Consider the following 72089-nt stretch of genomic DNA (forward strand, 5'->3'; position numbering starts at 1 on the left):
GGCAGGAAGTAGGTAAGGAAGAGAGCGTGTTGAAATATTTAAAGAAGTAAAAAAAACCTGACTAGAATAGGAAAGACTAGGTGAGTGCTCAATGTGGATTCAGTTTGCATTTTTAGGATAGGATAGTCGCTTCTCAGATTTTAATAGAGCCAACAAATCACTTAGGGATGTCGTTGAAATTCATATTCTTTTTTTTAAGAATTTATTTATTTATTTATTTGAGAGAGTGAGAGAGAGAGAGTGAGACAGAGAGTATGAGCTGGGGGAGAGGTGGGTGGAAAGGGAGAGGCTGACTCCCCCTGAGCAGGAAGTTGGATGCAGGGCTCCATCCCAGGACCTTAGGATCACAACTGAAGCTGAAGGCCAACGCCCAACTGGCTGACCCCCCAGGTGCCCCTGAAATTCATATTCTGATTCAACAAGTCTGGGGTGGAGCCCAAAGTCCATATTTCCAGTAAGCTCCAGGTGAGGCTATGCCTCTGGCCCATAGACAACACTTGAGTAGCAAGTGTGCAGGATATTATGAATTGCCACCTTCCACACTCAGTAATCACTTATCAACTTACTTATTTTGAAGCCTGTTTACATTAATAATTATCCTGCCTAATCTCGTATTTATGATGGGCCCCCAATTTCCTGAGTGCATGTCCATCTGGATAGCATATCATATCTCTCACCTGCCCCCACCTTTTAATGGCTCTAGATTAGTAGCAAGCTTTTGTCGCATTACAGGCCACTCCGAAACGCAGTGACTTAAAACAACCACCATTTATTTTGCTCACTGTCCTGTTGGTTATAATTTGGGTTGGGCCCAGCTGAGGATTCTTTTTTTTTTTTTTTTATGATAGTCACACAGAGAGGGGGGGGGGGCAGAGACACAGGCAGAGGGAGAAGCAGGCTCCATGCACCGGGAGCCCGACGTGGGATTCGATCCTGGGTCTCCAGGATCGCGCCCTGGGCCAAAGGCAGGCGCTAAACCGCTGCGCCACCCAGGGATCCCCCAGCTGAGGATTCTTTTGCTGGTCTTTGCTGGGCTTGTGCTTGTATAGGGCCAGCTGCAGGGCACTAGGTCCCTGGTCCCCTGGCAGTGCTGACCGTTGACGGGGGCAACGCAGAGGAACTGGACCACGAGTTTCTCATCATCCAATTGGAGCCGGCAGGCCTGTTCACATGGTGGCAGAAAGATTCCACTTGCAGCATCAGGGTGAGTCCCAAAGTGCAAGCCCTTTTCATACCTCTACCTGAATCACATTTGGTACCATCCATCTCATTGATCAAAGCCAGTTGCATGACCAAATTCAACATCAGAGTTACCTAAGGGGGTGGAGGTGGGAGGCAGAAGCATATGTGGTGGCTTTTGTAATCCAACTATTCAAGTTCAAACTTGCCTTTAGGGCCTTCTCCAGAAAGGTCTACCAGGCTTCTTTTTATCTCTACAGTATTGCTTTTCTCTTCCCTTCTGGAGCACTCTCTATTTTCAGACAGAGCCTTAATCCACTTTCAAATGCTACCTGCAGCTTAAGCTTGATGTCTAAATTAATTGGGGTCTTCAATTATATAGCACATCTCATTTAGTCTATGATAGTTACCTATATACAGATGGCATCCTCCTCTACTAAATCAGATATTTCTAAAAGGTTTTTTTCTTTTCTTTCAATATTGTGGCTTGGTCATGCTTGTATTCCTGCAATATCCAGCAAATAATAACAATTGCTACAGTTTATTGAATGCAACTGTTTACTGACTGTAGTTACTTTGTATATCTTTTATCTCACACACAAAAACGTATTCATATTGGCTCCTTTTTGCAGATTAGGAAAGTGAAACAAAGAAGTAAAATAATTTGTCCAAGAGTACAGAGTCAGGAAGCCCTAGGGTCAGGATGTGAACCCATCTCTCTTAAATCCAAGAGCTTGGTCTTTACAACTAGTCTCCTAATTGAGTGAAAATACATGGTTTTGAACAAGCCACATGTAGATAATTAAGAATTGACCAAAGAGTGTATGTTTGTCTTCTTGGGAATGCAAGTCAGCCTTTGAGGACAGAGGACGGTCTCAGAGGTAACAGGCTTTCAGAGTCAAGCTCAGATTCTGACTCAGGTCTGTAGGTTCACAAATGGTTTTCAGCTCTCTGTAGAAATGATTCTCGGCTCTATAGAACCGAACCGTTGGTAAGATGACTTCAGAGGCCTGAAAAAAGTCTAGAATGCTAACTTATTAGTGTTTTGGAAGATGGAGAAGTGACAACCACATCAGCGTAGGTGTCAGATGGTCAGCATGATCTTTTATCAATAGGGAAACTAAGATGCAGAATGTATTTCTTGACTTCTTCCAAAAACAGTTTGAGCCCATTGCAAAGGGAGTGGCAATTTTTAAGGAATACAGTCACCAGTGAGGCATGATGAGTCATTCTTGATGAAAACGCTGAATCTGCCAAGCTAATGGGAAGACTCATACTGAATCATCAATGCTCCATCTTTCCTGGGCAATACTGGACAAATTCTTTTCTCTCAACGTCTCCATTTTCAACATGAAAGTCAGTATTGATTGGAGCTTCACTTTCTTGGTTTGGGACTGTGAAAGTGGTGGTCTTCTAACTCCGACTCTAATAATATTCCCTTCCCAGAATTATAATTGCAGTTTGGGCAGCTGTCATAGGGGATGACAATGTCTTAGGCTTAGTTACTTAGGGATAGGGCATTTCATCAGTCTTTCTGTAGGTGTGAATAATGCAGGAAAAATAGTTGTTTATTTTGGGGGAAGTGAGTGATGCTTTAATTTTTTTTTTCACCTGTAAAAAATGTGGTACATAAGTGAGATTTCGAAGGAAAGAAATATAAATGCCTAGAGAAGCAGTTAGTATCGAACGTGGGAAACGGACATGATTCTAGATATTTTAACTATGAAGGAACTTAATGTAGGGAATAAGATGTTTACAAAATCATTAGGAGGTCTAGAGATGTGGGCTCTAGACTGGGCTTCTAGAACAGACTCTCAGAATACTGTTAAAATTGACCCACCAGGGAAGCTACCTCCTCCAAGACCACCATGAGGGCTATGACGTCGGGAACCCCTTACTGAGACTGTTCTTGTATCAAGAAGCCACACTGCCTCTGGACACCCAGAGAATGGACTTTAAAAGGCCAAAAAAACAAAACAAAACAAAACAAAACCTCACATTTTCACTGCCTTGCTGGCTGATGACAACACGTTTCAAAGAAGCAAGAAAGTGTCCTCCACCTTCCAAGTCTCACACAAGTACATCTAAAGGGTTACACTTAATTTGCTTCTAGAATGCCAGTTAGGAGGAAGTTTGGAGAATGTAGTTTGAGGTTATCCAGCCCCGGGTAAGGTGCACGAGAAGGAAGCTGAGCGAGCCAGCCCACACCGGGGGGCCAGCGGCGACTGGCTCTACCAGGCGGTGGACCCCCCTGTGCCATGTGCGGGCCGAGCCCCCCTGCACCCGTCATTGCCTTCCCTCACTGTCCTTATGCCCCTTCCCCAGGCACGCAAGCTGGGGCCTACAGAGGTTGGGTAATTTGCACAGACTTGCGGGGAGGAAGAAGAGCCAGTTGTGGACTCCATCTGCCTGATTCTGGAGCCAACTTCCCCAGCGGCTTGGCCACTCGCCTTGATCACCGCTCTGCCACCCGCCCTCCCTCTGTGTCAAAGGCCTGGGAAGCTCTTCCTCGCTCTCTTTCAAGTGTCAGCAAGCCCCAGGCTCTGGGCCGGTTCACACACTCCTGACAAGTCTCCTGCAGCTTTTCTCTTGCTCCTGCTTTTACAGGGGATTATCCCGTCTCGGCGGGCTTAGTGCTCAGAGGCAGCCTTCTCTACCTACCTCCTCACCCTCTGGAGAGAGAACCGCTTTACGCATCCCAGGGCAGGTCTTAAATTACCTCCTGCTACATCCACATCGACTTTTATTTCATCTCCCTCCATCTGAAATAGAGAAGATGAAGGCGAGACCAAGCTCTCGGAATTCTGAGGCTCAGCAAAATGTAATTACTACCTTTTTTTTTTTTTGCCCCTAATCACAGGAGACTTTTCTGAGCAACCTAGTTACTGATTCTGCTCTTTCCCCACTTGCTCCTTCCAACTGCTCTTTGAAGCTTGGCGTTGGCGTGGAAGTTATTTTGCTTCAAATTGCTTAAGAGGCCTTGTTAATGAGGTTGATGACAGCCAGATCCTGCCATGCTTCTTAAGACACTTGTCATTTCCCCTACCCCAAACATTTTGGAACACATGTGAATGGAATGACAAAAGAGCATGGTCAGTATTTGCTATTTGCATCTGCTAATGGAAAATAGCTCCTCCATGATTGGAAATGCCCTCTTAGTCTGAGAGGTCACCGATTTGTCCCTGATCCCTGCTCTCTGTCCTCTCTCCTCGCCTGGGTTCATTCAGCAACCATCAAATGATAAGCAATCTTTTGGACCCATTCTTATTTTCTCCACTCAGAAATGATTGTGAATGCTTACCATGTGCCAGGCACTGTGCTAAGTGCTAGGAAGAGTAGGTGAATCAGTAGTCAGAGTTCTTGTTTACCAGAAGCTTCCATTCCAGATGTTACATAAGCAATCAATCCATAAAAGAATTTTAACTGAACATGTAGAGCATTTACTTCAAATTAAGTTCCTGTTTAGATAAGACGTTTGGATGACTTGACATTTAAACTGAAAGCCAGCCATGCAAATGAAGAGGGCAAGATGGGTTAGGGCAGCAAGCAGAGCATGTGGATAAATCCTCAGGTGAGAAAAGAAAAAGATGTGTTTCAGGGTCTGTAAAGAGGTCAGCGAGATGGGAGCCCACCGGTGAGGGAGGATAGTGCTCGGTGTCAGTGAGGGGCCAGACCTTGTAGGACCTTACAGGTCAAGATAAGGAGTCTGGATTGTATGCTCAGTGTAACGGGAAAACGTTAAAAGGGAAGCATGTGATTTGATACAGAATTAAAAGATAATGCTCACTGCTGGATGCAGACTGGAGGGAGATAAGGTAAGCCAACGTGGAAGCAGAGAGGCCACTGCATCTGTTCAAGGGGAGACGACAAGAGGACAGGTCTAGGTGGTGGTGTGGGAAGTGGAGAGAAAGGGGTGGGGTGAGGCGTGATAAGGTTGCTGATGAATGAGGTGTGGGCGGTGCTGGAGCAGAGGCCTATGATGCCTTCCACACTTTCAGCATCAAGGAATCCCAGCACCACTATGGTGGGGGGCGGGGGGCCTCCTTCTCTGCATGGGGTTGTTAATGGGTTTTGTGACTTAGCATACTTCTTGGTAACTTGTCCTCTCTCTCCTTCTGGCTCTAATCTTGTTAATCCATCCACATCCCAGTGGACAGAACCCTGACACTACATACTGACAGTGTGGGGGAGTGGGAGAGAGAGAGCACAGTCTCTGGAGTCTGAAGCCTGGTCACAATCCTGGCTATTTCCCTTGACTGATGGTGCCATCCTACCCGGCTTTCCTGACACTTAGCTTCTTCAGTTGTGAAATGCACTGAGGTTACCCATGCCAGCACCGTGGTATTGCTGGGAGGATTGAATGAGTGACTGCAGGTAAAGTTTGAGCAGGGCCTGGCGCACAGGCTCCATGTGAGGGTGTATTAGTATAAAGCAGATGACCAGGTGCTGTTGAGCTGCCTTTATTTCACCCTGTGACCACCGTCACCTCAGGACTTAGTGCTTCAAGGCATCCCCTAAGTAGACCCACCCCCACGGTGGATTAACCAGAAAAGACTAAGTGTTTCATAGGGAGATGGAGGGTAGGGATTTCCTCTAGAACGTACAGCATTTCACTTCCAATCCTCTGTTGAAAACCTGGCCCTTTCTCTTTCTCCCTGGCCACTTGCTGCACATCAACCTCCCGCCACACTGCCTTCTTGCGGTGTCCCTGGCTCTTGGACCTGGACTCTCCTCACTTCACCCGCAGCTTTTTTTCACAGAAACCCCTGTTGGTTTTGCTAATCTCCTCTTTGTTTTCTATTTCCCTAATTTCTGGTCTTTCTTATTTCTTTCCTTCCATATTCTTTGGGTATATTTTCTGTTCTTTTACTAAATTTAGCTCAGAAAATCTTTTCTTTTTAAAATTCTATTTATTTATTCCTGAGAGACACAGAGAGAGAGGCAGAGACATAGCTAGAGGGAGAAGCAGGCTCCTTGCAGGGAGCCCGATGTGGGACTCGATCCCAGGACCTTGGGATCACAACCTGAGCCAAAGGCAGAGGCTCAACCACTGAGCCACCCACGTGCTCCTAGCTCAGAAAGTCTTAAGCCTTTTTTTTTTTTGACTATATGCTTTCCCTCCTACATCCTCCATTCCCCTACTCTATACTTTTAAAGTTTCCTCCTAAGTATGGTTTTAGCTATTTCCTTTAAGTCTTAATATGCAGTGGTTTTATTACCATTCAGTTCAAAATTCTTTTTAGTTTCTGATATAATATTTTCTATGATATATAGATTATGCTTAATTTCCAAATAAGCCTTGTTTCTATTATTGCTTCTTAGTCGCAATGTGGCAGAGAGTGGTCTGTATGATTTCACAGCTTTGAAATGTGTTGTGACTTGTATGACACAGGATATAGTCAATTCTGGTAAATGTTCCATGTGAGCTTGAAAAGAACTGTGCTTCCCAATTTGGAATAGTATTCTATGAACGTACATTAGGTGATGCTGTGTGGCCCGTTCTGATGAGAGATGAAACGATTACTCAGAGTCCAATATCTTGGATCAAAGAGAGGCCCAAAGAGGCTACACCATCAGGCACCACCAAGGAGGGCAGGTGCTAAGGTGAAGCTCCCAGTCTGGGGGCTTAAGAAAGCAATCACGTGAGACCCCTGGGTGGCTCAGCAGTTGAGCATCTGCTTTTGGCTCAGGTGGTAATCCCGGAGTCCTGGGATCGAGTCCCACATCGGGCTCCCAGTGAGGAACCTGCTTCTCCCTCTGCCTGTGTGTCTACCTCTCTGTGTCTCTCATGAATAAATAAAATCTTAAAAAAAAAAAAAGAAATCAATCACATGAGGGGCAGCCAGGAACTGCATCCATGACTATGTGCATGGTTCTCAGAGGAGCATTAACTAGGGGCTGCAGGAGATGGGACAACTGACCGCAACAGGCCCGACTATCTATCCACCATCATTGCTGTCTTCAGCATGTACTGAATTCAGTACGGACCAATGGCAGGAAGAACTGGCTTTTGCCATACACCTGTTGTCATTTATGCTTGTCCCTTTACTTGTTGTTTCTTTTATCCCCAGAGGTCTTGCTCCCCAACAAGATCAAGTTACTAAGCATGGTGTTTCTATATCTTTACCAATTTTGGGGTTAAGTATCACCAATTCAAAGTCCCAGTATGACTGTAAATTTGTCTATTTTTCCTTTTGTTAGTTTTGACTTTATGTATTTTTTTAAAGATTTTATTTATTCATGAGACAGAGAGAGAGAGAGAGAGAGAGAGAGAGAGAGGGATGCAGAGACACAGGCAGAGGGAGAAGCAGGCTTCATGCAGGTAGCCTGACGTGGGACTCGATCTCAGGTCTCCAGGATCACGCCCTGGGCCAAAGGCAGGCGCCAAACCGCTGAGCCATCCAGGGATCCCCGACTTTATGTATTTTGAAACTGTTATTATGTATACACAAATTTAAAAATATTCTATCTTCCCGGTGAATTGAATCTTTTATCATTATGAACTATTCCTCTTTATGTTTAATAATGCCATGCGTCGTTTTTTATATGTATATTTTTTATTGGAGTTCGACTTGCCAACATATAGTGTAACACCCAGTGTTCATCCCATCAAGTGCCCCCCTCAGTGCCCGTCACCCAGTTGCCATGTGTCTTAAAGTCTACTTTTAAAATCTATTATTAGTAATCTTTGCTGGCTTTCTGTTTTGTTAATATTTGCAAGTTGTATCTTTTCCCATAGCTTTTTTTTTTTTTAAGATTTTATTCAGTTATTTATTCGTGAGAGACACAGAGAGAGAGTCAGAGACACAGGCAGAGGGAGAAGCAGGCTCCGTGCATGGAGGCTTGGGACTCGATCCCATGTCTCCAGGATCAGGCCCTGGACCAAAGGCAGCATTAAACCGCTGAGCCACCAGGGCTGCCCTTTTTTCATAGCTTTTGGTTTTAGATGTGTTCTCAGTAGCATGTAATTGCTTCTGTTGTTAAAAATCTAGTCTGGGGACACCTGGGTGGCTCAGCGGTTGAACACCTGCCCCTGGCTCAGGGTGTGATCCGCAGTCTCAGGATCGAGTCCCACATCAGGATCCCGCCTAGAGTCTGCTTCTCCCTCTGCCTACATCTCTGCCTTTCTCTCTCCGTGTCTTTCATGAATAAATAAATAAAATCTTTAAAAAAAAATCTAGACTGATAATCATCATCTTCTAAAAGGAATATTTAGCTCACTTACATTTAATACTGGTTTCTACGTGTCCTATCCATTTCTTTTTCTCTCTTTCCTGCCTTATCTGAAGTGATTATTTTTTATTATTTTTTTCTGTATTATATTGGAAATTATATTTTACTATTTCTTTAAGGGTTACCCTAGAAATGACAAAAAAATTCTATATTTGCAAAAATCTTAAGTTGATTGGTACTTTTACTCTTCTGAGACAATACAAGTCTCTTTGGAACAGAATTTCCCAAATTCTAATGTGTATATAAATCACAGAGGACCCTGTTAAAATGGGAATTCTGATTTAGCAAGTCTGGAGAAAGGCTCAAGATTCTCCCTTCTAATAACCTCTATGTGCCAGTCTAGGAGTAAAAAGCCCTTCGAACACTTCACCTCTATTTAATTAAATGTTAGTCAAGTGCTTTGATTCTATACATATATAAACCCCTCAACACATTACTGAAACCATTTTCTTTTTGCCTTACTTAAAGACACTCTTTAGGGTTTCTTTTCATGGTGTTCTGTTGGTGAAAATTCTGTTTTTATCTGAAAATGTACCCTTAACTTTTTTTTTTTAAATAAACTTTTTATTTTGGAATACTTTTAAAATTACAGAGATAAAACAGAAGGTTCTCACATATTCTTCTCTCAGTTTCCCCCAATGTTAATTTTTTTTTATTTTTTTATTTTTTTCCCCAATGTTAATTTTATCTTACCATAATACATTTACTGAAACTAAGAAGCAACTTGACACATACTCTTGACCATACCTCAGACTTTATTTGGATTTCTCTAGTTTTTTCATTAGTGTCTTCCTTCTGCTTCAGGATCCACTCTAGCATACCATAAGTGATTAAGTCATTTGAATATCATGTACACCTGATATGAGAAGTGCATTGAACTTCTGTGGTATTCTCCAAACCAATAGCTCTGGTCTAATCATGAGAAAATATCCAACTTCAATTGTGGAACATTCTAGAAAACACCTGGTCAGTATTCCTCAAAGTTTTCACAGTCATGGAGAATAAGAAGAAACTGAGAAATTATAATAGCTTGAAGGAAACAAAGGAGACGTGATAACTGAATGCAATGTGCTTTCCTGGATTGGCACATTGAAAAAGGCAAAGCAAAAATTGACCTCAGAAAAGCAACTACTTAAGGTAGAATTATGCCAAGATGATATTTGGGTTAGATACTAATGGGAAAGAAGGGACAAAAATTTTATTGATCCTGAAGTCTTGAAAAAATTGATAATCCTTACCTGTTTGTTTTTTTTCACTGGCAAGAGTAGAGTGTTAAAAGGGCTAGTGTAGGGTGTGAGAAGACCTTTGGATATAAGACCTTCAAAGATTTTATTTAGAGGTGAGGCAGAGAGAGAGAGAGAGAGAGAGAGAATCTCAAGTAGACTCTGTACTCAGTGTGGAGCCAGACACAGGGCTCGATCTCACAATTCTGGGATCATGATCCTGAGATCATGACCTCAGCTGAAATCAAGAATCAGATGCTTAACCAGCTGAGCTACCCAGGAGACTTTGGATTTAAGACCTTCAACTATTGCTTTGAACTCTTCCTTTGCTTCTGGTTTCAAGGGATATTGGAGATGTTGAGTCGCAGTTTTGTAGGATCTATTTTTTGGGTTCTGCTCAAATTATTTTTTCTCTGTCAGGAGATGTTGAAGGTCATAGAATGTCAGAAATAAGGCAAGATCTTTATCTGGGAGGGCAAAGATATATCTTTATATATATATATATATAGTTATATAACAGACACAACCTGATTATTAATAGAAGAGTCCTCTGGAACTTTGATACTTCTTTCCATTGAGCATTTAATATTATGATTCCATTTGCAGAGTAAGTCTCTGCTTATTAAATTTGCAGGGGTGCTGTCACAGAGCAAAAAAGAATGCTTTTCACTCAAGAGTGCAAGTGCTACAGTTAAGGGCTGGCAGGTAGGAAAAAAATTTGTGGGTTGTTTGAAAGACATATCACTTGTGTATATGTTTAGTCTGAGGAAGAGGTTGAGCAAGATGAGGGATTTAATGTAGTAAGAGGAGCACCCCTTTCTACCGGGAATTGATTAGGTTGACAATCTATACTCAACTTGAGTGTTTAAGGTGTTGCGCGCGCTGCAGCAACACGATCAGGGTCCTGAGGATAAGGGGATGAGGAAAATAAAAGAAAAGTAAAGAGATGGGGACAGGAGGGACACAGTGGATGATGTCCAAGCAGTGCCAGCTTTATTCAAGGTTTTACAACATTTTATAGCATGAGCAAAACAAAGCCAAGAAGGTGTTTATTTTTAGCAGGTTTGTGAAACACTCCAAAGTTCCCCTTTCTCAGCATGCAAGACAGACTCATGGGTGCCAGAAGACCTTGGTAAATCGATAAGCTTGTTGCTCCAGATGTGCATACTTCGAAGGAATATTACGTATGGTAAACAGACCAGCAAGGACAGACAGACCCTTATTTACATTGAAGACCAGGCCAGAATAAGTTTTATCTATTGCGTTATGTGGGCAATCACGTACAAGCGAGCCCTGAGAACCATTGCTCAAGCCCTTTCTCAAGCGTCTACCAACTATTCACCCTTTAGGCTCTCGAGCCTTTTGAGTGAACGAGGGACGCAAGTCCGGGCCTGGTTTGGTTCAGTTACTCCAGCTAGTTCGTGGTCGCCCACATCAAGGGTTAAGTCAGGGTATTGGGAACTGTTTCTTTCTTCAGAGTGCCCTCTTTGATCACAAATGAGGGTTTTTCTCCGTGTCTGTTTTTCTTTTATAAGATGGGACATTCTTTTTGCCAGTGTCCCTTCTGTTTACAACATCTACAATGTCCTTGTCAAAAATGGTTGCTTGGGAGGTGTGCCACCTAGCTGTTTGATCTACAAGATCATAGTTTATTTTAGATTGTCACATTTTTATTCTAAACCCTTCTTTTTTTCCCCCTAAATCTTTATTTAAATCCTAGTTAGTTAACGTATAGTATAATATTGGTTTCTGGAGTAGAATTTTGTGATTCACCACTTACATAAAACACCCAGTGCTCCTCACAATGAGTGCCCTCCTTAATACCCATCACTCATTTATTTTAAATCCTTCTTAAAATGTTCCAACAAGTGTTCAGGCAAAGAGGCTATTTCCTATCCTAATTTCTATTTTTGAATCAGGCTTCAGCTTCAAGTTCAGCTCCATTGAGAGATTGAGATGAAAGGGGTGTTTTTACACTGACATCTTTGTAAACTCCCAAATGTTGTTAGAAGTATTTTCTCATCCAGCACAAAAATCTCTTATATTTTTACCTTTTTTCTGTTTTCGTGATTAAATTACAGTCCAATCAATTTTTACTGGAAATATTTAGGGGATACTACTGGTAAGAGATTTGCCCTACACTTGAGGCCTTTTTTTTTTTTTTTTGGACCCTAGTTTTATTTATTTTTTATTTTTTTATTTTATTTTTTTATTTATTATAGTCACACACACACACACAGAGAGAGGGAGAGAGAGAGAGAGAGAGAGAGGCAGAGACACAGGCAGAGGGAGAAGCAGGCTCCATGACCGGGAGCCCGACGTGGGACTCAATCCCGGGTCTCCAGGATCGCGCCCTGGGCCAAAGGCAGGCGCCAAACTGCTGCGCCACCCAGGGATCCCTGGACCCTAGTTTTATTATGGAAAAAGAGGTCCTGTAACCCTTTCTGGGTTAATCCAATCAGCCTTTGCTATTCAAGATTTAGCATCTGAGGTCCTGACTATGATGTGCACACAATGATGTAGGTTAGGCAACCCTGAATCATATGCACCCAAAAGAATTGTAAATTCTTCCAGGAATAGTTGCTGGTCTTCTTGGGGGCCTTGTAGGGAGGTCCTTACCTATAGCTCTTAATTCATCTTGGGTTGCCTGCATACCTGGTTCATAAGACAGATGGATGTTTAGAAGCAACTGACATTTTATGGTGGCAGGAGGTTGTTGGGAAAACATAGAAGGTCTGCTCAAGAGGAAGAGACAGACGTAGTTGACGGAAGTGAGGAAAGACAGAGATGAGAAGGATAAAGAGGAAGAGGGATATTGGATATAGGGTAGCAAGTGGAGGACCAGGAGAGGGAGGATTTACTCAGAAATGAGTCTAGTTTCTTGTTGCTTAGGTTTGTCAAATTGCTCACCAGCTTTGGCCAAAGAATCTTTTAATGAAATAATTTTTGAACTGGAATTTCTTTTGGAGGCTTCTGTATATCAATTAAAAACTGGAGCCCATTGACCTAAGAAATCTTAATTCCCCTCTTTTTCTAGGGTACCTATTAAATGCAAAGTTTATTCAAGTCAAATGTTCCACAGAGTGGCCACTGAAGGCGCAAATCCTCAGAGCTGATGTGATGCTATTTAGAGAGATGGCCACCAGAATTGGGATTGTAATGAGAACACACATAAGCAGCAGCAGCTTTTCCTGGAGGAGGAGCGGATTTAGGCTTAGACAACCCCAGGAGAGCTGGCAAAGGTTGGTTGAAAGTGATGTTTGCACTCTTTGTGTGTCAGATTCCCAACCTGCGGGTTGGCCCCCTCCAATCACTGACCTGACAGTCTGTGCCCGCTGGCAGGTAGAGTGAGCCCTCTCTCTAAATTAAAGGTAAATTCTCAGGACAAAAAGTCAAGGTGGAAGGAGTGCCTTATCCAATTTTATTGGTGACCCGCAGTAAAGTTTGTCCAAACGGATGCCCATCTGGTGAGAACTGCAAACTCATTGGTCTATGAGGCTGGCCTGAACAACAGGCTTATAGGGCCTGCGGCTGTGTCTTACCCTATGACTCTCCTTCTTATGACAAATAGTACTTTCAGATAACACAATACAAAATAAAAGTACAAAAGAGAGCCAAAAAAAAAAAAAAAAAAAGAGGAAAAGGAATAGCCTGATTCCATCAAAGATAGCATAAGTAGAATAAATAGCTGAGGAACTCAATGCAAAGATAGCAGGGTTCAGACCCAGCGCTGACAATGCTGGCACAGACTTGACAAGTCACACGCAGCAAGGCGCAAGAGTCCTTTGTGGGGACCACATCTGGTCAAAGGTTAGGGTCCATGGTGATGGACACTGCAGATCGTGCCTCAGTGGGGTCTCTAGGAAAGCTGTGGCAAGAAACAAAGACCACTCGAATAATGGGCAGAGACTAGTCACTCAGAGCTGGCTAGAGGAAGGGAATTAGTCTCCATCACTTGCATTTGGCAGACTCAAGGTGCAGCCAGGGAAGCGGAAAAGCTTTATAGTGAAAAAAATAGGAAGGGTTCATGTGTACTCTGATTGTTGGTAAGAGGAAGATGGAGGAAGGCTAGCTAGATAAGAACATCTTATGTCATTGGTTTAGGGAGCATATTTGTCTTTCTCTGGTTAGTCCTGAGTTGGAAGCAAGTGAAAAAATTGGGAAGCTGGCAGTCATTGGCTGAGTCCTAAGGGTTCTGGCAAGATTGCTGCCGGGGTTTTGGTTTGAGTCCCTGGGCTACTTGCTGCAGAGATAATGGATTGAGGTTCTTATCCTATCAGACATGGTCTAGTCCTTGTCCAGTTTATCAGAGTGAAGACAGCGTTAAGCAATTACATCTCATCTAATCATCGTAACCGGCTCCTCCATGTCTCTATTTTACAAGTGAGGGAAGCAAAGCTCAGAGAATATGAGTAATGTATCCAAAGTCATACAACCAGTGACACAAGCAAACTTCAGACCTATGAACTTGGATATATACTTTTTAACTATGTTGTATCTTGTAAGGACAATGAAATTATTCTGATGTTGCCCTATTAAAAATATTAGATGCTCAATAAGTATTCCTTGGGTGAGAGAACACTTCTTTTGCAACTGCCTCCAGAACCTGTATTTGTTTTGAGTAACTTCTAAGAAGGCATAGCTTGATGATGGACTTAGTTTCTAGAAACAAAAATTTTTCCAAATTAAGACCAGGAAATAAGGTGAGAGAAACTGCTAGTTCAGAAACCTAGTGTGTCTGCTCAGTAATGAGATGGATCTTGTGATATTTGCACATTTGCCTATGATTGACAAAATGGCTTTGAAGGCTTTCTCAGAGAAGTTGGAAGCATAGTTATATTTGGGGAATAAGAACTCAACTCTTCAAAGGTTTAAAGTTGATGCTCACTTAAAAAAATAAGCTAAATTCTCATTATTTTTGTCGCTCATCTTTCTGTGTAGTTTTACAAAGTTCTCAAATGGTCTATCATTTAATAAATATTTGTCAAACATCTATTATGTGTTTAGTTCTGTGCTTTGAACACATATCAAATATCGCCTTTGTCAAACAGGAGCTCACAGTCTAGTTGAGGAAAACAGAAAATTAACAACTGAAATGCAGTTTGACAAGTATGAAGCTGATAAATGATAGGATACCCTAGGAAAGTATAGTTTTTTTTTTTAAATTTTTATTTATTTATGATAGTCACACACACACACACACAGAGAGGCAGAGACACAGGCAGAGGGAGAAGCAGGCTCCATGCACTGGGAGCCTGACGTGGGATTCGATCCCGGGTCTCCAGGATCGCGCCCTGGGCCAAAGGCAGGCGCCAAACCGCTGCGCCTCCCTAGGAAGGTATAGTGGAAGCAATGGTGACTTGGTACACGCTGGACAACTTATTCCTGGGGAGTGGCTGGGAGGCCAGAGCCCGATTTGCAGCATTTGTTGATTTTCATGGAGCAAATACTCCCACTCATGGCCATTTTCAAACTCCTAACATGATGCCACTAAAGAGGGAGCCAGAAAGAGATAATACAGTAGCAGTACACTGCTATGCTGGATTTCCACCCTACAGATACAATAGATGTAAATAATCTCAAAAGCACAGATAACAGCAAAATGCAAAAGTAAGTAGGAAGTGGTTAAGTTTGTGTATCTACTTTTGCTTTTCAGAGAGTTAACTTTACTGCAAAGCCACACAATTCATTATTAAAAAGCAACTGCACTTACAAACCAGCTCGCAAGGATCCTGAACATCTAACAATCAGCTCTTGCAAAGCGAGTTTGGACCCGTTCAAGTGGACTCCAGCACAGCGCGGAAGGAGAGCAATGCAACGTCAGGAATGGCTGTGGGCTCACCTAAGGAGGAGAGTGCAAGGAAACCCAAGGCAGGGATCCTACCTTTTCATTTCTGTGCCTCCCATCCCTAGTGCTAGGTTGTTGAATGGTCAAAGCAATTCGTTAATTCAACAGGGATTTTTATTTATTTTTTTATCTATTTTATTTTATTTAGTTTTATTTATTTAATTTTATTCATTTTTATTTTTATTCATGCATGCATGCATGCCCTTGCTATATTCCGGGCACTGTTCTAGGCGCTTGGGGGGGGGGTACAGCAGCGGGAACCAGGTGCGTATCTTTAGGCAGTTTACATCCATAGATGTGTGGGTGCGGGGTGTACCAAAAAAAAAAAAAAAGTAAAATCAGGTGATGGGTGGTAAGTGTTGAGGCCCAAAATTCTGTAGTGCCGAGGACGAAGGGAATGGGGCGCTGCTGTGTCCTAGCGGGCTGCCAGGCCCTAGCACATGCTGAGGCTCAGGAAACTGCGGAGGAGAGGTTCTGGGACTAGAGAGACACGGGGTCGGAAGCCTGAAGCACAGACTGCGCAAATCTCGCCATTCGACCGGGCTGGAGCGCCGAGAAGGCCGCGCCGCCTCCCTCCCGCCGCAGCCGCTGCGCACAGGTGCAGCGCTCCGCCTCCAGGTCGGGCTCGGCGCCGGCGCCCCTGCGCATGCCCAAGCCCGCAGGCCGGGAGCGCCGCTCGGCCAGTTGTGCGCATGTGCACAAACGACTCAGGATGTTTGTCCCGAGGCCTTGCCGTACCGTCCGGGCGGCGGGCGGCGGGCGGCGGGCGGCTTCCTGCTTCAGCGGCCGTGCCCCGCGCGGCCGGCGTGGGACCCCCGCCGCCGGGGCCGCCGCCGAGATGAACCGCGACAGCTTCGCGGCGGGCGAGCGGCTGGTGTCGCCGGCTTACGTGCGGCAGGGCTGTGAGGCCCGCCGCTCGCACGAGCACCTCATACGGCTGCTGCTGGAGAAGGTACGGGGCTGTCGGGCCGGCCTCGGCTCCGCGCCCCGCGGCCCTCGCGGCCCCCCTCGCGGCCCCCCTCGCGGCCCCCCCTCCCTCGCGGCCCCCGCCCCCCCGCGGCCCTCGCGGCCCCCCTCGCGGCCCCCCCTCCCTGGCGGACCCCCGCCCCCCGCCTCCTCGCGGCCCCCCGCCCCCCCGCGGCCCTCGCGGCCCCCCTCGCGGCCCCCCCGCTGCAGCCCGCGGTGCACGCCCGCCCTCCGCCCTCCGTCTCCCTCTCCAGCCGGCGCCGAGCGTGGTGTTGCGGAGCTCGCGGGGTCAGCAGGTGGAGTCCTGTTTGGTTTGCTTTTTTGCCCAACTCCGGGCCAGTAGTTGCCTTACTGTTGTGTGTGCGGGAAGGCAAAGTTCGCATCCCTTCCGCTTTGACCATTGCCAGGGACCCCGAGGGCCCTATGCCCGGCTCGGGGGGAGCTGCCGGAGCCTCACGAGTCTGGTTCCCGCCAGGCTCCAGGATTTTTTTGTGTGTGCGCTTTTATTTTATTTTATGTATGTATGTATATTTTTTTTTATTGGAGGTCGACTCGCCGACCTATAGCATATCGCCCGGTGCTCCTCCCACCGAGCGCCCGGCTCCGTGCCCGCCCCCCGCCTGCCACCGCCCCTCGTCCCTTTCCCAGAGTCCGGAGTCTCTCCTGCTCTGTCTCCCTCCCTCTCTGATGCTTCCCACTCAGTTCTTCTCCTTTCCCTCTAATCCCTCTCACCCGAATTTTAATTGCACCCCACTTTGACAAGTCCTCGTTTTCACGGCCTCGGTTGGAGAATCGTCATTTGAAGATGATGACATTTATTGGTTTTCCGTTAACCTGTGCTTCCTGCAGCTTGAGACCCGAGCGGATCTCCTCCTGGTCATTTATTACCCCCCCCCCCCACCTCCCCCCGCAATCCAGAGCTGATGGCGACGCCGTGTAACAAATGTTTGGCCTCCTCAAGGTTTTTCTTGCCTTGGGCCCAATTTATGTCTAAAGTTTAGAAAGCAAGGAGGATGGCAAAATACACATGGCGAAGTTTCAAAAAAAATCATTGAAGGAAGATTCTAGGGCTGAAATATAAGCTTTTTAAAGAATTTACTTTTATTTTCATTTTTATCTTTTTTTTTAGGGGAAGTGTCCAGAGGATGGTTGGGATGAAAGTACACTTGAACTTTTTTTGCATGAGCTTGCCATCATGGATAGCAACAATTTCCTGGGCAATTGTGGTGTGGGAGAAAGGGAAGGGAGAGTCGCATCTGCATTAGTTGCTCGACGTCATTACAGGTATATTTTTAAAATAGAAACATATTTTTTTAAAAAAATATTTTGTTTATTTATTTATGAGAGACAGAGCAAGTCAGAGACACAGGCAGGGGAGAAGCAGGCTCCCTGCAGGGAGCCCCATGTGGGACTCCATCCCCTGACCCGGGACCAGGCCCTGAGCCGAAGGCAGGCACTAAACTGCTGAGCCACCCAGGCGTACCCCCACCCCCTTTTTTTTATTTTTTAAGATTTTTGTTGTTTAAAACGATGGTGGTAATACCAATAAAACATCTATTGGTAACCTACTTCTTCCCTATTCAAATGGGCGCATGAACCAGATGCAACAGGGAGATGGAAACAATTTGCCTGACTAGTTGCTTTTCAGGAGAGTAGGGTGAAAGTTCTAGTTATCCTGTGGGGTTCTGGGGCTTTAACTCTACTGCCTGTACATTTAATGTGAATGAACCTATTCGGTTGTTAGAATTTAAAATATGTAGAAGTTGTTTATAGTTTGCTATATTTCTTTCCTAACGTTGCGGGTTTTTTAAGAGAATGATTAGTAGGTAGAACTTTAAAACGTTCATCTGGATCTGAACCGAATCCTATTTTATAAATCCCTTGCTTTGCTGAAATAGGTGCAGGAAAGGTACGCTACACTTGATTTTAAATTAAGTCACTTTTTCCTTTTGTGGTATTTTAGAAAGCTTTTTCATCAATTCTTTTAACCATGTAATTGGTAGTGTTTCCAAATATGATCATTTCTCTGCTCTTCCACTTTTCTGTGAAATATAGATAAACTTTTAAAAACTCCTGTCTTGAAATGTTCAGTGGTGAAGTTTTCCTGGGGATAGTAGAATTTATTTCACTCAAAATCATTGCAGTGAGAACTAATGATAATGAATCTATAACTTGGATGAAAAATTCATGGTTAACATAGGCTAATAACATGATTTATGATATTTGTAAAAAAAATGCTTTGTACATTAAGTTTCGGTGGTGATGATGTATGACACTGGTGTTCTGTGATAATCCCAGTGTGACAGATTTCTAATCTAACTATAAAGTGCAAACAGATATAAATTTGAAGAATATTCAGAGGTATCATTCATGTGTATAATGTCATCTAATTTAACATGAGTGGATTTGGACACTAATTTTCAAGGAATGTATACAGATGACCCTTGAAACAATATGGATTTGAACTGTACAGGTCCACCTACACGTGGACTTTTTTCGATGAAAACCGTACTTTCGTTCTTCCTTATGATTTCCTTAGTAAGATTTTCTTTTCTCTAACTTGCTTATTGTAAGAAAACAGTATATAATATAGCATATAAAATATGTGTTAATTGACTGTTTATGATATTGGTATGGCTTCCGGTCAACAATAGGCAAATAGTAATGAAGTTTTTGGGGGAATCAAAGTAGTTATACATAAATTTTTGACTATGCAGGCCTCTCCTAATGCCCCCCCCCGCCCCCCCGATTCAAAGGTTAAGTGTAGTATTTTTTAAATTAAGGCAATATTTGAACTTGCAGCTCATCCCCATGGGAACTTAGTCCACTGCTCTCGTTAAGGAAGTGGAAAGAAATAAGAAAATCTAATGTTGCATATATTCTGGTTTTCTTTTGCTGCTAGCAAACCACCTCAAAACTTAGTAGCTTAAAACGATAGCTTATTATTACCTCTCACAGTTTTGTGGGTTAACAGGGCTCAGCAAGTTGATTATTGCTTCCAGCGTGTCATGCAGTTGTAGTCAGATGTTGGCTGAGAGTTTTAGTTACTAGGTTCAACTGGGCAATTTATCCAAGTTGACTCACTTAGGTGGCCGGGAGCTCAGATGGCCTCCCCAGGTGGTTTGGGCCTCTCCCAGCATGGCATCTGGATAATAGGAGGGAGCTCCTGCAAGAGCAGTTCTTCAAGAGGTCAGGTGAAGCTGTAAGGCTTCTTGGATCGAGATCAGAAATTCCAGAACATCACCTCCATTAGATTCTTCCTGGCCAAGCAAGTCACTAAGGCCAGCACATATTCAAGTGGAGAGGAATTTGATTCCATTTCTTGGTGTTGGCAATAGTGTATGGGCATTGGGAGAAGAGGAATTGATGGTGGCCATCTTTGGAGACTAGCCCTACAATGTAATTGATAAATTTGTTTCAATTTAACCAGGATATTTTTACATTATTAATAGTTTATGAAATAAACTTGTCTGCGATAGTCAAGTGTTGTTTCTGGTGTGGGTTTTTTTTTTTTTTTTTTGTTACTGTATCTGTATACTTATACAGTGGATTACTTAGAACACTGAATATTTTTGTCCAGTTGTTGGCCCATTTTTTGCTTAGGTTCATTCATGGAATTGGACGATCGGGTGATATTTCTGCTGTGCAACCAAAAGCTGCAGGTTCTAGCCTTTTGAACAAAATTACCAATTCTTTGGTCCTGGACATCATAAAGTTGGCTGGTATGTACTGTGTTAATCATAATACTTTCGGCTGGCCAGCCACATACACCTTTGCCTCCTATCTTTTATGAACGCCTCTTTCCAAACAGGTTATAAATGGCTTTTGAAAGATATATATTTTTAAAAACCCTTTAGAAAAAGATAGAAAACCAGAGCCATAAGCCTGGAGGTTGAATTTGGCAGTGAGCTTCCTGAGACCAAGTAGAGAGGAAGCACTAAGTCTATAACTCCTACTGTTTGATTGAAGAACTACAGAATTTCTTCAAGAAGGATGCTAGTTTTTAGCGGAATAATTAATTTTTCTTACTTTTTATTTTTAGGTGTCCCTGCAGTGACCAGCTGCTTTGTAGTTCCCATGGCGACTGGTATGAGTCTAACCTTGTGTTTCTTAACGTTACGACACAAAAGACCAAAGGCAAAGTATATTATATGGCCAAGAATAGACCAGAAGTCTTGCTTTAAATCCATGATCACTGCAGGTAAAAGAAGAGAAGTGGCATATATAATGTAGGAAATTCAAACTTTTTGTATAGAGAAAGATGAATGAAGAAGAAACTAAATGTGTTCTTGTTCTCCCTTCTTATTGTAAGAAAGTATACATAACAAGATTTACCATTTTAATCATTTTTAAATGTATGGTTCTGTAACATTATATACATTCACATTGTCGTACAGCCATTGTGTAACATATAATCTCCAGAACTTTTTCATCTCAACTGACTCTGTACCCACTAAAATAATAACTCCTCCCTCCCCACGACCCCCAGTTCCTCACAATCACTATTCTTTCTGTCTCTGAAATTGACTGCTCTGGGTCCTTTATATAAGTGGAGTTACAGAGTATTTGTCCTTTTGAGACTGGCTTATTTCGCATAGCACAATATCTTTAAAGTTCATGTTGCAGCATGTATTAGAATTTCTTTCCTCTTTTAAGGCTAATACATCACTGTATTTATCTTTCTCAACGTTGTTTACTCATTCATTCATTTGTTGATGGACACCTGGGTTGTTTTCACTTTTTGGCTCTGGTGAATAATGCTGCTGTGAATATGGGTGCACAAATACCCATTTGAGTCCTCCTTTGAATTCTTTGGGGTATATGCCATGAAGTGGAATGGCTGTATCGTATGTCCATTCTTTAAAATGGAGTTACAAATACTTATCTCACAAGATTGTTTGAGTATTAAGCAGGATAACATATGAAATGCCCAACAGTAATCCCTGAGCACGAAGGGTGCTAAGGGCTTCAGGAATGGTTGTTGTTGTATATACATATGTGGAAAACACATAAATTGTTGTCATAAATCAAAGTGTAAGGATACAGGCATCGTTATGTATAGACGAGATAAAAACTTCACGTTGGTATTTTAGTATTTGGCTTGCTTAAATCAAGGCAAATCTGAGAATTTAAGGTTAATTTTGAATAATCTCAGTCTGTTGTATGAAATGAACTGTATTGGCCTATAACTAAACCATATAAATAATCCTAAAGAAACTCATGAAAAGGGATTCATAATATGGACATAGAGCAGAAACTGATAGACTTTTAAGAGATATACTGATTTATTTTAAGTGGTATGAAGTTGTCAAGAAGTCTGTTTATTTATATCCTATTAACCAAAGAACTAATAACCAAACTTACAGGAAAGATGGCCATATTGAAGAATTGGAAACTTTTCCAAAAGATGTTAGGATTTGTACTACAATTTATGGTTTATCCTTTCTTAGGATAGTCTATATTCTTAGGAGACAAGATAGTTGTATTCTCAAAAAAAAAAAAAAACATTTTTAATGTTGAAAGCGAAAGTAGGGTTAGGTCTCAAAAATTTGAGAAAGAATAGAAAATTAGGTGTCATTAGGAAGCACTATTTAGGTTTTGTTTTAATAGCTGTGAAAGTATAGATATAAAACATGGACATCTCTGAACCAACATAATCGGATTGATGATTTTAGGGTGGCCAGGTTTTTATATTTCTGTAGGTAGAATGCAGACAACTTAATATGGATTATAAAACACAGAAGAAAACTACTTCCTCTTAACTGCTTTAATTTTCTGTGTTTTGGCTCCCTTGTCTATGAAATGAGCGAGTTGAGCTAAATGGTTTCTAAATCTCTTATAGCCTCTAAATACATGAGTCCAGCCTGCTGTAGATTTGCTATTTGGGAAGACTGAAAATGTGACTATGTAATGACTTTATGTGTAAAATTTCCCTAGTTTATTTTCTATCCAGTTTGTAAGACTTAAGCACTTTGATTTTACTTTTACCCTAAGTACTTACTAGTGTTACAACATATTTAGTTATCTAAGTGCTTTGTACATTGCTTACTGTATATATTGCACATACAACTCTTAAAGTTTATGGATACCTTAATATTCACCATATAAGATTACACATTATTTGATCAGACATTTGATCATGTGCTAGTTAAGTGTACTAATTCAATTGAAAATTGAGAAATAGTTTTTATATTTAAAGTATAGAAGGTCCTTGTAAACTATGGGATGGGTCAGTGATCATTAGGCTGATAAAATTCATTACTTTTACTTTAGGACTAAAATATAAAGTTGACGATTGTGATTTGTTTTAGTACTTGAATTATATTATTATTCTTGTCCATCTCTGAAATAAAGCCAACTTAAAAATGAAATGCTGCCAGAGAATGGATTTACTTTTCCTCAGTCTAAATGGAATCATAGTGAAGGAGTCTTACTTTTATAGGTATCTATTTGACCTTTGTTTTCCTTCCCAGAACAAGTCTTCCTAGTCATATCTAAGCATTAAATAGATTTTGTGGTCCTAATTGTGGTCTACTAGTCCTTCACGTTGTTTTGACCTGCTTTTGATTCATGCCAAGATTGAGCCAGGTCTTTATTACGAGGCAAGGGCTCACTGACCAAATTTAGAGTTCCTATGTAGAATAGCACTGCTTCCTAGAGTTCCAGGATCTTCCCTTATTTTAGTTTATCTAACATTTTGATTTCTGGTTGGCTTGGTTAGGTTTTGAGCCTGTGGTGATAGAGAACGTGTTAGAAGGTGATGAGCTGCGCACAGACCTGAAAGCAGTGGAGGCTAAAGTCCAGGAACTTGGGCCTGATAACATTCTGTGTGTTCATTCTACTACATCCTGTTTCGCTCCAAGGGTGCCTGATAGGTAAATCATTCCCAAATAATTGTCCCTTAGGCGTCCATTGGTCTTTTAAATGAAATGCAGATAGAGGGACTCTCAAAGATGCTTATTAAGTAACATTTGGAAAAAAAAAAAAAAGTAACATTTGGCAGGAAATAGGTGAATGGACTAGTGGAGAAACAACACAGTGGTTTGGGGAAATAAAAATTTGATACAGAATAAGAAAAACAACTAAAACCAAATGGAGATCCCTTTATCACCTGAGTAGACACAGAGCAACTGTCTTCCTGTTTTTGTCTGTTTCTGATCTCTTTGCATCTTTGCCTCATTATTTAATAGAAGTTTCTAAGCATAATGTTGGATTTAGTTGTTTTAATTGCTCCACTTCTTTGATCTTACAGTTAGTTTTCTTATATCAGAACTACCAGTATCAACAGATTTTTAAGTAGAAAATTTAGGATTATTTATTACCTTCTGAATTTCTTTTCTTTTTTTCTTTTTTTAAAGATTTTATTTATTCATGAGAGACAGAGAGAGAGAGAGAGGGGCAGAGACACAGGCAGAGGCAAAAGCAGCCTCCATGCAGGGAGCCCAACATGGGACTCGATCCCAGGTCTCCAGGACCACATCCTGGGCCGAAGGCAGGTGCTAAATCGCTGAGCCACCCAGGGATCCCCCCCTTCTGAATTTCTTAATTGGAAGATGAACTCGTGTACACTTGAGTGTACACGGTGATTGTCTTTGCATTTAGAGAAAACTGCATATATTTAAGAGAAAAGCAAAAAGAAAAAAAAGCAGAAAAATTTTTTTTCTAAAGGAGGTCCACAAATTTTATTCTGAAAATATAACAGGCTTGGGTAGAGTAATACAAATTTCTAGTTTTGATGGCACTCTCTGTTTCATTCTATCATGTTGAACAGAAGTGCTAATAATTTGTCAGAACTATATTGACTTTGGACTATTTTTTAAGATAAAGTTAAACTTTAGTTTTATTCATGGAATCACACAATTTGGCAGTAATGAATGTACGTTACTTTTTTATTAGGCATGTTTTAAGAGACAGTTTTAAGACCATGCTCTTGAAAATTTACCTTGTTTTATTTGTGACTCTGAATCCTATTTTAAGATAATATTACATATCATTTCCTTGTTTATTCATTACTTACCAGTTTTTAAATTTATATTGAAATATAAATAAAGATCTCTGTACTTTATTCATTGATGATTTTGCTACCTGGAAATATTTTAATGTGATAGAAATAAATCACATTTCCCAAAAACAGCACATGGGTATGTGTTAGATTGTTTATACTTTAGGATAGTTTTGTTTCCTTTTGATTTTTTTTTTTTTTTAAGATGTTTACAGTATGCTTGGTGTAGGGTTAAGTATTTTACATGTATTATCTCTTTTGGGAAAAAAATTACAAATATTTTTTATCAGAATTCTCAAATGACACTTTTTAGTTCTGTTATATAATGAATGTTCCTGATAAGAGTGAACTTTAGGAAAATGGTGAAGCACAGTTATTAGTAATATGTTCGAATTTCTAATTTTATTAAATTTAAGATGTATTTTGATTTCTTTGCATTGAGATTATTCCTTTATCGTCTTAACTTAAATAAGCATATGTATGTTATCTTTATTAGTTAATTAATTGGACAGAGTATTGTAGGGCAAAATCAGTCAAAGGAAATATAAAAAAATAAGGGTATCATTTCTTCTATCTGAATAACATCTCAATTGGCTGCTAAGTTGCAATACAATTTGATCTACATGGAAAGTATTTTTTATCTGTCCTTGCCTTTCATTAAATATCTTTATATAATATTAGCAGATTTGATCAATTCTGAATATTTAAAACAACTCAAATGATATTTTTTTCCATTTTAAAATAGTACTTTATGTTATTATAGCGTCTTACTCTCAAGGAACTTTGTTAATAAGGAATGCTTTCATTAGAACACAAACATGTCGAAGTGCCTTTTATGAAGAAAATACTTGTGTGCATCCCAGAAGATCTATTTTGTTAAAAACAAGTATCTGATTAATTTGAGTAATGAAAGGTTCCTCTCAATTTGTGAGGTTTATGAAAATGAATGATAAAATGACTTTTTAACTCATAATACCTTAAGGAAGTAAATTGAAAACTTCTGACAGAAAAATGGCATTCCTGTCTGTACTTTTTTTTTTTTTTTTTTCTGTCTGTACTTTAAAAACAATGCGGGCAGCTCAGGTGGCTCAGCAGTTTAGTACCGCCTTCAGCCCAGAACATGATCATGGACACCCGGGATCGAGTCCCATGTCGGGCTCCCTGCATGGAGCCTGCTTCTCCCTCTACCTGTGTCTCTGCCTCCCTCTCTCTCTCTGTGTCTCTCATGAATAAATAAATAAAATCTTAAAAAACAATGTACATCCAAAAAATGTATTTTGCAAAAATAAATAACTATGTAATATATATTTGAAATACATCCTTATGGGAAAGAACTTTTATTGAATAAAAATGCTTTGCTTCCAAATCCTTTATATTATAGAAAGAACATTTTTAAGAAATTTAAAACTTTATTAAAACATAGGATTTAGTCTTAGTTTCATAGCATGTGAAGATATTTGTTAGAGATGGCCTCAGTCACAAGTAGTATTTGGATTTGCAGAGGAACACCATTCATTACACACTAATTGAAATTTATTACCTTATTTTGCATAGAGCTTGACTCTCAACTTGTTTTAATATAAGGAGTGTCAAATGAAAAAGTAAGAGTGAATTTAAAACCAGCAGCTATTTAAAAGATTCTTTAGTTTGCAAGTTGTTGGAAAATGTTATTTTGGTACTGAAACATTTTAATGTTCTGTATTTTTTAATACATTAAAGTCTACTTGAAAATGTATTTTTTACTTTATGAGATGTTAAATGTAAGATTTCTTAAGATTTTAAGACATGCTAATTATTTTGCAACTATTAGCTTTAGTATGATAAGCAACCAAAAGCATTTAAAAATGAGCATACCACCCTGTTAAGAGATCATTATAATCTTCTCGCTTTTTTATATAGGAAATTTTAAAGTGATTTAAAAGCTCCCATGTATACGGATTTTTATAAATACCCGTTTTCTCATTTATTGGTAACATTAATTTAAAAGCTTTTTTAGGTTTATCCTAAAGTGCCTGCTGCTGAATTTTATGCTAAAATACTGCTGTAGAAATTTCAGTTTTCCCGTTTTTTTCATAGTGTACATTAAGAATAACTATTGAATTAAAAAAAGTTCTCACACTGTAATTTATAAAAGCACAGTAGGAATATGTCTTTCTGTTGAATATTTATGTTTGTAGATTAGAAGAACTGGCTGTGATTTGTGCTAATTCTGGCATTCCACATATAGTCAACAATGCTTATGGAGTGCAGTCTTCAAAGTGTATGCACCTCATCCAGCAGGTAAGAGTTTAAAAAGATGTGTCAAGAAAAAACTATTTTAACATATTACAAGATTCTTCCTTTGTTTTTCTTACTACTTAATATAGTAAAATCAACCATTTGGCATCCTCAACTTCATGCAGCATTAGAAATTGGCATTTGATATCCATACAGTAAAAGTCACTTTTCTTTGCTGGTGGTTGGACTAATAGTTTTGGTCAGGACCAACAGAGAAATACTTCAATAGCTCATTTTTTTAACTTTCTGAGGTTGTTTCATTACCAGCATTCTCACTTTTCTTACATACTGGGTTATTATAATTTAAAAACTATATTGATGATTTATTTCATATTTGAGGAATCACTTATTATCCTATGCTGGAAAATAGCTTCACTTTATAACATTTTAGCGTATAAGCTATGTAGTTACAGGTTTTAAAATAATGTTATGATTTTGTTCTTATAAATATCAAATAGGATGAGATCCTGGTCATCTGTTTTACATTTTTTTTAAAGATTTATTTATTTATTTTAGAGAGAGTGAGCGCACGCACGTGTGGGAAAGAGGGGGCAGAGGGAGATGGAGAGAACATCTCCAGCAGACTCTGTGCTGAGCGCGATTCAGGGCTCTGTCCCACCACCCTGAGATCATGACCCGAAACCAAGAGTCAGACGCTTAACTGATGATGCTACCCAGGCACCCCTGGTTTAGATCTTTTTTGAAAATATGCCTGGGCATCCCATCCTGCTCAGGTTAAGAATTAGAGCCATGGCCTGCAAGGCTTCGTATATTCAGGCCTCTGTAGCTTCTCAGTTTTGTTTCCTGCTGTGCTCTGTCTCACCTGCTGTCTCCTGCACACCTGCCTTCCTTCTGTTCCTCCAGTGTGCCACAGGTGTGCCCACTGCCCTGGTTTTGTGTTCGTCCCTTCCCCTCACTAGATTCCTCTTCCAGAGACTTGAATGGCTTCTTACCTTTGTCAGACACCCGATCTGAAATTACTGGTTCCTTTTCCTTGCCTGCGTTTTCTGTGTCCCTTTTCCTATTTTATGCCATACTCATTTGTTTTAAGGGATATTTTCCCACATTGTAACATCTCTAAAATGGGAGCATCTTAGAATTAGTGGTGTCTCATAATGTTAGTTGACAATGTTCTTTCTTACCTAGTGGTGTGGAAAATTTGGGTGCTTCTTAAAATTGATGGTCCCTTGCTGTTTTTCTACAAAGCACATCTCACCATTTAATATGATTTATTTACTTTTTTATTGTCTAGTTATTGTTACTAATGAAAATTGAGGTTCTGTTAAGAAAAGGACTTTGTTTTGTTCACTATTATGTCTTCAGTACTTAGGACAGAATCTGGTGTACATAATTGATACTCAGTAACTGGTTACTGAAAGCATTATCTACTTACAATGAATATTTATACTCTATGAAGATGTGGATAGATACTATTCATGTATGGTATGAAGTGTATAATTTGTGTGCATAATGATGTTGATCACATACTTGGTTTTGACACACATGTGGTTTATGTTATGTGGGGACTTATTCACAGATTATCTGTGACCTTCTTCAGTGCAGTGGTGAATACTCCTTAGCCCAGTAGGTCTTTGCTGGTTAAAAAAAAAAAAAAGGAGTGTTAATATCAACTCATATAAATGTGGTTTATATGATAGCTATTAGCCGATTTGCTTCTTTTCTCAAAGGTTGTACCAGTTAGGATGCAGTTGGCTACAAATAAAAGAAAACCAACTCAAAATAACCTAACCAGTGGGAACTAGATGCATTTACATAGCATAAGAAGTCCAGAGGTAGAGTGGGTGGTAGGCTTGTTATGCCAGAGGAAGACTATCATTTCTTTCATATCCTTTATTATTCCTTAACTTTTTGAGGAACTTTATCATAATTCTAGAGTAGGTTATTTCCAGTGTGAATGATAGCCAAGAAAAGTCACATAATTCTCTACACTGGAAATCCTAAAAAACATTTTCTTTCAGTGATTTGTTTTTACTTCTCCTCTTCCTTTCCCCCCTCTCTTCTTTTCCTTTTTAATTTTTAGCAGCCTCAATTACTTTGAAAGTTTAGTACATCAGTATTACTAAAAGGTCAGAAAAGTGAGGAAGGAATAGAAGGTCACTCATAATCCTATACCCCAACAAATACCCTTAATAATTTATTTGTCCACTTTTTCTCTTTTTTTATATGTGGATTGCTTTTTACATCGTGGCAATGATTGTGTGCACTAAATGTTACCTTTTTTAAACTTAGGGCAAAAAATATATTTAATTTTTGCAGGTTATATTTTGATATTCTCCACATCCCTATAAAATCTTCATATTGATCATTTCAATGGCTCCAAAACATTTACTCAAATATTATATATTTAACCTAGAAGTCCTTAGTGTTGTGGTGCTCACAGTATAATTTTGAATACCAGAAAATTTGGCAGCATTACTGGAGAGCTTAAGACAGAGACAGTGAGCTCCAGGATATGATGTAAAAGGTGCTGTTGGAGTTGTACATCACAAATGCCCTACTTTGTCAACACCTCTCTTCATTTGTGAGGTGATTTTGCTAAAATTGGGTGTTATTGAGTGCTAGTTGCTATTCATGACATTTAAAAAATTATAGTTAGCTTTAATTCATTGCAATAATTCTTAGTAATATATGCCATTTACTGAGTACCCACCATGTGTCTGGCATCCTGCTAGACTTTTAAAGTTTATTAGCTTAATCCTAACAGTTTAAGGTATACTTATTATTTCCTTTCTACAAATGAAGAAACAGACTCAGAAGGATTAAGTGACTAGCCCAAGGTTCCATAGCTACAAAATGGCCCATTTAGTTCAGTGTGACTTCAGAGCCTCCTATTTTCATCTAAAAAACAAAGTGCTAAAATTGCAAATACTTCCTTGAGAAGATAGTGTTGCACTAATCAATCAATCAAAGGGCTATAACTAAAATGTTTCCGCTCTGTTTTAATTTTTTTTTATTTTAGAGATGATGCCCCAGAATGATTTATGAAGAGCATATGAAACATTCTGGCACACGCATGTCATCCCCAGGAAGGTGGCTTTGAGGAACCTATACTTCTGTTTATATACTATACTGACTAATTTAGGAGACTGATGGAATGTGGATGGGAGGACAGATTAATGGAAAGCAATGTTATAGAGTCACAGAAATACATAGGATAAATGATTTTAGAGTCAGCATGGATTATAAAATGCCCAGAGTGTGAGAAGCAGCAGCTTCGCTTATTAAGAATTTGGGAAGGGATCCCTGGTGGCGCAATGGTTTAGCGCCTGCCTTTGGCCCAGGGCACAATCCTGGAGACCCGGGATCGAATCCCACGTCGGGCTCCCGGTGCATGGAGCCTGCTTCTCCCTCTGCCTATGTCTGCCTTTCTCTCTCTCTCTCTCTCTCTCTCTCTCTCTCTCGGTGACTATCATAAATAAATAAACAATTAAAAAAAAAAGAATTTGGGAAAAGTAGGTGTCCTACTGCTTATTCACAGACCTAGTTGTCCATTCATTCAACAAATATTTACAGGTGCTGGGCATCAGGTTAGGCCGTGGGGATACAGTAGTGAATACAACAAAATCCTTATCTTCATGAAGCAGAAGCAGACAGTAAACAATAAGTATGACGGGTCTTGATAAATGCTCTGGATTGGGGAGGGGGTGTCAGATTAGATGGAGTGATCCAGGAGGTCCTCTCCAAGAAGTAACATTTGAGCAGAGCCCTTAGTGATAGGAAGGCATGAGCCCTGCCGCGCTCTAGAGTCCAGACAGAAGGTAACTAGCAAGTGCTAAGACTGAGGCAGGAGTGTGCTTGGAGTATGTGAGGAGCAGCAAGGATGCCAGGGTGGCTGGATCTGGACAAATGAGGACAACGACAGTAGTAAAGAGATTGAGGTGTGCTAAGGACTTGGGATTTTATCCTTGGTATGGTTGTCAACCATGGGAAGGTTTTGAGCAGGAGAGTGACGTGTAATTTACATTTTTCAGCCTCATTCTGGCTACTGTGGGGTTAATAGACGATAGGGAGGCAAGAATGGAAGGCTGTTGTGGAGCCCACATGAAATATATGTTGGTGGCTCGGGCCAAGCAGGTAGCCGTTAAGGTGTTAAGATGTGGTTGGATTCAGATGTATTTTGAGAGTGGATCTTACAGGGTGTGCTGATGAGTCAGATGTGAGGTATGAGGAAATGAGAATTCAGCGACTCCAGGGCTTTGGCTTGGGTAGCTGGAAGAATGGAAATGCCATGGGAATAATATTTTATTTCATAAACATGGGCTCTTCCTCCAGATTACCTGGCTAGGGTTTAGTCCCTGCTGTGTCTTTGATTACCTGGGTGACTCTCAGTAAGGTGCTTTAACTGCCTGGATTTGAATCCCAGCTGTGCTATTAAGTACATTTCTGACCTTGGGCAGGCTGCTTTAATTCTATCGTGCCTTAATTTTCTCATCTGTGAAATAGCTATTATATTCGCGTCTACCTCATATGGTTATTATGAGGGTCGAATGTAAAGTGCTTAGAATAGTGCCTGATGCATAGTAAGTTCACAGTGAATTCCAGCAGAAATTTTTACATGAACAATTATCTTTTATTTATTACCACTGTCCCTAGAACCTTGAGCAGTGTTTGGCAGCTGATAGGTGCCCGGATACTCTTTTGTGAATAAACAAGGAAACAAATGAACTGATAGATGGCAGCCCTTTCCTTCATAGCAGATGCTCGTGTGTTCCCTGTTATGTTTAAGCCCTTTCAGCCTTATTCTGGTGGGTTTTTTTCCTTCTCATTGATATCCTCTGACTTCATTGAGAGTGGGTCCAGCTTGCTGTTTTTTTTTTCTTTTTTGCTAAGCGGGTAATTTATTAAGCCATACGTGATAGATATTAGCTAAACTTCCTATGGTAATCATTTCATAATATATACATATGTCAAATCATCGTGTCATACACCTCGAACTTATACATACTATGTCAATTATATCTCAATAAAAATGACAAAAAAGTATTTTTTCATTAAAAAAAAGAAAAAAACTCATACTTTCACATTTATTTGCAAAGCTTCAATTATCTTTTAAAAAATATTTATTTATTTTTTTTTTTTAAATTTTTTTTTTATTTATTTATGATAGTCACAGAGAGAGAGAGAGAGAGAGAGAGAGAGGCAGAGACATAGGCAGAGGGAGAAGCAGGCTCCATGCACCGGGAGCCTGATGTGGGATTCGATCCCGGGTCTCCAGGATCGCGCCCTGGGCCAAAGGCAGGCGCCAAACCGCTGCGCCACCCAGGGATCCCTAAAAAATATTTAGACCTACTTTGGGGCTCATTCATTCTGTTTCTTTGATAAAACCGTTTGTTTTTTGTGAGGCTGTTTGCTTTCTTGCCGTAGTGTCCTGCTCTTTATGCTTTCTGTGTTTTATTTTTTTTATTTTTTAAAGATTTTATTTATTTGAGAGAGAGAGAGCATGAGAGATAACATAAGCAGGGGGTGGGGAGAGGGAGAACCAGACTTCGCTGAGCAGGGAGCCCAACATGGGGCTCAGTCCCAGGCCCCCAGGATCATGACCTGAGCCGAAGGCAGATGCTTAATTGAGTGAGCCACCCAGGCACCCCACTTTCTGTGTGTTAATGATGAAGGGGTTCTAGCAAAGTCTGGCAGTGATTGTTCTCTTAATACTCCTGCTCCTGATTTAGGCTCACATTTCTCTTAGGAAGCTCTGGACAGTACTTAAATGTTAATAAAAGACAACTCTGAGTATTCTTCTTTATTTTTATGTGCTACTACTTTGTGTGCTGTTCAGTTATTTATTCTATTAGTCTTATATGGTTCTCTTAGTCTCTATATGCTTCTTTCTGTTTTCCTGTGATATGGTGAGATTTTCTTTGATCATAGTTTATGAGGAAATTAGAAGAGTAACAGGGAAAGGTTAAGATTTAAATAATCATGCAGTAGCTTCCAAAGTAGTCTGCTTCCCTTTCCTGCTTTTGTGTTTCTACCTATTGCCTGGATCTGGTCTCTTAGATTAGGCTGGCTATCTATTTGCTCCTTCTATTCTCCCTGAGATATGGATGTGGAGGGAAAGTGTGAAGATGAAGGTCATATGTGGTTATAATATTAATAGGAATGTAGATTGTGAATACAGATTGAAAAATCTGTCGCTACAGATAAAGAAAAAAACTATCTTAGTTGAAACTTAGATAGTATCTCTATTTTTAAGAGGAGAAAATTGAAGCACATTAGATAGAAGGTCACAGACTACATTGGATGGGGACTAGAACTTAGTTTTTACGTTTCTAGGAAGTAAGTATTCAATTTTTCACCAGAATATTAGATTTTCACTTGAAGTTCATTTGCAGTGGAATGAGATCATCTAAGATTATAACATTAGGAAACATGAGTTATGTAGAAACATTGCCAAGAGTATACAAAAAAAAATTCCATTAGTTGCTGTTAAAAATAATTTTTTTTCTCTTTTGTTATCTGAGTGGTGGTAGGAGCAGAGCTGTTGCTTAAAGTAGTCAGATTAAGCATCAAAGAGAAGTACCTAAAGGTGTTAATTCATTGGCAACACGGGTAAGCTACATTAGATTATGGTGGCCACTCTTGAGCTCAGAGGGTGTTTAAAATTACTTAATAGTTGCAGGACCCACTGTTGGCCTTTGTTGTAAATAGAAGATCACAGATGAGACAGGATGAGAGGTATGGGAGGATTCTACTCTTAGCCAACTTTAAGATGAAAAGCTGAGTTCCCACGTGGAATAATACTGAAACTCTGCCTTCCTCCCAAGGTGGTTGTGAGGATGTAATGATTTTTTTTTGTATGAAAGCAGGTTGGAGACTATAAAGTGCTTTTTCACCTAATAGGAGCAACATTAAAAACTCATTTTCATGCTTAAAAATCCTTTGTTGGCACTGTTACAAAGAAAATAAGAATAGTTGCTCTATTTCTGACTTTTCATGCATTGTCTAATGGTATTTATTTCTTAATAGCAGTTGTCGTTTCTTTTCCTACAAGCCAGTATGTAATACTCCGTGTATTTCATTCCAGGGGGCTCGGGTTGGCCGAATAGATGCTTTCGTTCAGAGCTTGGACAAAAATTTTATGGTTCCAGTAGGTGGTGCTATAATTGCTGGCTTTAATGATTCCTTCATTCAGGAAATCAGCAAGATGTATCCAGGTAAATAAATCAGTTGCTCTTCAGAAAAAGTAACAACAAAAATCCATTTGTACCCAGGCTACTATAATAAATCTTAATTTCTAAAGGGTTTTCCCCCTTCCTGAATGTAACTTGTTTATCTTATTTCAGGAAGAGCTTCAGCTTCACCTTCTTTAGATGTCCTTATTACTTTGTTATCACTTGGATCAAATGGCTATAAGAAGCTATTGAAAGAAAGAAAGGTAAGCTTTCCTTTTAGGTGTTAAATGATACCCTTGACTAAACTTATTCCAAATTATTGGTGTTTTTGCTTTTTGGCTTGTCACTTTGAGAATATAGCTAGCTAGTGTGGTCCTAGGGGATCTACTTTGAATGGAATCCTGTGCCAGGTGGTTTTCAGGTGATCGTTGTTTCCTGTGTGTTCAGATGTTGTGAGGGACCTTGGACAGGTGAGTTCGCCTTTGTTTTTTATTGCGAAATTTCTACATCAGAGATTCCTATTAGTTTACTTAAATTCAGTTTATTTATCACTTCAAGATATTCAAGATAGAGGGTTTTGAAAGACAAATGAACAAGTTTTTCCTTTTTAGTTCTTGGATGTCTGAAGACTTGTATAGGTGTGAGATGTCAGTCAGAGGAGAAGAACCAGGTCAGAATCTGGCCAGCTTCTCATTCTAAGATAACTCATCCCTTGCCATTACTGGAATGCTGAATGCATTGGTTATGTTGGCTGTGAAAGAAAAGTGACATTTTTGCTTGAAAACTGGACTTCATCTGCAACACTGAAAGTGGTTTAATTAATTCGGGACAACTCCAAAACTGTAGACAGAGACAGTGTTGGCAGGGTAGGTCTGGGTCAAACTAAAATGTTTTATTCATCTCTCATCTGGGAGAGCCAGAGGCTGCTGTTACAGTTTTTGCATCTATGTAGGTTTCTAACATTCAGTAGCAATTATAGTCCTTTAGATTTTTTTTTTTTAATTTTTTATTTATTTATGATAGTTACACAGTGAGAGAGAGAGAGGCAGAGACACAGGCAGAGGGAGAAACAGGCTCCATGCTCCGGGAGCCTGACGTGGGATTCGATCACGGGTCTCCAGGATCGCACCCTGGGCCCAAAGGCAGGCGCCAAACCGCTGCGCCACCCAGGGATCCCAGTCCTTTAGATTTATAATAGTACTTTCCATATTTTAAGATATGTTATATGTATTATCTGATAGAGCCTCTCAATAGCCTTATGCATATGCAGTAGAAGTTGAAAAATTTTGTTCCCTATTTTCCTCTAGCCACCTCTCTCCCCTCACCAGTTTAGTCCATAGGAAGATAATTGTTTACTTAGTATTATGGGGACATCTCTTAAGATTTACATGATGTAGGAAAAGAGACCCATCATCAGTCTTTAGGAAATGCATGTGAAAACCAGCGAGATACCACTTCACACCTAGTAGAAGGGCTAATATAAAGAAAACTGACCAGACTAAATGCTGGCAAAGATCTCAAGCAAGTAGAGAACTCTCAGACATGGCTGGCAAGAACACAAATGGTACAGTAACTTTGGAAAAACACTTTTGCAGTTTTTTAGAAAGTTAAGCATATGCTCACCGTATAAACTAGCCATCCTGCTCCTAGCTATTTACTCAAGGGAAATGAAAATTTATGTCTCTACAAAAACCTATACATGAATGTTTATAGAGATTTTATTCATAATTGCCAAACCCTGGAAACAACTCAAATGTCCATCATCTGGTGTATAAACAAACTGTGGTACATACATACTCAGCAATAAAAAGGAACAAATGACTGATATAAGCAACAAAATAATGGCTCTCAAATGCATTATACTAAATGAAATAAGCCAGACTCTAAGGGCTACATATTATATGGTTTCATATATATGCTATTCTGGAAAAGGCAAAACATAGGACAGAGAGAAGTTGTCAGAGTTATGAGTTGAGGAAGGGGGCTCATGGGATAGGAAATGGTTTGTATCCTGATAGTGGGGGTGGTTTTGTAGCTGTGTATGTTTGTCCAAACTCATAGAAGTGGACTCCTAAAAACTAGGCCTCTGAAATTATACCTCAATAAACCTAACCAAGATTTTCAAATGACTAGAATAAAACTCCAGTTTCATAAACTCCCAGAAGTAATCATCATGGTCATAGATTGTTTTAGCTAAGAGAAGGCCTCCAAGGAACCCTTTCCATATGACAGAGGAAGCCTGTTTGTAGATGAGCAAAACTCTTATGTTTATATTGTTTATATGAGAGTTTAGTTGTGTTGGATGGCCGTGGGCCTTAACTCTCCTGTAACTGGTTGTTTCACTATGGAAAAGATATTTGAACTCACAGATATTTTTGTGAGGTGTTCCCATTATCCTCATTTTTACAGGAAATGGAAGGACAGAAGAGTAACACGTGTGAGGTAAATTGTGGGACATGGGTTTAAAGCTAGGCAATTGGGCCTTTGATCCTCTATCTTAACCTTAAACTCTACTGCTTTTTTCTTACATGGATGAATAGTCTAGCCTGGTAGCTATGTAGTTGTCTTATATAGCTATCAATATGAAGACTTAGGTCTACTAATGTCCAGAGGAGGCAAAAACAATGAATGAATTTGGTGATTCTGACCAAAACTCAGTTATATTTTAGAAAGGATATAAGGTGTTTACTTGTGTGGAATCTGTTGGTTGAGAACTCCCCCTTCCTGACACCAGGCAATCCTACTGAGACTGTCAATCACAGCATCCCTTCTTACTGTCTTTTCAGAGTGATGGGCATATGATCTGGCTTACGTGGTTCACAGGTGGGCATGCGACAGTAGATCTCTTCCAGCAGGTGTGGTAGATCCTTTAGAGAGAGAGAGAGGGTTTGCTGTTTTGCAGATAGTAAACTGTAAGGAGATAATTTTAATACTCAGCTACCATGTTTCTAGCCATGCCAAGAGTCTTCTTGGGAATTGAGAATATGAGAGGGAAAATGAAACTAAGAGTCATTTGTGTCTCTGGATCCAGCCGTGCCTGCTTGTAGACTTGGCTGTGAGATGAACCAACAAATTCCCTTTTCTGTTTTATTTATTTATTTATGTTTTTAAAGATTTTATTTATTCATGAGAGACAGAGAGAGAGAGAGAGAGAGAGGCAGAGAGGCAGAGACACAGCTAGAGGGAGAACCAGGCTCCATGCAGGGAGCCTGACGTGGGACTCCATCCCGGGTCCCCAGGATCAGGCCCTGGGCTGAAGGTGGCGCTAAACCACTGAGCCACCCGGGCTGCCCCCTTTTCTGTTTTAAATTAGATTTCTAACACTGATGCTTTTTGATTCCTCTTATATCCTTGAGTCCTTCATAATGTTTACCAGCATTCAATTGCTCCTTTCTACTTCCACTACTACAACCCCTTAGCTCAAGCTCTTACCACATCATACCTGGATCGTTACAGTCATTTACCAGGTCTTCTCCTGATCCCCAATTTTACTCTTCTCTAATTTGCTATGTTCTAGACTAGTACCAGACTAATATTTTAAAGTTCTTCAGGTTATTCTGCTTTGGGTTCTGGTTGCCTGCAAGACAAAGTCCATATTCCTTAGCCTGCCATCACGATTCTTTATAGTCTGTATTGGACCCTGCTCATTCATTTATTCGGGCAAAGAGATATTTATGCATAGGCCCTCATTCACAAATGAGACTTATATAGTCTTTACCATCATGGAAATTATAGTCGGGGGAAATCTAGATATTAAATACACTATTATAAATCTGTCTGGCATTATGAAAGGACAAGCAGAAGGTATGAGAGCATGTGTCACCTAACCCAGCTGGGGCACCTAACCCAGTTCTGGCAGGGTTGGGGAAGGCCTCCCTGAGGAAGAGACATCTGTTCTACAAAAGTACAACTCGTACATTTATTAGACATCTATGGTGTCATCATAAAATAGAGTGGATGACTAAAATAACTGTAAAAACTCTTAAAGGGTACCTTAGACTGAGTCTGGAAAGCAAAGTATTGTGCCAGTTATTGGAGAGTTTGTTCTGAATCACTTCATAAAATTGGCTTTCCTTTAGGATAAATTCAGATTCAGTAAGTCTGGAATGGGGCTCAAACAACTGCATTTTTAACAAACTTCCCTGATGAATCTGATGTACATCCTAGTTTGAAACCCATTGTTTGGGGGGCACACAGGTCACTTGTATCTATAATAGAAATTTGGAGAAGAAACACAACAATGTCCTAGCATTTTAATTCATAGGTAGATAAAATCTTATGGAGTTTGGGATGGACTGCATGAGCATCCCAAATATCAAAGCTTAATGATATAACTTGTTAGTTATCTCTTTATTTCTGATCTTTTCAGTTATCCTAGTTATAGTCTTTTCTTATATTGTTGCTCTTTACCTTATAATGATTCCTCTGCAGATTTGGCTAAAAATTCATTTTTGGAATTTATAATAGCTCTGATAAAATTATTACATAAAGTTTTAAGTTAGACATTTAAAGATTACTCTTTATAATGTAGATAGAAACTTTAAAACGTTTTAATGCTGTTGTTATTATATCAAGTAAATGTACTATTTCATATTTCCTGTTTCTGTTCTTGAATTGAAACTGTATATGATAACTAACTAATAATTAAACTGATCTGAGTGCATTCCCCCCGCCTCTGCCCCAAATCCCCATCAAGTGTCTAAATTGAAACTTGGTCTTTGATTACAGGTAGTTTGGGAGACTCCTGTCTCCCTCGGAGTTTACATTCATCCCTCTCTGTTCTTCGTATCCTTTGCTTGATATATTAGGTGCTCATCAGATGTTTGTTGAATGAATCAATGGAAGGGATTTGGGAACACTTAGGTTTAGTTTTGTTTAATCATCTCATGTTTTACACAGAATAAGTATCTTTCTGGAAAATTAGAAAGTAAATTAATTTTTTAAAAGATTGTATTTATTTATTTGTGAGAGAGACAGAGAGAGGCATAGGCAGAAGGAGAAGCAGGCTCGCTGTGTGGAGCCTGATGAGGGACTCGATCCCAGGACCCCAGGGTCACCACCTGAGCCAAAATCAGACGCTCAACCACTGAGCCACGCAGGTGTCCTGCAAATTAACTTTTTGACATTATAATTAGGTGTTCTCATGGAAGTATTTCTCTATATGGATATAGTTGCAAATTTGTGAAAAGGAGTGAGTTAAAATGGTGATGACCTGTTATGTGTAACAGGTCCTGTATTTCTGGGAATAGGTCTTCCTCTTTAGCAGGTACTCCACTTTCAAATTAATTTCTTAATCTTAGGATTTTGGAATTGTTGATTGTAGGGGTACTCTGTCGTCTTTTTGGAATCTAAGAATTTCTGCAATGCCATGGTTCTTCTGACTTTTGACATTTATGGTTTGACTTTAAAATTTTCAGCTACTTCAAGATAATTCCAAATACTCATACATGTGTACATTTTGCATGAAAAAGAAAATCTACCAGCTTTGAGAATGACCATAGGAATATATAGCTTAACTGGTAAATAGATCCAGCAGGTAGCCCAGCTCTACTTCTCATTGGGACTTTGTTCTTTGTTAGTCATTATATAAATATCTTATAGGGCATTTTAAGTTCTAGTGGTATCTATGAATTGAATGACTCTATCTCAGATGTCAGGAGGTTACTTCTCTTTGTAACATTCAGAACTTTGTTCATTTCCTTTTATCTAGATGGAGTAGAGTGGAATACACAGGGACAGGACAAGAATGGGATATAGCTACAGGGTATTAGCATGTGTCTGTAAAGAGTCCTGTCAGCTAATGTTACTTATATTATTATTTTTTAGTTATTTTTTTGGTAAATATTTATTTAAGAGAGAGAAAACACGAATGTGGGGTGGAAGGGCAGAGGAAGTAGGAAGGAGAATCTTGACAGACTTCAACACTGAGTGCAGAGACCTACATGGAGCTTGCTCTCATGACCCCAAGATCATGACCTGAGCCAAAACCAAGAGTTGGATGCTCAACTGAATGTGCCACACAGGTGTCCCACTAATGTTAGCTATTTTAACCTGAAAATTATTTTAGGAGGGAAAAGTAGATGGGTGGAAAGTTTTAGCATTTTTATGAATGTTTACTGTGTGCCAAGAACTCTGTTAGGTTTACTTATTCATTATTTCATGTACTACTTAAAGCAAGTTTGTGAGGAAGATATCATCCCCATTTTATAGATGAAATTGAGGCTCAGAGAAGTTAAGTACTTATTCAAAGAGCACAAAAAAGTGCCAGAACTGCTACTGAAACCCAGATCTGTGTGATTCTAAAGCCTCCGTGCTTTATGTCTTAACCACTCTCTTACTGCTTCCAGTCACTCATCCAGCATTGAGGGAGTGGTTTCCCGCTCTGTACCAGGCATTGGACCCATAAAAATGATGATCTTATGACCCTTTATTCTTAGCTACTGGAGGTATGTAAAACCCCAAAGGCTCTAATATATTAATAGGTTTTATTTAAAATTCTTTGTATAGAATGTACTTAGAACAGAGACTACCTGAAGTAGTAATCTTCAAAGTATTAAAATGCTCCTTTGAGAACTCTGTCATTTTAAGTGAATAAAAGTTTGCTCTTTAACAACTTCATTCAACAGGCAAATCTTTTCATTGAAAAATGTGGATGTCTGCCATAAGCCATAATTGCATATATGTAGCATAAATACTGTTTTTTTATTGGATTTGTTGCAGAAATAAGGGCCTCTTTTGTTTAAATGGACTTGCTTTTGAACTGTGAAAATTTAATCGTGATAGTTTATCGGTTCAGTTCTGGAGAAGCTGAGGTAAAGCTATTTTGCTTCAGCCAGAGCTATTTATATACCATCACTGAGAGCTCCTTTTTATATTATCGGTGTTATTGCGTACTAAAAAAGGAGTGTTAAAAGAAAACTTAGGATTTTTTTTTTATTCCGTGCCCTTATTCACCACAATGATATTTTTAGAGGTTATTTCATCTAGTATATCTCTTCAGAAAGGGCTTTATCTTTTCACAGTAGAGGCAGACAAGAACTCAGCTTGAAGCCATTCCTTCTCAAGTCTTCTTTTTTGAAGGGTGAAAGGATCAGAGAGAGTGGGACTGTGTGTGTGCATTGAACCCCTGCCCTCGGCCCCTTCCCGATCCACGATCCACGCATGTGCTTCACTGATGGGACAGATGACCAGGAATTTAACTGAAGAGGCCTTTAAGAAAAGGGGTTAACATTTAAGACATTATTTCTGTGAGTTTCTCTCTGCAAAAAAGAAAGATCAGTCTTAGAAGTTTCTCCCCACTTCTGTTTGCTTCCAGAGAAGGCCATCATTCTGCTTAGCTTTCCTTTTAGAAGAGTGCTTTGCTGAACCGAGCAAGCAGATAATCACTCATTGTTGCAGATATCTCCTGAATTGGACAAGTGTGGAAGAGCAAGGGCAGTGGGTGGTTGCTTCAATGGCTAGCGTTTGTTAGCTGAGGCTTTGGAAGATCAGCTAAGTTCTAGAAGAACATCAGACATACGACTTCAAACACTGTCCTATAACAAAGCTAGGTTTGGAAACATGACTAGATTTGCAGCCCTAAAAGAGGAGTTGTTGAATCTCAAAAGTGTTGCATTTTAGACCTGGCAATGGCCTCGACAGAAGAGTTGTTGAAAGCAGTGCTTTAGCCTGAGATGCATGGCCTGCTGAGTATGCCCGGGTCCTTTCAGCTGGCCACAGTCAGAGCAGCATATTGCAGTTAGTACTGGTATCTGCACATATGGACCTCTGTGCATGGATCTGTACCTACAGTCTGTTGTCCATCTGCCCTTTCATGGTATTATGGAGGCGTTAGAGCACTTGTTATGTTTCCCTTTTGATTTATTACCAACTCTGTAAGACATAATAATTTGTGAAGTTCTATTTTCATCTTCTCTTGTAACGTGAAACAGTATGTTTCAAAAAGCATGATTACAGAAGACATTGTCCCTTAAAATGTAGTGAATTATGCACATTTGGGGGTTATGGGGAGGGATAGGCTAAATGTTGGGCTTTACAACTGCAAATCAATTTGTGAAAGGCCATGTGAAAGATAATGCTTAATATAATTTAACTTCCCTTCCATTAACATCTTGAACTATGGTGTAAAGTTTTGTATTTTTATTCTAGAAATATAGCTGACATTAGCATTCAGGTATGCAGTTCAGTTTATCTCTAGTGAAGAGTCTTTTAAAATTAAGTTAAATACAGCACAAAAGACATGAAAAATCAATAATATTTCATTTCTTTTAAGTAAGATCTTTCTATATACATTTGCTTTGGGTGCTTATAAATTTCTCCCTTTACAGAAGTATTTTATAATAAATGTCAGTTATAGATTTAACTGTGGCAAAAAAATAGTGCAGGTTTTGTAGTACCTTTAATATATCAGGAAAAAAACTGCTTAGCTAAGTAGTATGTGGGAAATAGTGGTTCAGTCTCCTAAACGATATATTTTAAATGTAGTGATATTAACGGGAGAGCATTTAGGACCTTATGCTGTCAGATATTGTGGGATTCATATATTGTGCATTAAGACATTTCAGCTTCTTTGCTGATTGGATTACGTATCATAGCCCTTTACACTGAGTATTTGCGGATGGCTGTGAACTTGACTCACAAATGTTTTCTTTTTTGTCTTACTACTCCCATGCTAGTGATATTAGTATAATGTTTGTAGTCTAAAGATTTTGACCGCAGTTAAAGCTGAATTCTAGTGGCATTAGGAAGTGATTGGTAGAACCAGTTAAAACTGATTCGTTAAAGTATTAGAAATGGAGTATTAGGAAAATCTGAGTTTTTTAATAGCCATGTGTGCATCGATAAGTTTAAAAGCACCCTCTAGGGGTGTTACTAAGGAAATATTTCCTCTTTTTTTGGGAAATAGCTAACTACAAATTAAGTACATATTAATTACTCATCAGGCTTTTCTTAGTTTCCAGGTGTGACCACATCAGTGATGACCGTGGCAGCCATATTAGATAGAATAATATTTTAAATTTGTCCTTGCTGCTTAAAGAAGTATTTTGCTGTAACTGTTACGGTGGAAAACGGAGGAATCCATAAAAGGCATTTTTTTCTGTCTATCAGATTTGTTTCTGCTTATGAGACGTTGAATTTGAGACTAAGAACTAGACAGACAGATGCAGATTAAGACTTTGGTGTGTAACAGATGATGAAAAATCGGCAGTTAATCTCTAAGTTAAAACATGCTACTGCCTTTTTCTTTTTTTTAATCAATAAAGAGCATTTAAATTAATGATCTAGTTACTTTATAGTAGTTGAAAATATATAAATGAAACCCAGAAATTTTACTGTTCATTAACACTGGTATATAGTACTAAAAGATAACAGATTGTTCTAGTTGCCAGAAAAAAACTCTTCATTTCTACATTCCATTTGATTATCTTACTGTTTCTGATATACTGTGAATATCAGAATATTAGTTGAAGAGAGGGGGGCCAAGAAATCTACTTGTCTAAGAACAGATGCCTACATAGCTTTTTTTTTTTTTTTTTTTTTGCCTACATAGCTTTTTACAATTTGCAAATGGTGGTAACATTTGCCTCCTTAAATATTTCTCTATATATTTTTTTTTAAATGAAAGAGAAAGGCTTATTACATCTAATAGTAACATTTCCTCGTGGCTTCATTAGATGTGGCAAATGTGGATGTTAACTTTTCTAATATAAAAAAAAAATTGGTTTATTTTAGTGATCTAAGACTTCGTGATTCTGACTTCCTGAGAGAATTGATCTTATAAAATAGCCTAAAAATTTAAGAATGACTATTAGTTTAAAATTTTTTAGCCGGGATCCCTGGGTGGCGCAGCGGTTTGGCGCCTGCCTTTGGCCCAGGGCTCGATCCTGGAGACCCGGGATCGAATCCCATGTCGGGCTCCTGGTGCGTGGAGCCTGCTTCTCCCTCTGCCTATGTCTCTGCCTCTCTCTCTCTCTGTGTGACAATCAAAAATAAATAAAAATTAAAAAAAAAAATTTAAAATTTTTTAGGGCAGAGTATAAAATATACCATATTGACAAGGGCAAAAATACTTGGGATCTTAAGAGTAGACTCATTAATAATGAACAAACTTGGTAGGACTTTCCTCTTCTTTATTTAATAAAAGACAGATTTAGTGGGATCAGACTATCCAGCCTTTACCTTAGAGAAACTGAAGCAGTGTTTGTGGCCTTTGAAGTAGAAGTATTGTTTCCTGCTGTCTCTACTTGGGTACTCTGTTGGCCCTTGGCTCTATGGTGTATCCTTAGAGTTTGTGTGTTTTGACTATGACTGGATGAGGTCAGTACACATGCACTTCTTCAGAAAGACTTATTTGGGCAGATTTTTATTTTAACACTTTATAAAGGGCTTACTAGAAAGTAGAACTTTATCTAACGGTTTCCAATTTAATACTTATTTACAGTATTTTGTTAAAACTTTGTTAAACTACTTACATGTACATGTGAAATTTTGTACTTCTAAAATATTTTTTATTTTCTATTATTAGATTTATATTATTTTTCAGAGTAAGACCAAGAATACAATTTTTCATTTTTAGTTGCTTATATTCTTTTGAGATGGAATTGTTAATTTTGAATTTATGCAATTTAAAGGAAATGCATTTTAAACTACTTTTTCGTAAGTCACTTACATGCTAAAAGTCTGGCATATTTTTCTTGGTGTTTGGAAAACAGTAATGAAGAACACAAAGTCCGTGCTTTCAGGTTTTCCCATTTGAGTAGATAGTTATAGGGAGTATTCATTTAAGCAAGTAAATGAGATAATTTCAGATTCTGATACATATAGTGAAGAAACCAAAATTAGGGAGTGGTTGTAGGAGGGAGATTAGGAGTTCATTAATAGGGAAGTCATAATGGTAGGTCCCATGGAATATTCTGGGAGAACTGAGTTTGGGGAAGCAGGCATGAAGGTTCTGACACTGGAAGGAGCTTGACATGTTCAGTGGTTGGAAAGGAGGCTGATGTGGCCGGCACTATACTAAGTGGGGGGAATGACTATTGCGCAGTTGGCTTTGGCTGGGCTAGTTCATTTGGGCCTTATAGGTAAGAGTTTGGTTTTGTAATACTTACAGAAGAGTTCGTCGTTGGGAGGGACATGATCTGATTTATGCTTTTCAAAGACTACTCATGGCCTCTGCATGTAGAACAGACTATAGAGGGGCAAGGAAAGTTGGCAGAGAAGTCATTTAGTTTCTATTGCTGTGGTCCAGGGAACAGATTGATGGCCACTTGGATTAGAGTGGAGGCCCTGGAGGTTCTAAAAAGAGGATAGATTTGTGATAGATACATAATAGTCCCAAAGAAGGAAATATGCTGGTCCTTTGCCTTCTTTACCTAAAGCCTGTGGTTTCTAATAATTGTGGTGGCTTTGAATCTCACTATATTGTGTCAAAGGAAAGAACTGCTCCTAGGGCACATAGATGAGTTAATTTATAGCATAGACATCGCACTAAACAGATTTTGTCTCATTTAATCTGGTAAGTTGCAATAAGCATTTATTTGATTTTCTTTAAATGTAACATTTTGTTGTTGCAGGAAATGTTTTCATATTTGTCCAGCCAACTGAAGAAGCTGTCAGAAAGCTACAATGAAAGACTGTTGCATACACCTCACAATCCCATATCTTTAGGTAATATATTTTTCTTAAGAAAAATAAAAATCAGTGCTGCTTAACCTTTCCCAGCAGGGACTTGGTATTTCTAGAAAGAGTATGAATTCTTTCTGGTTAAAATGATATTTCTAAGTTGAATACAGTATTAATTTGAAAATTGAAAAAGCCTAGCTTTTAGAAATGCTTTAGTGTATTTCTGAGATAAAAAGTATACACCGAAAAGAATCTAAATCACTCTTAAGTTTTTATAATGCATATACAGAAAATGATACTTTAATTCTTTCTAACCAAAATCATTTAGTCACTAGGAAGAGCTCTATAAAAATTTTTTAAAATTTCTACCAGTTAACACAACATCATAAGGTTAGAAATTAAATCTCTATTATTTTTAATGCTATGATTATTTTCCTGAGCGTCTTTATACTAGAGAAATCTGTATTTATGATAATTTCCTTTGTATAAGGACTATATATTTTTGTCATGTAGTATAAGGACTACTAAACAAGATAATACGAATGTTGACTTTTATACATTTAACTTTTAGGTTTCATAATTATCCCTTTTGTGACTAGTCATAGAATAACATGTTTCATTTGTTATGTATATCTGAGGAAACTAAAGAATCAATCATTTGTAACTGAAGCCTTTTTCAGGAATAGGCTTCCATGGAAAACCATTTGCCACCGATGTATAATAAAACCCATCCCACTTAGTCCTTTGCTGGTATATAAACTATGTAGATGTTGTAGAAAATGATATGGTATGATTTAAATCCCAATTCTGCAATGTACTAACCTCTGACCCCCATTCCCCTATCTGTAAAATAGAATGATTCCTCATACACAATTGTTAAAGAATGGTTGAGGGGCACCTGAGTGGCTCAGTCGGTTAAGCATTTGACTCTTGATTTTGGCTCAGGTCATGATCTCAGGTTCAAGCCCCACATTGGACTCTGAGCTCCTCTCCACACAGAGAGTCTGCTTGTCCCTCTCTCCCTCTGTTCCTGCTCCCCTCTCAATAAATAAAATCTTAAAAAAAAAAAAGAATGGTTAAGATTATAAAGTATCTAGTATGGTAAATCAGTCCTCAGGAAATGGTAGCTAATAGTGGTGAGGAGAACATGGCTTACCAACATAACCTCAGTAAGATTTTTGTTTGCATATGCAGAAGGTGATCTTACTTAGTCTTACATATATACTGAAAATATTCCTGAATATTTGAAATATTGAGTATTTGCAATATTCAAATACTGAATTTGAATAAACTACCGTATTGATCGTGTCATTGTTCTATTTTATTGGAAAGTTCACTCTCCATAAGGGTGAAATGGAAAGTCTGTTCTGACTCTTAGTATGTTCGTTTGTATTAACTTATTTTTGTCTGATATGCAAACAGATGCTTACTATAATTTATTAAGTGCATTAAAATGAAATCATGCCATTTGACAATGAATAAAAAGTAACTTCCCCAGCCAGTTACAAAAAATATATGATTCCTTTTGTGTGGGGTACTTAGTGTAGTGAGAACCACAGAGACAGAGAATGGTGACTGTGAGGAGCCCGGGCACAGGGGCAAGAATGGAGAGGTATTGTTGAATAGGTACAGTCTTTTTATCTTGTGAGATGGAAAGAGTTATGGGGATGGACAGTGGCGATGGTTGCACAACAGTGTGAATGTGTTTAATCATGGACTGTACACCTAAAAGTGGTTAAGATGGTAAAATTTTATGTCATGTGTATTTTAACACACACAAAAGTAGAGTCTCCATCAGTAAGTGTTTGGTGGTTTTTTTTGTTTGTTTGTTTGTTTGTTTGTTTTTTGAGTGATTTTGTGCTGGTGAACCAAGGTACAGTGGGATCCTTTTTTTCTTTTTCAGCTATGACACTTAAGACACAAGGTGAACACCAAGACAAAGCTATCACTCAGCTCGGCTCGATGCTTTTTACCAGACAGGTTTCTGGAGCCAGGTAAGTCTGTCTAAAAGAGGTTGGATTTACGGGGCTTTTCCAAGGTAACTGTAATAAAGTACTTTTCCCAAACAGTTGTCCCCCAAATATCTGCTGAGCTCCATGTGAAAATCGGTCACGGGTGAAGAAGGGGTGAGGTGGAGAGTTTGTAAGGCCGTGCTGGCCCACCTGTGCAAGGCCTGCACTGGAAACCATCTCAGGAGGGTGGGACTCCTGTCTGTTGTTACAGGACCTGCAGACAGAGTTTCAGCACCTCCATATGCATTCTTATCCTTATTTTCCTTTGTTAGATAATCTTTAGTGGTGTCACATTGTGGTGTTGGAAATAAGTCATCTTCATTACTAAATTTGGATGAAAACATTTCTAAGGAAAAGCCCATTTCCTGAACCAAAAAGGTTATGCAATTATTGTCTAAGTACTGCCTTTGAAAAATGTACTCTTTGCTCCTATATGTACATGGCTTAAAAATGAATTTCATTTTTCATTTTATATTTGATGAGGTCAGAGAAAAATGACTTGAAAAGAAATATCCTGCTCTAAGTACTCTTCTTTACATGCCTTTATTAAAGACTTTCTCTCTGACTACCAGAGATTAGAGATTTTACATCAAAGGACAACTTTTTAAAAGAAAAAAGCTTAGATTAGTTCAGCTTTTACCTTGATGAACTGTATCCATATACAGCATAGTTTTGATGCTCCAAAAATGGTTTTCTTGGCCTTGCTTGTAGCGTTGCTACTATTTGTCTTTTTGTTAAGGTTGATCTTAATTGACTTTTTTTTTTAAAGTACTGTTAGAAATCTGCTTATGATCAAGTATGCCAATGAAATCAAACTTAAAAAATGCATGTACCACTGCCGAATATCACTGATTGCTAACCACCACCCTGCTGTAAGCAGTTACGGGATTTTTTCCTGGGTCCTTGCTCTAACACCCTCCATTGTACCACACTGATCAGATAAGTGTAATTCCAGTTTGTTGGTTATTTGAGGTGATACACGGCAATTAGTCAAGGTGGTGGTTTGACTTAGAAATTTCAGTATTCCATTAAAGTATGTATATGTGAAGGTCAGATTCCATACTTAGTACAAAAACAGAAATAATCTTTTCCCTTTCAGGGTTGTGCCTCTTGGGTCTGTGCAAACCGTGAGTGGCCACACTTTCCGAGGCTTTATGTCACATACAAATAATTACCCTTGCGCTTACCTCAATGCTGCATCAGCCATTGGAATGAAGATGCAGGATGTGGACTTGTTCATCAAGAGACTTGACAAGTGTTTAAAGACAGTAAGAAAAGAACAAAATAAGGAGAGTAATGTATCTGGAGTTGACAATTATGACAAAACTGAAGATGTGGATATTGAAGAAATGGCTTTAAAACTAGATAATGTGCTTTTTGACACGTACCAGAATTCTTCCTGACATTTGAAAGGTTTCTTTTTTATCATTTGAAAAAAGCGATGAGGCTGCAGTGCAAATAAGCAGTTTAAAGATAAGACTTGAGGTTTCGGAATTGAGAATTTCACGGAGAATATTTGGTCAAGGGATAGAATGTGGCTGAGCGAGCCATTGAGGACTGTTAGGTTCTTTTACTCTTAGACTGCCTCAATCATTATGACCCTTAACAGATAAAATACAATTAAGATTTTTTCTAATTGTTAGAATATTTGTCAATTAAACATGATTCAGATAATTCTTACTAATGTGACAGTCAAATTACTTCTAATTCTTTTTGAAATGCTTTCTCCTAACAATACCATTCACAAATTACTTATGTTTCTGGTCACAGAGAATTTAGAATGATCCAATGCTACTATTTACAAGATGTTGATATGTGTAAGTCATGGTCTGCCTGTGAAATGGACACTTCCCCGGGGAAGCAGAGTCCAGGCGTAAGCTTCAGTTTTCACTCAGTAGCAGTGGTTCTCAACTGGGGATGATTTGCTTATATCTAAGCAACGTGGAGGGACATTTTTAGTTGTCACAACCTGTGGAATGCTGTTGACATCTAGGGGTGGAGGCCAGGGGTACTACTGCTCAACATCCTGCAGTGGACCAGAAAACTTCCCAGAGCAGAGCCCCAAATCTCAGTAATACTGAGGTCGAGGAATACTACTCTAAACAAACTTCCCAAGTAAAGTTTTCCACGGCAACTTTAGTTGTTCAGTAGCGCTTCAAAGAAGAAAGCTCTACAAATGTTATCAAATTATATAGCGTTAGATTCTTAAGTGATAACCAGGATTACCAGTTCTAAACATGAGATCTTAGGGCATTTGTGCGTTTTTCCCTTTGGGCAGGTGAAAGCTTTATTCCACTGTTTTTGCCTGAAGCAGGCTTTGCATATTGGACATTTTGTTCAGCTGTTGTACATAGCCATTATCAAGAGTGGTTAACCTGGGTATTTTTGAACATATTTTTGCTAGGGAGATGAAAATGATGTAGTAGGATAAACAGATGTATTTCCCTCTGCCCACCCCTTCCCCCATCCCCATGCTCACATTCTTCTTAGTCTGATATTCCAGACTTACTGGCTATAACAATTTTTATTGTTTATTTTTGAGAAATAGACTAATGTCTCAAAGCTTGAGGAATTAGTGAAGCTTTTGAGTACACCAAAATGCCAAAGTCCTATTTCTCTATACCTCCTTGGTGGAGCAGTATTCCTATGAGATGCTCACGGGGATAAAGTGTTTCATAGGCAGATAATTTTGGGCCTTTGTAAACCTGCCTATCAGCATGTTAAAGGCTCTGAGATACCTTGGAAGCCAGCTTAAATATGGCCTTAACCAAAGGTGGAACCCTTTTTTTCCAATTAAATACTTACTGACATCCCGCTGAACATGCTTTTGAAAACGTTGCAGTTGAGAATGCCACCTCAGTTTCTGGGTTGTGTTTTTCTTTGTTGATTTAGTAATGTAAACCATCTTAAACATGAGCTCCGACAGATACCACTCCTATCAGTGTGTAAGTTAAAATACTGACACTAACCTGACAACCTTGGAAGTCAAGACTGTTCAGATAAAGTACTTAATTATAAATATTGTAAAGGTTACTCTGAAATTATTATATCTTTGGGGCTCCGATATTTTAGATATCTTTTTTTTTAATAGCTATAGTAACACATTTCAGAGGTGTAAATCCTGGATAAAAAGGTTGTGTGAGGTTTTTTTATATGAATTTGGGACTGAGTTGTAGAACCAATAAAGCCGAAGAGTCCCAGCCATACCTCTGGAGTCTACGAGAGGAAATGAAGCGATGTTGGAAATGTTAAGTGCTGGTGGCACAGCTTACTGTACACATGAGCCAAGATGGTTTTCTAGAACAAGTGATCTATACTGTGTGATCATCATTTAGCTTGAGAAGGCCGGAGCCGAGAGACCAGCAAATGTTTTCTCATCTGCAGTGTATCAGCAGTTCTTGGGCTTCAGCTGCTGAATAGATAATAATTCTAATTGAAGATAAATTACATGAACCCACATGTGAATGATAGATGTGTTGTAACATTTCATTCCTGGTGCATAAAATCAGCTGCAGTTTTTATTATTAGTTCTTTCTTTTCAGAGGTTTTGGAATAACAGCTCTATTCCTGCTGGTTTATATTTGACCTTGAGGTCCTAGAATTCACAAGAGCTTTTGAAGAGGTGCCATAGGTCCTGTATACTCAGGCTTGCCTTCGCTCCTACCCCAGTCTCATTTTTGCTCACTCTTGTCCATTTCCACATGTAACTATAAATAAGTATGTACAATTATTTATTTTAAATTGTTAGTACCAACCAGTAAACCTCATAATTGGCCTTCGTTACCTTCGACAGTGGCTGGGGAGCAACGGCCTGATGCCTTTTCTGATCAGGACTAAGATGACCTGTCTTTATGATCTGACTGCCCTTATTAAGGTTCTCAGGCAGAGTTTGGGAGTTTGGTTTTTAAAGTCATTGGACTGTGGTAGTCTTCCCAGAAAAGAAAATTGAATAACACAAAATATTCTTTAGGTCACTACACAATGTGTTACTTATTCGCTCAGCAGGGAAAGGTGTTTTAAAATCCAGCTCTCAATTTGGCTCTTATGTCCCTCTGCTGATGAATTCTCTATCAGGGAATGATATGTGATACCAGCCTTAAGAGCCCAGTGTTCAACTATAAATCCTTCTATTTAGCTTTAAGTATTAGTTGAAGTTATAGAATATGAATTGTTGAATACAGTTCTGTTCATCCAATAGGCACTTGATACACAGGATGGTAAATTTAAATATAAATTAAGTTTCTACTGATATTTCTCCCCAGCACATAACTGTCCTGTGGTTCTGTTTCTGTAAGCACCCCATCATGCCATCATGACTCTGTCGAGGCCGAAGCTATAGGCTGTGTTTTCATTTGTAGACTATGTGCTTAGAGAGGCTTTAGGAAAATTTAAATGAAATAAAGACAGTTTTTTTTTTTTTAAACCGGTGAGATTACTTCAATCTTGAAATAGCTCAAAAAAAAAAATCTTGAAGTAGCTCATCGCGAGAGTAAAATTCTTGTGTCCCTTCAAAGAGGAGAACAGCCGACAGTTGACAGTAATAGCAGCAAACTGGTGAGTCTCATTCGTGTAGCACTCAGAGAAAGATTTTGCACGCATGTACGTTTGGTACACCTAAAACTTGAGTTTTTTCTTCCCATTTCCTAAGATGTGCTAATTTCTCCCAAGCCCTTAGATGGTTGTGTTATGTCTTGCATTCATGAGGTTGACTTTATTTTGGAACTAGGAAAAAATCCAGCTTGTGTACATAGAAACTTGGTCATTTCAGAAGTGTGGTGCCCTCTGAATAATTTGGTAAAAACTGTGAATATGCTATTAGCACTTAAGAAAGAAATTCCTGTAAGCAGCTTTGCCTTGTCTGTCACATCATGTTGATGATATGTTCCTTATGGCCACTCTTAATGTACAGGTCTGAGACCTCCCCACTGAGTCTTGTGCCTTTCTTCTTGCTTTCCTTCTCCTTTCAGCCATATGGTGTGTACACATGTCAGGTGATGAGTTCAGGGCTAATGAATAGATCTTTATAACATCCCACCTAATACTCAGTTCAATCTAAGGCCTGAGGCAAAATCTCAAAGTGTTTATACCGGTCTTATTTTCATCAAGTGATGTCAACTTGGAACTTTTAGAGAAACGTGAAGACAAGCTATGTTTCACCGTAACAATTGTGAGGGGACTTTACCTACTAGAATTGAAGCTCATGTCAGCCTGCTACCCTGTACGTTTACCAAAAGAAAAAGATGTTTCAAAAAAATATTTTTTGGTGTAGACTGTTTAAAAATAAAAGTGAATTATATAATTTATTACATGAAATAAATTTTCAATAAATCATTGACAGTGCATTACATTATTTTACCTAATCATTGCTGCAGATAAAAATCTGAAAGTACAGATAATGAACGTCAAATTATTGCTCATTTTTTGATTCAGTCATCAGTACCAATCAGCAAGAGAAGTCCTATTTACAATGGGAATCATGAGTCATGGGGTTGGGGGCTAGTTTGTTGCTGTTTTTTTTTTTTAAAAGGAAGGAGATGACATTCCAACAACCTTTTGCAAGGCATCTATTGACTATAGAAAGTTGGATGCATAGAATTATTTAATCTTTTCTAAAACACTTTATTTGAAAATAAAATAGTATTACTGCCTCTTCAGATTTTATTTTTAAATTGTGCTGTTTGAATTTTGCAGGTAGTTCTCATTTGATTTGGAACTGGATCTCTGCACGGGAACTTATTAATAACCATGTGAGCTCACATATTTAACCTCTATCGGCCCCGTCATATGTGAAATGGGTACAATCTTACAGGATTGAGGATTGAATGAGATGATAATATATGTAAAGATTTAATCAGTGCCTGGTATAGAACTTCCTGTTAATAACTGCTATGATGCTGTACATAAAGCTCATTTGTACTAGATTTAAATGGAAAGATACTCATTTTCTAGTTAGTTTAGTAGAACTTTTTTTTTTTTTTTTTTTTTTTTTTTTTTTTTTTTAGTAGAACTTTTTTGAAGGGGAATCATCAATGAATTTTGTCTATTCTCCAGTGGAAATTAAAAAGTATGTAGTTGATTTAATTTTATTTATTTTTTATTTATTTATTTTTTTGGTTTTTAATCTTTTTTTAATAATAAATTCATTTTTTATTGGTGTTCGATTTGCCAACATACAGAATAACACCCAGTGCTCATCCCGTCAACTGTGTAGTTGATTTTAGATCTTTTTTTTTACTTTCAGAATTTTTCTATTTTGGTTTCTATGAGTTCCTTTTTGTTTTACACTTGAGAATTGTTCTTAAGAAACAGTAAAGATGCATTTGCTATTTTATGCACCCGAACTCAGATCACAGCTCAGGAGAGTCGTACAGAAATAGTTCCTGGCACAGTGACTTCATATCGGTTGTATTATCGGACCAAAGTTTTTGGTGTAGCCAGCAGACCAGTGAGCAGAGCAGTTCATCATATTCAGCCCTATTCTTAGATGACTCTACACATTCAGTAGAATGACTAATGACTCCCAAATTTACATCTTTTAGTAGACCTCTTTCCTCAACTCTGCAATTGTAAGAAACTGTCAATCACTTCTTGGGTGTCCGTCTGTTGAACCATCATCTTCCTCATGCCGAGGGCGATCCCTTGATCTTTTCCCCAGAAAACCTGTGAATATGTCTTTTCCCCAGAAAACGTGAATATGTACAGGTCTGAGGCTACCCGCAGCCTTCCCCTTCTCAGTCGAATATGTTTCTGTTCTTTCAATTACTTAGTCCAAAAACTGTGGAGTTATCTTCTGTTCCTCTCTTTCTAACATTCTGTGTCTTACCCATCAAAAAATCATATCGAATCTACCTTTAAAAAATTATCCAGAATCAAACCACTACTCACCTTCTCCTCTGCTAGCAGCCCCACCTGAACTGTCAGTGTTTCCCGTCTGGATTATTGCAGTACGCCCCCCTCTCTGTCCTCCTGCCATCAAAGAGGGAGGCAGTATGCCGCCTGTCTTCCATCCATGCCCCTTTGTAATCTATTGGGAATATAATATCCAGGGGGATCTTTTTAAGGCATGGATCCTATCAGCTGTCTGCTCAGACTCTTGCGGTGTGAGTACACCCAGTATACTCATGCTACTGGGCATAAGCCAAAGTCCTTGCTGTGCCCAAAGTTCAACAGCATGTGGCCATCCGACCCCTGCCTCCCTTACTTTTCTGGCCCTTCTTCCTACTCTTTACCTTTGTCTCCTCCCTCTGCTCCGGCCTAACTGGCCATCTTGCTGTTCCTCAAACGCTATGGGTGCGCGTTGCCTCAGAGCCTTGGTTCCAGACATCTATGCCCCGTCCACCCGCCCGGGAACACCCCAGCCCAGATCCTTGGCTAAATGCCTCCCCGGCTTCGTGTTTTTAATCAAAATTTTCCTTTTCAGTGATGTCTACTTAGATTATCCTTTTAATTTTTTAAAATTTTTATTTATTTTTTAAAAAGACTTTGAGTAGAGAGCACACACATGAGCAGCAGGGGGTGGGGCGGAGGGAGAGGGAGAAGCAGACTCCTCCCTGAGCAGGGAGCCCAACCTGGGGCTCGATCCCAGGACCCCGAGATCATGACCTAAGCCAAAGGCAGATGTCCCCACACTATTCCTTTTTAAGACCCTGGTTATCTCTGCCACTGTAACGGCATCTAAATATCATCTTAAAACCAAGAACAAAGCCTCAGTTTTACCGTACTTAAGAATCTCCTGAGGTTCTTGTTAAAATGCAGATTTGAAATCAGTAGGTCTGGGGTGAAGCCAGCATTTCTAGCAAACCCTGACGTGATACTGATCCCTCGGGCCACACACAAGGAGCAGAGGTCCGGCACACTACGAAGTTCACATTATTGTGTCCTCCTGTTTGTCTCTCCCTCTGGCTAGAGCGTGGGCTCCACTAGAGCAGGATCTTTGTTTTGTCCACTCATGTATCCCAAGCACCTCGAGAGCCCCTGGCACGTGACAGACGCTCAAATATTTGTTGTAGGAATGATTCCGTGGGCACTGCTAAATATTTATATATATATATATGAAATCCCATCATGTCTGATTGGAGCTATTCTGCAGTTTTCCACCGGTTTTGGAACGGAGCTCCCAAATTCCTATTAGTTATGGCAGACACAGAGGTACTGCTCGGACCCCCCTTCCAGAGAGGACTTGCTACCCAGCTGCAGGGAGCATGTGCTTTGCTGACCGCCTCCCTGCCTGCCTCAAGTTTAGCTCAAACCTCAGTTTTTGAGCCAAAGTCACCCCCTTGGTCAATTTCCGAGCAAGGCAGCGTGGTGCCAGGCCTGGTACCAGGGCCTGAAGGATCCCTCGAACGGGCTGTCTCTGCTTCAGAGCCCCTCACGGGGCTGGCTCAACTTGGTGGGGTCGGCACCGCAGTCCGACGGCTCCCCCTGCCCCAGCCTGCCTCCCCGCTCGTCTTTACAGGCGTTCCTCCCGTAAGCCTCCGGTACTCTTAGGCACAAAGGGAGGCACGTGTCTGCTTCCCAACCTTTCCCACCTGCTGCCTCTTCCGTGCGCCTTCTCCCTTGCTCGAAAGACACCGGCCAAATCCCAAAGGCATCTACTTACTACTATTTAAATAATACCGATGCATAGTATAGTTCCTCGTTAGGCTAATTGCTCTTTCATTTGTTGGCCATCACAGATTCTTACGTTGTCTTAGTCTGGCATCATCTGTTAGCTGTGTCATAACTTAAAATACTGATTTAATGTTTTTGAGTGTGTGGCAAGACATCAGATTTGGCAGAGCTTTGATGAGTGGTCCATATTCTGCGAGAGACCTAAATCACCCACCAGCCAACTTTCAGGAAGAGTTTCATTCGAGGCGTGTTGTGGCTCTGGAGTAAGTAAAAGGCAGACTTCACCTGGGCCTCGCAGCCTCGCACAAGTCACTTTTGACCCATCTGTGAAATGGGGACAAAAATATCGAAAGGGGTTAATAAAGATTGCATTAAATCATGGATATAAATCACCTAGCCAAGAGTCTGACGAACAGCAAGTGCTCTGATAGTAGCTATTTTTACATGGTGGTTCTCAAAAAAAATGCTAAGTATCTCCCATAAAGTAGCACCAAAACCAGTCATCGTAAAATACAGCTGTGTTTATCGGCCCAATGTTTATTAAACCCTATTAGGTCAGATGAAGAAAAAGAACACTGAGACCAGAACTGCACTCAGAGTCTTGGTTCAAGCGGCCTCTTTGTTGTGCTTTGCCCACTTCCTTCCTTGCTTTTTGCTTCCGCCCGACTTGCTGCTGTTGGAGTCGTGGCTCTTACGTCTGTTTTCTCCTGTTAAAATGCAGATACAGGGCAGCCCGGGGCGGGGGTCTCAGCGGTTTAGCGCCGCCTTCAGCCCAGGGCCTGATCCTGGGGACCCGGGATCGAGTCCCACACCGGGATCCCTGCATGGAGCCTGCTTCTCCCTCTGCCTGTGTCTCTGCCTCTCTCTCATGAATAAATAAAAATCTTAAAATAAAATGCAGATACATCAGGGTGCCTGGGTGGCTCCGTCAGTTAGGCATCTGACTCTTGATTCCGCTTAGGTCATGATCTTGGGGGGGGAGCCCCGCATCAGCTCTGCACTAAGCATGGAGCCTGCTTGAGATTCTCTCCCCCTCTCCCTCTGCTCCTCCCGCTGCATGTGCGTGCGGGCTCTCAAAATAAATAAAATCTTAAAGTAAAATACAGGTACATTAAGAAGTTGAGAGCTGCTATGTATCCTTGTCAGCAGCATCTTGGTGTAGATGAGTTTATCACTTGTTTCCCTAGGAGTGGGTTAGTTAATTTATTTTTTAAAGATTTTATTTATTTACTTGGGAAAGAGAGAGAGCACAAGCAGAGGGAGCGGCAGGCAGAGGGAAAGGGAGAAGCAGGCTCCCCGCTGAGCAGGGAGGCCCATGTGGGGCTCGATCTCAGGACCCTGAGATCATGCCTGAGCCAAAGACAGACTCTTGACAGACTGAGCCACCCAGAAACCCCAGGAGCAGATTATTTAAAACAAAGACAAAAAAAAAAAAAAAAAAGAAAAAAAGTTTTATAGAAAATTTCAAGCATGTATAAAAGCAGAGAGAACCACAAAATGAAGCCTGTATCCATCACTGAGCTTTGACGCTTAACAACTTGCATCTCATTTTGTGTCCCCAACACCACCTTATTTTAATCAAATCTCAGGCATCACTTCATGGACATCTCCTTTCAATATGTATCTCCAAAGTAAAGGACTCTTAAAAAAAAAAAGTCACGATACACCATTATCACAGTTTTTAAAAACTTGTAATATCTTGATATCATCAAATATGCTGTCGGTGTCCATTTTTCTAATTACCTTTCTTTTTACACTTGAGTCAGGATCCAAATAAGGTTTCCTAGGGGTAGGGGCGCCTGGGTGGCTCAGCAGTTTGGATGTCTGCCTTTGGCTCAGGGCGTGATCCCGGGGTCCTGGGATCGAGTCCCACATTGGGCTCCCTGCAGGGAGCCTGCTCCTCCTTCTGCTTCTGTCTCTGCCTCTCTCTCTATGAATAAATAAAAATCTTAAAAAAAAAGATTTCCTAAGGATAGATTTTAGTGGAAAAAGGCGAAGAGGTGAGAAGCAGCTCGAGATGCCAGTGAAAGTGCAGTCAGTGCAGAGAGGAGATGCGAAACGCTCGAGACGGTGTTTTCTAACAGCTTTTCTTTTCTTAAAAAGATTTTATTTATTCATTCCTGAGAGACACACACGGGCCTGGGGGGGCCTTGGAGGGCTGGAGTGGACGAGACGCTGAGAGGGGCACTTCTGCTCTCCCCGACCCCAAACGGGTCCCTCACACCACACAGGCAGAGAGGACTTTCAGCTAGGAAGCCGGGCGGGGAGCCCCAAACAACGGAACCAAGCCCCCCGAGCCCCTGTTAACCTGGAAACGTGATGGAGCCCCCCGAGCCCCGCCGCACCCCCACTGAGCAGACAGTCGCACTGGCCCGCGGATCGCCGGCGGACAGCCGCCCCCGGGGCAGGGCCAGGGCTGAAGCACGGGGAGAGCAAACCCTTTGCAAGGTAAAAAGTGGATTCGGAGAACATTTTCGCAGCTTTCGGGTAAACTTTCATTTCCTTGTAAAATGCATGGAGGTCTGTTTCTTCAGCTTCCCTGGCTGCTCCCACCGTGTCCAATGTATGTCCCGTTCGCCAGTGACTCCAACCTTCCCGGGTAGGGGGGACAGGAGGGTAGGGGGGGCAGGAGCCTTTGGCACAGCAACCCCGGAACTTTCTGAAGACCAGTAAAAATACTCTCTGATTTCAATCTACCACTTACAAGCACACGGACCTTTTAACATTAGGAAATTCAGCATTTTGGGTTTTGGTGGGGTTTTTTTGGGGGGGGTGGTGGAGGTTGCATTTATGATTGCTATTTCCCATTTATTCCCATCTATTTGCCATAAGAGTATATCGGGGCCAATACTTGGTTTACGCTGTTCCCCAGGAAAAAAAAAAGGAGGGGGGAAAAAAAAAGGAAAACTGACAACCCACCAGACTGCTTCTATAGCCGTCCCCAAGGAGCCCGCGCTTCCTAGGCGTGAAATTGACTGACGCACGGAAAGGCAGCAGGTGCGGGGCCACATGCCACTTGCCGCCCTTTTTTTTTTCCCCCAGCGTGTGTTTATAATCAGTAAATGGCTGTGGCTGTTTGAACGGCCCCTAATACCGATGGAGAGCGGATGCCATTATAACTTGAACTTGGATTGCCGCGCAGATGGTGGAAATAAACATCCAATTCTGCGCACGGTTTTGTTTGCCTCTCGGTTTTAAAAGATCAGCCGAGTGTCAGGCGTGCACAGTGCCAGCGGTTGGGGGGACCTGGGGGCTGGGCATGGGGCCGGGGGGCGCGGGGGAGGCCGGCCGAGCAGGGCTGCTGTTGGGCTCCAGCCTGGCCTTTGTTCCTGTAAAGGGGGGGCTCACGGCAGCCGCGGACCCCACCCCGGGGCTGCCCCGGACCCCACCCCGGAGTTAGCCGGCAGCGGCTCCGAATACCCCAGGGCTGGTGGCATCAGATCCCATTTCTCCCTGCCGGCCCCTCGGATCGCCTCCTTTCTGCCGGAGGTGGGGGGGCCTTGATGCATCAAACTTCCCTCCGTGCCCTCGGCACGTGGGGGGGCCTCGGCAGGTATGGGGTGAACCAATGACCCACGAACTTGCTCGCGCTGTAGAATTCGGGAACACGGTTTACTGTTGGGCTCCTCTAGGGATACTCGCTTTAACGAGTTTGGAATAAAGACCCACGTGGATTCCTGCGCCACATGGCGAGCCAGGGAGCAGAAAGAACAGGGCGAGTTTGGGGTGGAGATGCCCTGGGCAGGAAGCCCACTGCCTTGGGACGACGGCCAGGCCGGGGCAGGCCCCCTCGGCCGCTTCGGGGCAGGGGCACCGGCCTCCGACGTGAACGCTGCCCGGTGGATTCGAGTGCCAGGCCACACAAACCAGGACGTGAGCCAGGGGCACGGGGTTGATGACAAAGGCCATTTCGTGCAGGCTTGGATTTAATTATTGATGAATCGTGTGCAGAAGCAAAGTCGAATTTCCCTCCAGCCCCTGCCCCTCCGCCCCACCGGCTTATTTCCCTCCTACCAACCTCCTTCCTCTGAATCAAATACTGCAGTGATCCCTCTCATTTCTACAGAGTGCTTTCCAGACTACAGGGATGCTTTCACATCCGTTATTGTATTTTCATCTTCTGACGGTCTTCAGAGCCAGGCAGGGCGTGGTGATGATCCTTAGTTATTTTTTATTTTTATTTTTTGAGAGAGAGAGGGTGAGAAGAGGGGCAGGGGGAGAGGGAAAAGAATCGAGCAGACTCCTCGCCCAGCTCAGAGCCCGACCAGGATTCGATCTCACCACCCTGAGATCATGACCTGAGCCGAAATCGAGAGGTGGACGCCTAACCGACTGAGCCACCCACCCCGGGGCACCGGGATGACCCTTATTTTTCCGTGAAGCCCAAGAGAAGTTTGACGACTCAGGTGTCTCGTCTGGCCTCATTCCGAGGGTAGGGCCTTCGAAACTCAGGGCTGTGGGCCCGGCCTCAGAGCTTTCCTGGAAACTTGGCAATAAGGGTTTCAGACAGAATCACGCGACAGGGGCCGGCGCTCTTCTCCTGTCGAGAACCGGGTAGTAAATATTTTAGGCTTTGCAGGCCATACGGCCCCTGCCGTAATTACTCGAAAGCAGCCACAGACAATATGTAAATGACGGGCCTGGCTGTGTTCCAATAACACTTTATTTATGGACACTGAAATTTGAATTTCAGATAATTTTCACGAGTTGTGAAATATCGGTCTTCTTGGATGTCCCCCCCCCCCCCAATCACTTAAAAGTGTAAGACCTATTCTTAGCTTGTGAGCTGTACAAAACCCAAGGGGGCCGCTCGGATCTCGCTCTGGGCCGTGGTGGGCCAATGCGCGTCGAGAGCCGGTTCGCGTGACGTGTGTCATTTGGGGCAGGCGATCTCGACAAGCCTCAGCATCAACTACAAGGTGGGGAAGGTGACGACACCTCCCCGCAGGGACGGAGCGACGAGATCTAAGGACCGTGAAGCATTCGGCGTAAGACTTCCTAGGAGTCCGCCCCTGGTAGACGGGAGGCGGGTGCTCTCCACGGTGCTGCTACGTTCCGGGGAGTAGTTCATCCTGCCCGAATGTTCTGGGCTCTTTCAAACCACCTCAGCCTTTTCTGCACCTGGTGCTGATGAAAAATTGTGCATCGAAGACAAATCCAGACATGCCCACAGGGCAGAAATACTTTTTTTTTTAAACCACAGATATGCCCTTAAAAATAATCTCATCACTGATGAAAAAAAAAAGGCTCAAATGAAATGAGTACAGGCTGCCCATTGGGTGTCCCGCCCCGAAATCAGGATAAGCAGTTTCTGTGTTCTGGCCTTAATTTCCTCATCTGTAAAATGGGGGTAATAGCAATAGTCTCCACCTCGTAGGATGGAGATCAAATAGGATAATAGGTGTGCGGGGCACAGGCTGGTGCTCTGCTTGGGGTGAGCGCTCTTCCAGAGCAGATGAACTCCCTGCCCCGTCCCTCGTCAGTGCCCACCTCCAAGCCAGGCTCTGAAGAGGCCAGTGTTGGTGTGGACGGTGGTTGGGTGGTGGAGGTGGGGGGGGGGTCGTCTGTTAGCCAAATATGCACCCCTGGTCCCTGAGGACAGAGATGGCCAGAACTTTGGAAACAGCCCTCTGAGCCTGTCACCCGGAGAATTCAGACCCAGGCCAGGGGGCACGTCCCCAGGGCTCTGGTGTCACCGATGAGACTGGGGTGGAGGCCAGAAGGCGCCTGGGAGCTCAGTGAGCTACTGAGAGGCTGAGTCCGGGAAAAGGCCCTGGGCCTGTGTGCTCAGCCTAGAATGGCCCGGGATGGCCTGGGATGAGTCTGGGATGGCTTGGGATGGCCTAGGATGAGCCTGGGATGGCTGGGGATGGCCCGAGATGAGTCTGAGATGGCCCGGGATGGCCCAGGATGGCTGGGGATGGCCCGGAATGAGTCTAGGATGGCCCAGGATACCCCCAGGATAGCCCAAGATGAGCCTGGGATGGCCCGAGATGGCCTGGGATGGCCCAGGATGAGCCAGGATGAGCCCAGGATGGCCCGGGGGCTAGGATGAGCCTGTGATGGCCCGGGATGGTCCTATATGAGCCTGAGATGGCCCAGGATAGCCTGGAATGAGCCGGGATGAGCCCAGAATGGCCTGGAATGGCCCAGGCTGCCCAGGATGAGTCTGGGATGGCCTGGAATGAGACTGGGATGGCCTGGGATGAGCCTGGGATGGCCCAGAGTGGGCTGGGATGAGCCTGGGATGGCCCAGGATGGCCAGGGATGGACTGAGATGAGTCTGAGGTTGTCTGGGTTGCCAAAGGATGGCCAGAGACAGCCCGGGATGAGTCTGGGATGGCTCGGGATGAGCTGGGATGGCCCAGGATGAGTCTGGGATGGCCTAGGATGGCTCAGGATGGCCTGGGATGGCCCGGGATAAGTCTGGGATGGTCCAGGATGGTCCAGGATGGCCCAAGATGGCCTGGGATGGCCCTAGTGTGGCTCCCCGCCTTCCCCTTTTGGAAGCAGATGCTTGTGGCTCAGCACCTGTTTCTGGAATCCTCTAGAGACCAGCCTTGTCAGGTGACCCAGGGATGATGCAGGCCCAGGGGTGAGAGCAGAGCTCTGGGGACCCAGGAGACCAAGTGGAGTGTGTGCACTCCTGGCCCCGGGGCTCCCCGTTCGTCAGCAGGATGTCCACCCGCCCGTGCCCACAGGCCCCCTGGCACTCCCGCCAACCATGCTGCAGGTGCCAGCTTTGCCTCCGTGCCAGCGGTCGGGGAGAGCCCTCGGTCACCAAGTAGATGAGGGCTGGGCTGAAGGGCCAGTGGGGAAGGTTGGTTCGCGGCCATGCCCACACCACCCCACAGCCTCAGTGTCACCTCTCCTGTGCCCAGGGATTGCCCTGGCGGTGATTTGGGGGGACCTCACTTATGGGAAGGAGGGGGGATGCCACAGCCCGAATGCTGGCTGCCTCTGCCCTGCTCAGCCCTCTCCTCGAGCCTGCGTCCTCCCTTCTGACTCTGACTTAGTCACTGCTCATAGCCCGGTCTTCACAAATTATGGGTCCACTGGCCTCCAACCCCAGGGGTTCCGCCGGGCATGGATGCAAGAGCCCCCACCCCCGTATCTATCTGTCTAAGATTGAGCACTGGCTGGGGGCTGCTAGCTTCTTTCCCCCTCTCCCTTAGAACCCCAGCTTTACCTGGGAAGAGTGGCACCCTTCCAATGAATTGAGTTCCCAGCCTGCTTTGGTGTCAGGAGGTGCAACCACACACAGAAAGGTCAGGCCAGTGAGCGGTCAGCGGAGTTATCGCGTGGGACTGCTGGCAGGTTTCCTTAAAAGGGAAGCAATTCCCATTTTTGTGCTTCCTTATTCCTAACACAGAATTCAGATGTGATGGCTGGAGCTCAAGCAACCATCCTGAGCCACGAAGTGGACAAGCCTGGTGGAGTAGCTGGGTAGGAGTCTGGGCCTCTGACAGCGACAACAGCGTCACAAAACTCTCCCTGGGCCACACCCTTCCAGGCATTTTTTGTAAGAGGCGGATAAACGGCTCCCTTCGGAAACGACTACGGTCATGATTCACTTGCTACCTAGCCAAACCCGATCTAAACGGACACGAGTGCTCCCCCAATGCCAGACCCTTTTCCGGTGGGTGGGGGTGACCCAGCAGCAAGGATCGTACACGTGGCACACGCCCTGTGCCCTCACATCCTAGCGCAGAGAGGCCTGTAAATGAGGAAACACAGTAATCCCAGGAAATAACGGGTGCCACGAAGCAAAGAGGACAAGGTAATATTGAGTGTGACCCGGTTCTCAGCCAGTCCCATGTGGTCACCGATTTAATTTTCATGTCAATTCTGTGAAGAAGGGACCATTATAATCCCCATCTAAGAGTGGGGGAAACAGAGGCACGATAAGATAAAATTGCCTGCATAAGACACACGGCCAGCGAGTGGATAAAGTGGCACGCGGACCCTGGCGCTCGGCCTCCCGAGGCTGCACCCCAACGCTGCACCCTGCTGTCCCCTAACAGGCTCTTGGGAGAACGTGTGGCTTGGGAACTGCCGCTCAGCTGGTCCTGATACCAGTGTTGTCCCTCGTCAGGTGCGGCCTTTTCAGCCTGCTGGTTCTGGGGCACGAGACTTCTGAAGGGGAGGCTCCCCGAACCCCGGGCCAGCACCCCCAGAGCCCCAGGTGGAGTCGGCACGTCCTTTCTAATCTGCACTACCTGTCTGTCTCCCATTGCACTCTAGGGGTGGCAAGTGAGTCACAGATGCTGGCCCAGATGCAGGGAGGGGGCACGGACCTCCGCCTTTCTCCGTGGGAGTGTCAGGGAACATGTAGACGTGCTTGAAACCACCCCACGGGTCAGTAAGGTGAACACCAGGAATGGTCACACCGGCTGGTGTGGGCGGGGGGCGGGGGGGAGGTGGAGCCCTGGGAAGCAAGCAGAGCGCAGATGTGATGGCTGGAGCTCACGCAACCAACTTGGACCGTGAGGGCTCCACAGGGAGACACCAGGAGCGAAGATCACAGCACAGACTATAGGGATGTGTGTAGCCAGTCTTTCCAGAACCTGACCTGACGTGGACTAGAAGCTGAGGAGGCCTTGGTGCCACGCTGGGCATCAATCCCCGCACCCTGTGTTGGCTGGGTCCCCTCCCTGATGGACCTGGGAACTGCCAATCATCACACCGGCTAGCTTGATAAGAACGGATGGGCTGCGGCCTGCACAGATGTGCCCCGGTCGTGGGGTGTCCGCCCCAGGCAGGGCCAGCTGTCGCGGTCTACCAGCCCCAGGGAGGCGAGATCACTCACGGATGGGCTGGTGGGAAGGCCGAGGATGCTCCCAAACACTGACATCTTGGAGGAAGTGGTTCTGAGATCAACCTACCTCTACAGGGACCAGCCCTAGACCCAGGATAACCTTCTAAGGACAGTCCCTGGAGGGTCCCCCCCAAACTGCGGAATCGCCCGAGATGTGGGGAGTGTGGACCCGTGCGGGAGAAGCTTGGGGCCTTGCTCCAGACGTCTTCCAAGCCCGCCACCCCCCATCACCCCACCTCCGACGTACCGCCTAGGCAACAGTGGGCCCCCGGCTCCAAGAATATCACTGGGTGGTTCACGGAGCAGCAGACGCAGGAGTGGTTGCTATATACTGAGGACCTCGGCTTTTCATGTATGATCATACGCCATCTGGCTTCATCTCTGCCGCAATCCTACAAGAGAAATCCTTATTCCCTTTTCTACGCAGGGGGATACTGAAATCCAGAAAGATTAAGTCACAAAGCCTAAGGTCGCAAAGCAGGTGGCAAGGACAAGACTGAAAGCCAAACCTGCCTGGCCCTGAACTTTATTCTCCTCCCTCTTGCCCCATCCTAACCCTCACCCCTTGAGGAGGTGGAGGGATGAGCCTGGATCGGCTTTGCGAGCCTTGAGCGACAGCAGAGGCATGTGGGCAGCTGCCTCAACCAGGCGAGAATGAGCCCAGCCAGGCTCAAGGGCAAATCCTATAGGAAGGGGGCCTTCTCAACGCTTAGTAGGTCCTCGGAGTTGCCCTGGGGGCTCAGACGCTGTAGACCATCCAGCTTGGGACAGCTGGGCCCTGGGAAGACGTCTGTAGGATGTTTTCCCAGGGAAATATGGTTTATTAGGGAGGGGAGGACGGGGGAGGATCTGGAACTAAAGGAAAGATTTGAGTTTCATTGAGAAGACTTCTGTCCCTGCCTCTTTTCCTTGGATTGAGAACAAAGCTCTGTCTTTTTATATACTTTGAACAAATGGTTTGTTCGATAGGTTCCTCGGAAAGCCCGCCCCAAGCACACGTAGCCCGTGACCTTGGAGGGCTCTCTCTGCCCGAGGACTCCCCGCTTCTTGGAAATGAGAAGCGTGAGCAGAGATTTGTATCTCGGCTTGGCTTTTGTTCCTTTACAGAGCCGCACTCCGTGAACATCATCCCAGGGCCGAATCCTGTGAAAATCTGAAATTTAAGAAAATCTGAAGTTTAAGAAAATCTGAGAAAAAAAAAAAAAGAAAATCTGAAGTTTAAGAAAATCTGACTTGGGGCGCCTGGGTGGCTCGGTGGGTTACGCGTGTGCCTTTGGCTCAGGTCATGATCCCTGGGTCTTGGGATTGGCCCCACGTCGGGTTCCCTGCTCAGCGGGGAGCCTGCTTCTCCCTCTCCTTTGGCCCCTCCCCTTGTTTGTGCTCTCTCTTTCTCTCAAATAAAAAATTATATATATTTTAAATCTGACTTGAATGCAGGGCTCTTTTTAGCCTTCATTTATTCCACTTTATGTGAATATTCATCCATTTTCGTTCCGGAGAAATCCATGTGTTTGCATACAGGATGCTGCTACCCCATATGAACTATGCCCCCTGGTATCTTGTTTTATATATTTTTTTTCTTCAGCTAACACAGCAGAATCCATGATTTATTATACAGGTGTGGCAGGTCGCCGCAGATGAAAACAGAACTACTCCTGAAAGTCACAGGTCCAGGGAAAAGGACCCAAAGGGACCTACTGCTCTGGTACGTGCAAGGCGGGTTGCTCCAAGGTGGTCATTGCGGTCGGATGGTGATGGATGTCCTCAATCCATTGCATCAACGTTCTAGAAAGTAGGCGCGCAGCCCCTGGCCTCTGGCCTTCCTTATTTCCGCACCTGTGGCTTCCACGGCCACACAGGCCAGCGGTTTACTTGGAACTCTGCGTCCCCTTGCTTCTTCCCCGCCAAGCCTGGGCATCCACTCCTTCCTCCCCTGGGCTCGCATGGTTTCCGAGAAGATGGCCCAAAGGCAGAGAGGGCCATTGTATCTTCCTCAAAACCCCGAAAATCTGAGTATGGAAAACATCTGGTCCCAAGAGGATCAGAAATGGAATTGTGGATCCCCACCAGGAAAGTGGCTGACCACCGCTCTTCTGACCCTTCTCTCCTTCCCTCTTTGTCCTTCCTTTTTACCACCCTCCCCGCCACCTTTACAAAATATCCTGCTGCTTCTTTCCCTCCCCTTTCTACTTTTCCATCTTCCTGGTTCTTTGGCCCTCTCCTCCCCTCCCATGCACACCAGCACCCACCCACCCACCCAAGAGGCCCGCACTGGGTCAGGCATGGTCATGCAGGGGGTGCATGGGAGTGTGGGGGAGGAGTACCTCCCCCAGTCTGGGGGGCGGGGGATGGAGCCCACGTGGGAGGCTCGTAGGTGCTTCATTCCCCACCCCTATCTTCACAGAAAAAACAAATTCTCAGACAAAAAAAATCACTTGGCAGCCCTAAAAAAAATAATTTAAATAAAAGAGAGAAAGTATCCGTGCAATAAGAGGACTGGCTCTTTATTCAGCTACCACTACCCGCCTCACCCCCACCTTGCACCCGAGCTCACCATGAATACGCACGCTAGCGTGATACTCTTTGCAGCCCCGACTCCGCACCAGCCCCTGGCCTCCTCTTCTGCCAGGAAGCTCCAGCCCCCCCCGCCCCCCCCGCCAGCCTGACTCTTCTGTAGACCATCGTCGGGGCCTTGGGGAAGGCTTCCTGAGAAAGGGGGCACCTAGGTGGGGGGTCAGAGGATCCTGTTGGCTGGGATGGCCTTTGTCCCTCTTTACTGTTTGACATTCAGTGTAGTAGTTTGCTAGGGCTCCTGTAACCAGGTGCCACAAAGGGGGCCCTTTACACAACAGAAATGTGCCGTCTCCCGACTGGAGGCTGGAAGTCCAAGACCAAGGTGTCGGCTGGGTTGGTTCCTTCTGAGGCCGTGAGGGAGAACCTGTTCCGTGCCCCACTCCCAGCTTCCGGTGCTTTGCTGGCAACCGTTCACACTCCTTGGCCTCTGACACGTCACCCTGACCCCTGTCTTCACCTTTATGCCTCCTCATGGTGTTTGCCCTGTGTACGTCTGTGTCCAAACTTCCTCTCCTTAGAAGCACACAGGTCATGTTGGATGAGTGTCTGCCCCCCTCCAGCATGGCCTTGTCTTAACTAATCACCTCTGCAATGACCCTGTTTCCAAACAAGGTGGGTCACCTTGTGAAATACTGGGGTTGGGACTTCAACGTATGCATTGTAGAGGGACGCAATTTAACCCGTAACATCAAGTCTTTCCTTGTGGCCGATGTTTCCAGAGAGGACACTTCGGTCCCTGCCACCATCTTCGTCTGGGGCTGTGGCTCCTGAAGAGACTGATGGGGAATGAGGCAGGAGGCAGAAGAGGAGCCTCATTGGCAAGGCTTCCCATTCAGTGCTCCTAGGGCCACCTGAACGGGCTTTGTAAACTACTCACCAGATTAAAAAAAAAAAATTAACAGAAAAGAGAATCATCTCCCACGATCCCATCCTACCATAAAGCTAAGTTCAGAAAAGATGACAGAGAAGGGACAGATCAGTGTAGCGCAGTGGTCAGGACATGGGTTTGGACACCAGCTCTGCCACTGAGCTGTGTGACCTTGGCGAAATTACTCACCGGCTCTGGGCTTCAGTTCCTTCATCTGCATGACCAGGTTAATAGCTGTTCCTTCTTCCCTGAGTTGTTGGAAGAATCACTTGTGAGCCTGTAAATAAAGCCCCGGGGACACTGTCCAACACACTGTATGTTCCTCGGCAGATGTCGGTGTCATGACACAGAATGTGAGCGTGTGTGGAAGCCCAGAACAGACCATGACGGCACTTAGTTTGCTCCTAGCTTCCTCAGAGAGGCTGACCTTTAAATGACCGTTCAGGGAACGAGTGAACAGATTCTTAAGACCAGGAAGAGAGTGAAAGCATATGGAGCTACTTTAGGGCCATTCCCAAGGCTCAGCTCAACTGTACCCCAGGAACACTGGAAAACTTGCTGAAGTGGCCATACAGTTGCTGCCTGCGTCCAGTGAGGAGTCAAGAGATAGGGGATTGGTGGGAGAGAGCCAGGGATGGAAAGGGTTCTCCTAGGTTTTGTTGTTGTTGTTTTTGTCTTGTTTTGTTTTTTTTTTAAGGAGAAAAGGATAAATTGTAGAGACTCCAGACTGGGGTGATAACAATCCCCTGTAAAAATATTAGATAGCTTGAGCATACGTGGGTTGGAAGAAAGAAGTGATCACCTGGTACTCTTGTGGGTTCACTATAAACAAGTCATGCCAAACCCACTATATGTCTTTTGGGGATGGGGTTAATGTGGATCTGGAAATGCTGAAGACTTGGTAAGCCTTGATCTTGTCAGATGTTTATCAGAGACCCTAACAACAGCCTTTTGGGCAAGAAGGAGAAATGTGGTCTGACTGTATAGCCCAGATAGGTTGATTCATCTTCGGTTGTAGACAAAGAATGTTAAATAATGACCAGTTTGAGAGGAAGGTCTTAAGTCTTAGATCCAAACATCTTTCTATTGCATTTTAGAAATAGATACCATGCTCTCCAGCTCCACTCCTATTTTTCTGTTTCTTTTTCCCCCCTCTGAACATTATTTTATTTATTTATTTATTTATTATTATTATTTTTTAAGATTTTATTTTTTTATTTGTTTATTCATGAGAGACCTAGAGAGAAAGAGAGGCAGAGACACAGGCAGAGGGAGCAGCAGGCTCCATGGCCCCTGAACATCGTTTTAAAGTTTTGTTTGTTTGTTCATAGAATCATGTTAAAATGGTAATCACAAACATAGGATAAATTTTGCTTTTCTTTTTTTCTTAAAATTTCCCCCAATGGTGAAATGTTTCATTAAAATTCAGTTTGGTAATAATTTCGCATTTCATGTAATACTGAAGTCCCTGAGGCAACTTGCTGATGAAGACCAAAGCTAGTTGGTCAATAAGCCTTCTTTTCTGCTGTTGTTCTTTGAAAAAAAAAAAAATTGCTTAGTACCATGTGACAGGCACTGTGCTGGGCACAAGAGAATCACAGGGTAAAAAAATCAGAAGGAACCTGAGTTTCTAGACTAAGTACAAAGGTCTTTTCCTGATAACACAGAAGTTATGGAAGCATTTTAATGAGAGCTTATGCTATACAGCCATCCTCAAAAGGTTTGCAAGCTTCCTTACCCTTTGTGCTGGGGTTTTACTTTTGAAATAAAAGCTGATCTCGTGGGAGAGGCCATAAAAGCAAAAATGCAGCCCAGGCATTTTTTTTTTTTTTAAAGCAAGAAGAATGTTCAGAAAAGAAATCCTGAATGATTACATTTGGCCAACTCCAGGAAACAAACAAATAACCCAACCTTTCCCGCATATGACCGCCCCCCACCCCATCCCTACAGCCCAACAATTAAAAATCCAAATCGACCCCAGACGTGGAGTCAGGCGCATGCCCTGCCTCGAACAGCCCCTTTCCTGGCTCTGGAGGAGGTGTGTGTGTGGTGGGACCAGCTGTGTACACCGTTCCCGGAATATTGCAGGGACATTTGTGCTCGTAAGTGGAGTGGAACAGAACGTGGATCGTAGCTGTGACAAGCCAGGAGCCCACATCCCTGAGTTTCCCGCTGCAGCTGCTTTTGACTGTACAGCGTGTTTTCTACTGACAGGACAAATGTAAAAAGAGAAGGAGCAGTCTCCTGTTTTGGCCTAGGCCACCCCCCGTCCCCTCACTTGCACTCTCTAGATGACAGGGCACTTCTCTGAGTCGGGGCCGGGGGGGGGGGGGGGGTGGGGGGTGGGGAGTGCAGGAGTCACATAATCCAAAGGGCGGTGTTTTGTCCAAGTTAGGGTCGCCCTGGGCTGCTGGGAGTTTGGGGGGCCAAGGGGGTCACATGCTTCTGTGAGAGCAGCCAGCAGGAGTCGCTCCTTCCCCCATGATCTGGGGCAGTGGCTGCCAGTGAAGGATGCCAGGACCGCCCCCCCAAGTGGCCCCCCAGGCCAAGTGATGCATATGTCTAGGGGGTCGGGGGCCTGGATTCCCCCACTTTCTCAGACTCTCCCCAGGTGTTTCTGAACCACTGAGGTGGCAAGAGCTTGGGGTTTACACCAGGGAGATCTGGGTTTGAGACTGGATGTTCCTGTTCTGTTTTGATGGGGGGATCCTTGAGGAGGTTCCTTAAATTCTGGAGGCTGTTTCCTCAGGGATAAAATGGGGGGTGACAGCAACGACCATACGGTGGAATCTGTCCATGTTTGGCGGGCACCAAGTGTTCAATACACAGTTGTTGCTCGTACTTCTTCTTCTTTTTTTTTTTTTTAAACTTATCCATGAGAGACAGAGAGAGAGGAGAGAGAGAGAGAGAGAGAGGCAGAAACACAGGCAGAGGGAGAAGCAGGCTCCATGCAGGGAGCCTGATGAGGGACTGGATCTCAGGACCCTGGGGTCACGCCCTGAGCCTAAGGCAGATGCTCAACCACTGAGCCCCCCAGGCGTCCCCATTGCTCATATTCCCATCAGGGTTTTCAGGCATCGCCAGAGGCTTGTGGACCTCCAGCATCTGTCCCACGGAAGCCTCCTCCGTGCCCCGAGGCCGTGTTCCGAGGCCCCAGGACCCATCTTCCCGCCCTTCCCTGCGCTGCCCAGCAGGGCGCGGCCTTCAGGCTCAGCCTCCCTGGAACCTGGGCTGTTAACTGTAATGGGGCAGAGAGAGAGGTTAAAGCACAGGGAGCAGGGAGCTGGAAAGGGACAAGCAGGAGCACTTTCAAGCCAGGGTGCAACGCCTTGGTCTGCTCTGTGGATTGCAATATTGCGTGTTACTTCTCTACACACCTGTAATCCATTCCTGGCGGCTCCGTGAACAGGTTCAAATCTTTCTTTGCTCAGGCTCTTCCACCTGCCTAGTGCCATGTTCCTCCCTCTGTGTGCCCCCACCTCAAGTCCACCCATCCTTCAGGAGCCCACTCAAATTCTCCTGCTTCACAAAGCCTTCTGTGGACCCCGTGCTCCTTCACCTCTTACCCGTGGCCAAACGAAATGCCGTTCAGATTTCCCGCACTATGTGTGTCTCTCGTACAGCATGTATCACTTCCTGTGGCACTGCCCTTCTAGGACATGCTATTGCTCCTACTGCTAGTCTTCGATCTTCTTGGGGGCTGAGTTGACTCATCTCGGTGCCT

General features: G+C 42.5%; 1 protein-coding gene across 2 annotated transcripts; it reads left to right on the forward strand.

The window, feature by feature from the left end:
* Positions 1-16193: 16193 nt before the first annotated feature.
* SEPSECS (Sep (O-phosphoserine) tRNA:Sec (selenocysteine) tRNA synthase) lies at positions 16194-52826 on the forward strand. 2 transcript variants are annotated; one of them, XM_025437218.3, is made up of 11 exons: positions 16194-16435; positions 17579-17733; positions 20053-20171; positions 20492-20650; positions 23171-23324; positions 26629-26731; positions 33774-33903; positions 34033-34124; positions 45435-45528; positions 47387-47477; positions 48595-52826. In XM_025437218.3, exons 1-11 carry the CDS (start codon positions 16196-16198, stop codon positions 48896-48898), a joined length of 1641 nt encoding a protein of 546 aa, XP_025293003.2. In that variant the 5' UTR covers positions 16194-16195; the 3' UTR covers positions 48899-52826. The 2 variants fall into 2 exon arrangements, with proteins under 2 accessions (XP_025293003.2, XP_035570335.1); XM_035714442.2 differs by having other exon boundaries at positions 20492-20536.
* Positions 52827-72089: the final 19263 nt, after the last annotated feature.

This window comes from Canis lupus, chromosome 3 (assembly GCF_003254725.2).
Source record: "Canis lupus dingo isolate Sandy chromosome 3, ASM325472v2, whole genome shotgun sequence".
NCBI lineage: Eukaryota > Metazoa > Chordata > Mammalia > Carnivora > Canidae > Canis > Canis lupus.

What these genes read in the sequence shown, in the direction of transcription:
- SEPSECS (XM_025437218.3), top strand. Translation starts at nt 16,196, where the DNA reads ATGTTTGTCCCGAGGCCTTGCCGTACCGTCCGGGCGGCGGGCGGCGGG. An exon ending in TAAATCCATGATCACTGCAG is followed by an intron (nt 20,651 to 23,170) that starts GTAAAAGAAGAG and finishes TGGCTTGGTTAG; the next exon opens with GTTTTGAGCCTGTGGTGATA. An exon ending in GTATGCACCTCATCCAGCAG is followed by an intron (nt 26,732 to 33,773) that starts GTAAGAGTTTAA and finishes ATTTCATTCCAG; the next exon opens with GGGGCTCGGGTTGGCCGAAT.